General features: G+C 42.4%; 3 protein-coding genes across 3 annotated transcripts in view; 2 read left to right on the top strand and 1 right to left on the bottom strand.

Moving 5' to 3' along the window:
• Positions 1-2,892: 2,892 nt before the first annotated feature.
• TMEM74B (transmembrane protein 74B) lies at positions 2,893-5,854 on the bottom strand. Its single transcript, XM_060187740.1, has one exon. The coding sequence runs from the start codon at positions 5,740-5,742 to the stop codon at positions 5,044-5,046; it is 699 nt and encodes a 232-aa protein (XP_060043723.1). The 5' UTR covers positions 5,743-5,854; the 3' UTR covers positions 2,893-5,043.
• Positions 5,855-23,844: 17,990 nt separating this feature from the next.
• Positions 23,845-31,118, top strand: C1H20orf202 (chromosome 1 C20orf202 homolog). Its single transcript, XM_060203165.1, has 2 exons — positions 23,845-23,942; positions 30,885-31,118. The coding sequence occupies exons 1-2, from the start codon at positions 23,877-23,879 to the stop codon at positions 31,116-31,118; spliced, it is 300 nt and encodes a 99-aa protein (XP_060059148.1). The 5' UTR covers positions 23,845-23,876.
• Positions 31,119-39,926: 8,808 nt separating this feature from the next.
• The window catches only part of RAD21L1 (RAD21 cohesin complex component like 1), a 41,472-nt gene continuing 20,450 nt past the window's right edge, over positions 39,927-60,948 (top strand). The window contains 10 exon segments of the mRNA XM_007523037.2: positions 39,927-40,070; positions 44,719-44,848; positions 46,619-46,712; positions 48,631-48,737; positions 49,556-49,726; positions 51,770-51,865; positions 54,732-54,842; positions 57,776-58,002; positions 58,236-58,335; positions 59,772-59,896. Coding sequence (XP_007523099.2) covers positions 39,927-40,070; positions 44,719-44,848; positions 46,619-46,712; positions 48,631-48,737; positions 49,556-49,726; positions 51,770-51,865; positions 54,732-54,842; positions 57,776-58,002; positions 58,236-58,335; positions 59,772-59,896 — 1,305 coding nt within the window.

The raw sequence follows: 60,948 nt of genomic DNA, 5'->3' as shown, positions 1-60,948 counted from the left end.
GGCCTGGAGTTGGAGGTTATATCATCTGGCCTCATGGACAAGTGCTAGTGTCAATCTCTACAGTGTCCTGCCATTAGAAGACTTCTGCACACACGTCTATAAGCAATCATAACGGTCGGCAGTGAGCTCTCATCATGTCTCAGGCCCCAAACCAATATGAACTCAGTACTCATAACAGCCCTAATAGTTAAGGATTGATTGTTCCCATTCTGCAGATGATGAAATACAGGTGCTCTCAAAGGCTCTTCTCTCCTTCAGCATGCTTCTCTTGATACTCGGGCACACATGTAGACCTCCCTTCCACCCATTCCCCTCCCCTAGTACATACCAGATTTATATTATGCTTCTGAGCCTCTTCCCATACTGTTCCTCTATCCAGAATAACTTTTCTGCTTCCTACTCTCACCCCACATCAGATACTGCCTCACTGTGATATTCCTAGTAGACATCACTCTTTCCAAGAAAGCCTCTCATGACCCCACCTCTATCAAACAGCTTACTTGCAGCCTGCCCACTCTCACCCCACCCTACTCACCCACTCACAGTCTGTAACCAACTCTAGAATAGAGGACTTGCGTCCCTGCAGCGCCTGACCCAAAGAATACAGATTAGATGTGATAATAGAAACAACTAGCATTACTGCTTGTATAGGTCCAGACACTGTGCTAAGTGCTTTGTAGGTATCACCTCATTTATTGTCCAGCATGCTTCCTGGGGAAGACACTGTTATTGTCTCCCTATTTTACAGACGAGGAAATAGAAGTTATGGGGCACTGTGTATCTACCAAACATCCAGGCAGTTAGGCTCCTTAAACTGTTATCTGATGGGTGGATAATCTTAGTGGACCACCCCTGACAAGTAGTGAGTCCCCCAATCACTCTGATTTGAATAGGAAGAAAACTCAGACACTTTTCTTCCCTGAGAGGGGGAAGAAAGAATTCTGTCATCCTCTGTGTCATTCAGAAATCCTGGTTTTGCCCATCTGCCCATGAATACCCAAGAAGAGACATAATCAAGGAAAGAGTCTGAGGTCAAACAGAAGACACGGCAGGGCCAGCAATATTACTGTCATCAGTGAGGCTCTGGCAGTTGGGCACAGGCTCTCCTCCAAGGAGGAGAAATGGAAGCCTGCGGCATCATTGACTAAATCCTTTCCAAGTCCTATATGTTCCTGAAGACATGTATTAGCAAATGCTAGCATACTTTCACTGACAATGAGCTCCCTAACACTCAAACTCAGGCAAAGTCCTGGCAGGTTTCTTCTTCCCTTGGGTGAAATTTATTTCCCTGGGAACATCAAGGAAGCCCACTGTGTCCCAGAGATATCAATAGACCCAGATGGACAACATCTCTTTGACCCTACCACTGCCACTAACACCTCACTTTCCTTCCAGACGGAAGTATTAGGCTACTTTTAATGCTTCACTTCTTCCCCTCTCAAACTGCCCCTTCAAAATTCTCCTGGAATGGATGCCATACTTTTAACTTTAGAAATCTCACATCTTGTATTTTCTGGTCCTTAGTGCCTGGAGAAGGCAGAGTGGAGAGGTTTCCACTTTTACTTTGGACGCCGAAAGGTAGAGTGGCTTGTCCAACCCACAGAGAAAGGCCTGACTCCCCTGATCACAGCCTAGAGCCACAAAGTTCTCTCTAAAAATGCCAAGTGGAAATCCTCCCTGGATGTCTACCCTCTCCACCCAAGTGGAAGTGCAGGAAAGATACACAGATAGCAGTGAGCAAAGGAGACAAAGAGTGGGAAGGAAGGTGTCACAGAGGAATGGGGGGGGGGGGAGGACTGCATAGTTTTTGGCCTGTTTACAAGTCTGTTTGTAGGCCACCATGATGGATGGACCCAGCTTTGGATGACATAAAGCTTATGTGATTTTAGAATTCAAGCTTAAAAAAAAAAAAATCAAACTTACAAATAAAGATGTGTCTTGGAACCTAAAAAAAGATCTATGTAAGCAAGGAGTTTAAGTAGTAAATCAAACGCTGGCTGAGGTGAGAATTTTGGGTTTTGTTTGAAATGAGAAGGAGCCACAGTATGGCTTTGCATAGCAGGCTGACCTGACTTGATTACCCTTTTAACAAACCCATCTAGATGCAGCATGGAAGATGGCACAGAAACAGAGGGCAGGCAGAAAAGAAATCAGGACACCAATGAGCGAGCTGGACCAGAGAGTTGGGGAGACATAGCTTCAAGGCAGGGGGCAAGTGCCAGATTCCAGAGAGAGAACCGACTAGGTCTGCTGATTAAAGGAAGAAGGGTCTGAGAGAAGACATCAGTACTGATCCTGAGGTTTCAGGCCTAATTGAGGCGGAGAAGGAGAATGGTCTCATACCATACTCATTGCTGATCTGTACCTGCTGAAGCCAAGCTTCTGCTCACCCCATTTTATGGTTAAAGAAACCCAAACTTAGATGGAGAAACTTGCCCAAGGCTGAATACCAGTGAAGGCCAGAGCCCAATTTTAAATCCAAGTCTTGTGAACTGGAACTTGTTCTGACACATCAGGAAAAGCAACATCTGGAGATCCTACTACCGTGTCAGGTGGGAGGTGCATTTTCTGGACGAGAACCATGCCCTAGTGACCACAGCGTGCCCTGGGGCTCCACTCCATACCCACTACCACCCCAAGACTTGCAAAGAAGTTCTGCACTTTATACCACACTCCTCCCTGACTCCTTCCTAATCTTGCTTCTGGGAAACTGACTGGGAAGGCTTAGCTGCAATCTTGGGGAAATGTTTTTGGCATCTCTCAGGCTTTCTTAATTCACTGACAAGGTAATGACTGCCCTGATCCATTATACATATTTTCTAAAGGAGTTTTTGCATTAGGATGCAAAGCAGGCTTGGAGAAAACCTGAAATTCTAGGGATTTAGTCTTCTAGTAGATTTAGTCCCTGAATACAATTCACTGCATTTAAACTGGTAAGAATTGATGCTCCCAAATGCATCTGCATACCAGGTTTAGTTTCCAAATGAGTTCCCCCACCACCAACTTCACAGTAATCCACGTGGCTTGGATTGATAGTTTTATTATTATCACCATTAAGGATCTGAAAGGTCTTAGGCCCATCATTTCGGAAAGTTCAATTCTATTGGCTCATGCCACTTTCTATATCCATTCCTCCCTTGAAGCCTGAGAAAAGCTGATATCTTAGTAGCAGCCTTCGACTTATGGTTCTTTCACCATCTTGAGACTTTATTCTTTTCAAAGCACATTCCTTTAACACCAGGAACGGCACCTGACAGACCAGGCTAAACTACCTTTGTCCCTTCCAGTCCTCTCTCCCTGCCCTACCCCCACCTCTGCTCCTAACAAAACCCGCCAGCAGGAGCAGATATTTGATCAGTCATAGAAACTGTGATGTTATCCCACCCAGATGTTCAGATGGCTGAAGGTTCATGTTACAGTTAATGGAGTCTCTCTAGCCTAAAGCCTATGCCTATCTCATGCTTACACTCCCCAGAAACACATGATAACTGAGGTGGAATAATATGCGATCTGGGCACCACTGAGGTGGCCTCTTTAGAATCTTCACACCAGTGGCCTGGAAGGCATATATTCAAAAAGCCCTGTAGGACCACTCAAAACATCCCTCCCCTCAGTCCTGAAACATCTGTATCTTCTTGTCCCCTAGGTCCCACTTCCTTGCCTGTTTAAAGAGAAACCACACGAAGTCTGAAAAAATTACACTAGAGAAATGGAACAAACAGTGGCCAATGTGGCTGGAGTTTCCAGTGAACCAAAATAGGTCTAAATTCTCCCCAAACTGTGGCTGTATTTTACTACTAAGATGATGTTGGGTGGGCACAAATCCAACATTTAAGATAGTCTTTTGTTGTTTTGTTTTTTTCTTTTTTCTACTACCATAATAAGATGAGGTCAAAGTACCATACTAGGGGCAAAGCAGTTGGTAAAGGCCCACAACATGGAGAGTAGAAGCGCAATAAAACCTTTAGCCTTTCTGGCAGAAGAGACCTCTCTTATCCAGAGGGTTGTGAACACTTGTGTGCATGACTTTGAAAAATGTGTGCTAAGGGGCTGGGGAAATAACAGAATGGTTATGCAAAACACTTTTCATGCCTAAGGCTTTGAGGTTCCAGGTTTAATCCCTAGCACCCTCATAAACCAGAGCTGAGCAGTGTTCTGGTCTGTATCTTTCTCTCTGCATCTCTCTCATTAAATAAAGTAATTGATTAATTTAAAAAATAGGTGCTAGGATTTAGTCTCTGCAGCTGATTCAAGATCAAAACCAGGCTGTAGCATACTTTGGCATTTTGGGTCAAACCCAGACCAACCAAGAGACTTGGGCAAGGGGGGTTGGGGTTGGAGTGGGGTTTCAGCAGGACCACGGGAGCTGCTGGCTGTCTGACAGTGGTGGTTACCTAGGCCAGGCCAAAAATGGCACAGAGAATGGCCTCACCTCCCAGACACCCTCCCCTGCTCCCCAGGTGTGGCTAAAAGGCTGGACCATAATTCTAGGACAGACTGGAAGGGCCCAAGGGATCATCCAATCTGACCCTCTCACTTCACAGTCACACACTTTGGCACCAGAGGCCCAAAGAGGAGGGTTAACCCAGGACTGATTTCTCTCCTGATTGTGAAGCTGCCTCCCAGCTTAGATGGTTGAGGCTGTAAAGTCACCAAAAAACCACACTTTGCAGATGAGGATAGCAGAGATGCGAGCATTCCCTCATGGCATGAGGAATGGGGTGGACAGCATTTCAGACAGCTCTCAATCTTCAGAAATGCCAAGAAATCTCATCCCTCATGGGTAGCAGTTTCCAAACTTGTATTTTTAGCAGCAGAAGCCATCTTCCAAACAAAACCTTCTATGCAAAATAAAAACCCTCAAGTTATAAGACAGATCAGGAAACCACTCTCATATGTGGGGCCTGACTAGGTCCCAGGCTCCTCCTCCTCTAGCACCCAAGGCTCCTTCCACAGGGCCCTCTGTGGAGCTGTCTGTGATTTCAGGCCTTGGGGAGCCTTGTAACCTTGGTGCTAATGCAGCCAGACAGCCTAGGCTCTTACTTAAGACCCCTGGAGGGTGTGGCTGGTCTCTGAGACCTGGACAACTTCATTCTCCACCAAGACCTGATCCCCATCCCCATTGAGCTGTCTCATGCGCAGGTTAATAGAGCCATAGGTCTTTCTGGAGCCCCTGCCAGAGACAAAGGTCGGGCGGTGGTACAGCTCTCCCCTGCACAGGGAGACCATCAGCAGCACTGACAAAAGCATGCCGCCCACAGTGAGCAGCCCCAGGCCTGCAATGATACACTTGTCCAGGTGGGAGCCCAGGCGGGCATAGTACATCTCTAGTCGTTCCATCTCCCGTGCAGTCACTGTGTCCGGGTTGACTCGGGCCTCTCGGGGGATGGCATAAGCTGTCACCACCAGGAGTATCCCACTCACCAGGAAAACCAGAGCAGAAACGAAGCCATAATCCACTGGACGGCTCACAGGCTCCAGGCCTGGCCCCTCTTCTGAATGCAGAGACAGATCGTCCCTCTGGGGACAGGGCTGGGAGGAGACAGCTCCAGGAAGGCTAGAAGAACTGCCCAGTCTGGGGTCCACAGGGTTCTGGAAATGAGGCTCATGCTCCTCCAGAGAGAAGCAAGCATTCTCCACGCCCTCCCTAGATGGGGCCACTGGGCCCAGAGGTTCTGGTCTCTTTGACAGCTGGGGGCCATTGTTCAGTGTCTTCAGTTCCAGACCAGGGGGAGATGCCATTGGGAAGGAGGGTCCCAGGTCATCCCTTGGTCCCTTGGCAGCTAAAAGAAGAAACAGAAAGGCAGTCAAGTTTAGCAAACCTCAACCAAAAGCCTGCTGGGTGCTGGACTCATACTTGGCTCTGAGGAGAGAGCAATGTGAAGGTGAGTCAGAATTCCCACCTGGAGGAGCCCACCAGATTGGGATGGGGTGAAGGTGGGATTAAAAATATGACAGTAGTACAACCCAGTCTAAAAACCTCTCCACGGGCTCTGGGCAATTCCCTTAGCCCTTCTGGACATCAATTTCCCCATCTGTAAAATGAGAATGCTACTACTACTCCATATTTAACAGGGTTGATAGAGAGATTTAGATAATCCACTTAAGGTACTCAGGATTCCTGGAGGTAGCTCAATATATAACAAGCGTGTCTTACCATACATGAGGCCCTGGGTTCAATCCCCAACACTACATGAGAACACCATGGACAGCATTGAGGAAACTCCATGACTGGTGCAATGGTGCCTTGGCTTCTCCCCCACTTTTTAAAAATAATATTTCAGTCATATTTTAATTCTAGCTTATTAATTATTTGAAATCAAGTAAAAATGCAACAATATATGTTTAAGGAACATGGTTTCTCCCCCATTTTATTCTTTCTTTTTTAATATTTATTTATGTATTCCCTTTTGTTACCCTTTTTATTGTTGTAGTTATTATTGATGTTGTTGTTGGATAGGACAGAGAGAGATGGAGAGAGGAGGGGAAGACAGAGAGGGAGAGAGAAAGACACCTGCAGACCTGCTTCACTACCTGTGAAGCAATTCTCCTGCAGGTAGGGAGCCTCAAACCGGGAACTCAAACCGGGAACCTTATGCCAGTCCTTGTGCTTTTCGCCACCTGCACTTAACCCACTGTGCTACCACCCAACTCCCCATTTTATTCTTTCTTATTCTCTTTAGACATATAGAACTTCTTATTCTCTTTGAAAATATAGAATACTTCCACAATGCACTCACCACTATACCCTCTAATCTTACAATCTTCTAAACCACTGTTACTCACAATTTTGAAAATGGCTTGACAAAAAAAGTGCAAAAGAAATATATGTATATATATATTTAATAAAAATTGGTTTGGGGAGATGCTAAGCAGTAGTTTGCATGCATGAGGTCCTAAATTCACTCCAGGTCAAGCAGTGGAGTACCCAGTTGAGCACACACATTACGGTATGTAAGGATCTGCATTCAAGTCTCCAGACTCTACCTGCAGGGTTAAGTTTTGCAAGAAGCTAAGCAGTGCTGCAAGCATCTCTGTCTCTCTCCCTCTCTGTCTCCCCTCCCCTCCCAACTTCTCTCTGTCTCTATCCAAAATAAATAAATAAATAAATATTAAAACACAAACTCATTCCCTGGCACTGCATTAAAGGAATTAAGTATTCAGAACAATAGGTGCTTAGTAATATCAGCAGTTAACTATTATAATGGAGGAAATATAGAAAGAGTGGATATTAGGTCCAAATCCCAGCTTCACTGCTTGAGCTTAGACAGTTAAGAGACCTCATCTGTTAAATGAGAATAAGCAAAATGCCCCCCCCCATGGGGTTAATGTAAGGGCTTCATAAAAACAATAGATTTAAAGTACAGCCAGTTCACTGAATGGGTACTGTTGTCAGAGAGCAAGGTGGGTAGAGTTGGTGAAGGTAGTGTGAAAACAAGAGGAAAAAGTCAGTGAAGCTTCCAGAATGGGGATATTTGAGCCAGGCCCAAGAGGATGTATGGGAATTCTCCCAACAGTGAAGAGACTAGAGAGGTCTGGGGGAGGAAAGAGAACTTTAAAGGTCATTGAGACCAGCTCAGAAGACACAGAGGGGCAGGCCAGGGAGCCAGGGAAGCGGAGTGCAGGGGCACAGCAGGCTGAGATCTGTGAGGAGGACACTGTTGCATAAGGGCAACATAGTGAAGGCCAGAGGTCCAGAGAGGAAGTCAATGCATCTGGAGAGGGACACACAGTGGCTGAGAAAGCAAAGAGGAAAGAGCATGTTTGAGCGCCATGACTGAGGTCAAAGTCATCACCTTTATATAAAGAGAAGAGGGTGGGCTGGATGAGGACCACAGGAGGGGAACTGAAGGCAGGGGTGAAAAGGGAGCACAGCTTGTGCTCACCCCATCCAAGCACCTGCACCCACACCCACACAGACAATACATGTGCATCTGACAAAGAATACCAACATACAGCCTGTGGGCCAAGTGAAGCTCACAGAAATTTTGCTTTTTCTGTTTCTGTTTGATTTTGATGAAGTAGTTGCCAATACAGGAAAAAGCAAAACAATTACACTTTTTTTAATTCTTTTTTTAGATTTTTTTAATTTATTTTTTATTGGATAGAGACAGAGAGAAATTGAGAGAGGGGGGTGTGCAGGGGTAGACAGCACAATGTTTATGCAGATACTTTCATGCCTGAGGCTCCAAAGTCCCAGGTTCAATCCCCTACACCACTATAAGCCAGAGCTGAGCAGCGCTCTGGTAAAAATTTAAAAATTTTTTAAAAAGTCATGAGAGAGAGGGGGGAAAGAGAGAGGAAGAGAGACAGAGAGACACCTGCAGACCTGCTTCACAGCCTGTGAATCGACTCCCCTGTAGGTGGAGAGCCAGGGGCTTGAACCGTGATCCTAAATGGTCCTTGCGCTTTGCGCCACATGTGCTTAACAACAATTCACACTTTTAAACTTCAAGTCTTTGGTTTGTCCTGCAAAATGGAAGAGTGTGGCAACCCCAGGCCCCATGCCTCACTGCCCTTAGCTGGAGTGCTTTGCCCATGCACACACCACCTCACCCTCTTACCCCCCTGGCATGTAATTTCTGAGCCTACAACAGAACGACACTGTTCCCTGTGCCCACTGTTGTCCTGGGAATACTTACACCCAGGTTCCCCACCACACAGATGGAATCCCCACACTGCTGTACAGAGACCTCCTAGGGGCAGAGTGGCACACACACACACACACACACACACACACACACACACGATTTTAGATGTTTCCCACATTCTCTATGTGTGAGAAAGAGAGAAAAATGTGAGTGAATGAATGAAAATGAATGAACGAAAGTCAAAGTTCAGTACGGAAAGGCACGTTTTTCATTCTGTGTGATCTTCCTTCCAACATGGACTTGCATCGACACCTCCTCTTAGCACACACAGGGCCTTTCATCTCAATACAAAGCCTCTGTCCACTTACAGCATGTTTCTATCACCACATCCCTCTCTCCAGAGTTCCAATTTAATAAATGTTTACTGAGCACCTCTACGCCCTTAGGCCCTAAAATAGGCACTTCACTTAGTAGCAGATGGTATAGCCCTCACTAATGCTAAAGCAAGAATTACTGTGTTCACTTTATAAAACCTGGTCAAAGCCCCAAGACATGTACATGGGGACAGGTTCCCTAATAACTGTTGTCACCTGCAAGCCTATGAACACACACGCTCCTGCACCAATTACACTATTACACCATTGTTCCCTGCTCTCCCAGCCAGCACTCCTAGACCTATTTCAGCCTACTGTTTTGACAGCAATATGGAGCAGCTTGAGGGCAGGGATGGGTCTGAGTTCTTTCTGGGTCCCCAGACACCTGCACAGAGCTAGGAACACTGCCAGCTCTCAGAAAGGATTTGGCAACCTTCCCAGGCAGATAATCCCTTCTCCACACTAGGTAGTGGAGTGCCTCGGAGGGCAGGCCCTGTCCAAACTGCTCCTGCTTCCTACTAAACAGAGAGGTATGCTGGTTGGCTTTTTATCCTCAACACCAGAAGTATTTTCCTGAGTGCCCAGCTGCAAGCACGGACTGATCATGATGACCCCAGCCCAGATGTCCCCAGATGTGCCCCCATCCACCTGGGTATTCAGCACTCTACACAAGCCTCTTCCCCATTTTGGCACAATGACGGCTCCATATCCAAGAGGAACCTCTGAGCATCTCAATTCTGGGAGCAGGGTCCTCTTTCAACCTACAGAATTCCAAAACTCTCTCCTCGGATGTCAGAGTTAGAAAGAGGGAGGAGAAAAAGGAAGCTCTCTCTCATCCAGAGTTGTGATCTCTTTGAACACAAGTTCAGAGACATCAATAGCAAGCCTAGTCAATTACACAAAACAAACAGAAAGCGCAAGGAACACAGGTGCCCAGCTCTCACACCACAAAACTGTTACCAGTTACACTTCAATTTTATCTGCAGTCCACAAGAACCTGCAAGACACACCCCAGTTCCACACTCACACACACTCCTCCCTACTCCCCGGACAATATCACACGCAGTAACAAGGGAATCAAGTAGTGTAACCCACAAATCTGCAGGCCACCCGGATACCCACCCCTAGGATACCCACATACGCCACTGATTACCCACACACAGAATTCACCACCCCCAGGACTACTAAGCTCTGCACCAGCTCAGCCAGGACCGCCCCGACCCAGCACCCCACCCACCCGTGCGCACTAGCACGCGGGGAGCCTGACGCACAGCGGGAGTGGGTGAAGCTTCACAAAACCCTATCGACAGACACACGCAAGAGTTGTACACAAAGCCTCGGGGCGCGCGCACACGCCGGTCCACGCTGTTACAGCCAAAGTTCCGCACAGAAAGCCACAGCGCCCCGAGTGTACCCCGCACCCGCGCCCACCTGCCCTCAGCTCACACCCCCTGCTCCTGCCCTTGACCACAAACGCTTCTGGGCGGGCCAGGCCGGACCCAGCGGGGCGGTGCCGGTAGTAGCCCGGCAGCGCGGTGGCCCAGGGAGGCCCGGCTGGGGGGCACCGGCGTGCGCCTGGCACCCCTTGCCATGTGTCCTTCGGCCGGGCGGCGAGGTCAGGCAGCTCCCCAGCGCCGCGGGCCCTGCTTCTGCCCCGGCCCCGGCCCCGGCCCCGCAGCGCCTCCCCGCGTGCGTACCTGTGCGGGGCCTCCCTCCCGGCCTCCACCAGCCAGGCGAGCGCGCCGGCACTGGCGGGCGCGAGCGAGGGCGCGTCCTCCCCGGGCGCCCACCTCCCCTGCAGCCCGCGCCCTCCCGCCGGTGTCTGCAACGGCGCAGCCCGGGAGGGCGCGGGCCCGGCCGCTGCCTCGTCCTCCGCAACCCCCACTCCTGCCCGCTGCGCCCTCAGCCGCCGCCGAGGCGCACGTACCTGCTCGCGCCGCGGCCGCTGGGGGGCTCGGCCGGGGGTGGGGGAGCCCGGACGCGGGAAGGGGCGGGAGCTGGGGGCGCGGAGCGCGAAGGATGGAGCTCCGCCCGCGACGGGCGAGGGCTCCGGGAGAGTTAGCGCCGGGAGGGCCGGGGAGGCGGGTAATAGCCTGGAAGTGAGGGGAGGGGGGCCGGGGCCGCCCACCTACCCCTCCTCTCCGAGCAGATTGTAGCGCCAGCGCCCGGGCTGAGAGCGCTGAGGCTGGAGCCCGCGGTGCCCGGCGCAGGGGCGGGGCGTGGGGTGTGGGTGCCGGCGAAGACCCCTCCCCTGCCTCCTGCTCCTCACCTCCCCTAGGGAGTCCCTACTGTACCGTGGCCCGAGGCTTCTCCCCACCCCTGTGGCCCCTCTCTGCCACAAACACACAGCCCTAGGTGGGACCCAGGGTCCTAGCTGAGGTCCTTAGATCCAGACGGTCTTCACTGAAGTATGCGGCTCCTTGGCTGGCTCCAGGACGCCACCTCAAAGGTGAAAGGAAGCCTTTCACAAATACACACCCCTTCCTCTTTGCCCCTACCCTTCTTTCTCTGTGGGGCAGTAGGGATCACAGCCCAAGACAGGTGTTCCCAAATCCTGCACACACCCTCCAAGATCCAAGCCTACCTAGATGGCCCCACGCTCCCTTCTCCAGGGGCCGGCCCAGCAGGGCTCCCCCTTTGCCTGCATTATTGGTCTTATCTCTGAAAGTTATGTTTTTCTGTTCAGCTGCTAGTCTCCTTTATACTGCAGCTCCTGGAGGACAAGGGTCTGATCCTCCAGAGCCCCAGCATGGGCGGTGTGAGTGAACTTGTGAGGAAGGTTTATATTTTCTTTCCTTTACAGGACTCAGATTAAGGTGAATCAAGTGAGTTAACCCAGACATTTCCTCTTTGGGGGGGGCCAGACTGAACCCAGAAAGGAGTTTGACTTGAAAATCTTGGGGTTTCCAGGAAGACTTGGAAGACACCAGCATGGCCTCAGCAAGTCCTCTCCCCTCGCGCTGAGCCTCAGTGTTCAGGTCTGCACGGGCATGAGCAATATGCAGGCCGAAGAGTTTGTTCTCACTCAAAATACTCAGAACAGTGGGAGCCACTAGTCGTGTGATTAAAAGACTAACAAAAGCCTTTCCTCTTTTGCATGAAAATTTGACCTTTGGTTAACTATTGAGCTATGTTTCCTTGGAAACAGTTAAACATATGTCTCTTGAGGAGACTAGAATGATCCACGTGGAAATGGTTTAGATATCTCTATCAATATGAACTCATATTTAGCATAACACATAGAAATCTGTACATATATGTGTATACACACAGGATAATTTACATATTTATTTCCTGTCAGTTGAGAGAACCTATAAGCAATACTACGTAGCAGTGAGCACACCTGATGCCCAAATCTTGGTTTCTAACACCACTCTCCATAAAAGCTACTAAGTAAAATGGCTCACTCTGGGACTAAAGTGGGAAATATACAGGATGAATGAGCTTGCAGTATCTTATAATGCCAAGAAGTAAGAAGGTGTTTAAACAGACAAATAAAACACGCAATAATGGGAGTATGTCAAAAGACACAAGGTTCAGCTGAAGAAGAGAGCCACAGTGGCCAAAGATGGGGGGGGGGTAGTTAGTCATTAAAACAAATAAAGTAATAGTGAATAGTAACCTAAAATATAAATTAAAAGATATGGGAGCTGGGTGGTGGCACACTTAGTAAAGCACACATGTTACTATGTGCAAGGACTGAGGTTCAAATCCTCCTGATTCCCACCTGTATGGTGGAAGCTTTAGTAGTGGTGGAGCCATGCTACAGGTGTCTCCCTGTAAAAAAAAAAAAATGCCATCAGGAATAGTGGAATCATGCAAATGTTGAGCCCCAGTGTTAAATCTGGTGGCCAAATAATTTATGGAGAGAGAGAGAGAAATTATGGATGAAAAGATGAATCTCTTGTGAACCATTTTGAATAAGTAGATACTCCATTCTCAAGAAGGGGGAATATAGGTGGCGCAAAGCGCAAGAACCAGCCTAAGGATCCCGGTTCAAGCCCCCTGCTCCTCACCTGCAGGGGAGTCACTTCACAAGCGGTGAAGCAGGTCTGCAATAGTCTATCTTTCTCTCCCCCTCCTCTCTCCATTTCTCTCTGTCCTGTCCAACAACAATGACACCAATAACAACAACAATAATAATTACAACAATAAAACAAGGACAACAAAAGGGAATAAATAAAAGAAGGGGGGAAATAAGTCCCTAATTCATAAGTGTAGGCTGATCACAGTAATTTTACAGTATGAAAGATAGAGCTTCATAAGGGAACAATCGGACAAAACTATTACCTCAGTCAAGTGATCAAGGTCAACACCAACAGTTGGTATCAGCCCTTGATGTGATATAATTAGAATGATACATTAACTTGGTATTTCTCCCCAAACTCATAACCTCAGTATGTATAACCATGAGATCTGATGAATCCCAATAGAGGGAATTTTTACAAAATATTTGGCTAGGAATCCTCAAAACTGTCAAGGTCAAAAACAAGAAAGTAAGAAACTGTCATGACCAATCAAAGTTAGAAGAGACAGGACAACTGAATGTACTATGGTATCTTCACTAGGATCCAAAAAACACAAAGAAAGTGTTAAGTAAACACTAATGATAGCTGAATAAGGTGTCAACTTTAATATTAATGTAACAGTATTGATTTTATTAATTGCTATGAATTCACCACAGTAATGTACTATGTCTATTACTAATTTCAGAAGAAATTGAGCATGGGATCCCTCTGTATTCTGTTCTCAAAATTTTTCTGTAATTGTAAATTTGTTTCTAAAAATAAAATTACTTTAAAAAAAAAAAACCCTGATTGGGAAATTACGTCTGGACTGGAAGGGACTATTAATACATGGTGGGAAATCATGCTTTGGGATTCTTGATCATGGTGACTCATATAACTGACCTAGTCTAAAGACATTGGTTTCCTTGGAACATGAAGCCTTTAAGCCAGAATGACTCCTACACCAATCAATGGGTATCTCATCTCTTGTCCCCTTCATTGTTCCACTCTGATGAACAACAAGGACTGCCACCAAGAGGAACTCCTGATGCTAAAGCTGATTCACTGACTGTCTTACTAGCAAGCCAAAACTCCTGCCCTATATCCTGTGGAGTAGGTTGATGCCAACTGTGGCATACAGTCATTTATTGAGTCTGAGTGTACAGCTGAATCTAAGAAAATCCCTTGTGGGTACTGTAGTTGGTGCGGAGCAAAAGGGTGACATGATAAATTTTGCACTGTGAAAACATTCTTAAGTACAAGCTCCTGAATTTAATCCATGGCACCACATCTTCCACAGTGGTGCTCTGGTGCCCATCTCCCTTCTCTCTTCTCTCTCCCTCCCTCCCTCTCTTTCCCTTTTTCTCTCCTTTTCATTCATGTTAATAAAATATTTACTTAAAAGGTCATGAAAAATAAAGAGAACCAGGGTTCTGTGGAGAAACTAATGATTTATAGGGGTTCAGCAAATTACAAGGTAAGCCTGGACTGTATAGTGATTGAATGCTCCAAAGATGAAATAGACATGTTAAAAGGACACAGAAGTCAACTTGAAGGAACTTTGTTTTTATTTTTAAATTTTTATTTAGTTAGTTATTTGATAGAGACAAAGAGAAATTGAGAAGGGAGAGGGAGATAGAGAGGGAAAGAGACAGAGATATCTGCATCCCTACTTCCACCACTCATGAAGCTTTCCCCCTGCAGGTGGGGACCAGGGGCTTTAACCTAGGTCCTTGTGTACTGTAATGTGTGCACGTAACCAGGTGCACCACCACCTGGCCCTGGAACTTTCTTTTTTTTTAATTTTTAAAAAATATTTATTTATATAACAACAAGGGCAGCAAAAAGGGGGAAAATGGCCTCCAGGAGCAGTGGATTCATGGTGCAGGCACTGAGCCCAGCAATAACCCTAGAGGAAAAAAATTTATTTATTTATTTATTTTCCCTTTTGTTGCCCTTGTTGTTTTTTATTGTTGTTGTAGTTATTGTTGTTATTATTGATATCGTCATTGTTGGATAGGACAGAGAGAAATGGAGAGAGGAGGGGAAGACAGAGAAGGGGAGAAAAAGACACCTGCAGACCTGCTCACTGCCTGTGAAGCGACTCCCCTGCAGGTGGGGAGCAGGGACTTGAACAGGCATCCTTACACAGGTCCTTGTGCTTTGCGCCGCGTGCACTTAACCCACTGAGCTACTGCCCGACTCCCCGGAACTTTCTTTTTTAAATTAATTAATTTATTATTAATAAGCAAGAGGTAAAAATAGAGAGAGAAGAGAGAATCAGAGTATCACATTGGCACATGCAAAGTCAAGGACAGAAGCTGAAATTTCATGTTTGAAAGTCCAAGACTAAGAATCCTGGTATTCTTGAAGGGGTTTTCATGTGCCCAATCTGAGGCCATTTGAGCGCCAAAATGAACAATTATGAAGTATAAATACTTCGCTGATTGCACATTGGGTCTTTAATTTGACATAATAACAAAAAGATAAGAAGTTTAAGAAAGCAACCTGGAAACTTAATTTGGACTGCTCTCTTTCACTAGAAGATGGAATCATCCATTCAGTTTTGTGATGCCTGGGTCTCATGTGGTCAGGTGAGATTCTGTTATATCCAGACTTGAGTTTTCATTCTTTCATTTTGGATAGATATGTAGACAAGTCTTCAGAGAGCACTAATGAATGAAAGATGGGTAAATCCAATGGTCACATACTATAGGATTCCTCTAAATCACATTTGGGAAATGGCAGGGTTTTAGAGAAAAGCATGTACAAATTGTTATCAAATCCTTCATCTCGCTTTGTGCATGAATTCCCTGTGTACCAACCAGACGTAGCTCTCCATAAAACAGCCCAACTCTACCCACACACTCCCCCTTCTATGCCTCCTACTCCATTCCTCCTCTTCCTTCACTCAGTTGAACTGACATCTGGCTCTGTCATCCAGGACACAGGACTGCACACCTGTGTCTGCTCTCCCTGCAAACAGACCACGTCTTCAGTCAGGAAAGCACATCTGGGCAGCTCAGTCAATTCCAGGGATGATGAACTTGAATGTCCCCACCCAACTGAAGGTCTCAGCTTTAACAGCCAGATCTCTTAATCTTGTGTGAATCAAAGAAGCCTTTATAAAGTACAGGGCAGCACCATGGAAGGTAACAGAAGGTCAGAGCACATGATCAGGGATTTGGTGTCAGGACAGCAACCCAACCACACCCCAGGTTCCTCCCTCCCCAGTAATGACCTGCTTTGCCCTATGCAGCCCCTGCCCACAAAGTCAGTACCTTCAGCTGCCCAATGGGAGAGAAGAAAGAGGTTTCATGCCTCAAAGGTCACTCAGCTGGTGCCCACTTGTTCTGAGGCTGTTGTGTGAGACTTAAGAAGTTCTCATGTGCCTCTTGTCTGTCCAGGAACAGAATTTCACAAGCAGACAATTGTCCTCAGGGTGAACTTGTCAGGTTGTCCCAGAAGGAAGAGAGAACCTCAGAATTTGAAGTGAACAGAAGAGGCAGGGAAGCAAGAAGTTAAGGAAGACAGTCAAGAAGAAGGCAGTATCTCTAAGGGCTAGGGGCACAGGCCCTGGGGGCATTATATCTGGTGACCTTGGAGAGACTTTGCCTTTGGAGCCTCAGTTTCTGTAACTATGAAACAGGTAGCAGTGATGTCACTATGGGTGGAAAACATTGTCATGAGAGGGCCATGGGCCGTCCTGGCATGCAAGAAATCACCAGCTTAGGCTGAAGAGACAGCATAATGATTATGCAGAAGACTCGCATGCCTGAGGCTTCTCCCTGGCCCCAGGTTTAATCCTCAGCACCACTATAAGCCAGAGCACCACTATAAGCCAGTGCTTGGGTCTTTCTCTCTGTATCTCTTTCTCATGGAAATAAAGTTTAAAATATAACAAACTTTTTTTTTCCTCCAGAATTATCACTGGGGTTTGGTGCCTACACTATGAATCCCTTGCTCCTGGCAGCCATTCTCCCCCCCCACACACACACACACACACTTTATTAGATAGGACAGAAAGAAATTGAGAGAGGAGAGAGAAAGACACCTGTAAACCTGCTTCAACACTTGTGAATCGTCCCTCCTCTGTAGGTGGGGAGCCAAGGGCTTGAACCCAGATCCTTGCACTTAGTACTATGTGCAGTTAACCAGGCACGGCACTGTCCTGGACACACACACACACACACACACACACATATATATATTTATTTATTTATTGAAGTTATGGAAGCTGAGGCTCCAAAGATAAAGTCTCTCCAAGATCACCAGATATAATGCCCTCAGGGTCTGTCCCTACCCCTTAGAGATACTGCCTTGTTCTTGAAACTAAAGAGCTCCTACACAACAAAGTCAAAACGACACTGAGATTCCACCTCAGATCTATGACCAAGGCCTACATTAACAAAACAAGAAATGACAGGTGTTAACAAGGTTATGGAGGAAAAAAAAAAGACTGCTACACTGATGTCCACAGGATGGTGACATAAGACCACACTCCAGTGTTTGGCAGACTTAACTCAAAAAGGATAGCACCTCCCAACACTGCACCCACTCATCCCCACTTGCTATCAATTGTTCATTTTCTGTAATGTATCCAGTCAGCAGACTTTCATAATTTTTTAAAGCTTTCCTTCATTCCAAGGACTACTGAGTGGCAGGCAAAATGACCCCATGGGCAGAGTACTGGGTTTGCATGCCTGAGATTCTGGGTTCCCTCTCCTCTACCACCACTCGCACTGCAGCGCTGCTCTGGAAACTCTCTCCTGCCCAATTTTAAAGATCCATTTCAGGGAGTTGGGTGGTAGCACAGTGGGTTAAGCGCACGTGGTACAAAGGCACAAGGATCGCGTTTTGAGCCCAGGCTCCCCACCTGCGGGAAGTCGCTTCACAGGCGGTGAAGCAGGTCTGCGGGCGTCTATCTTTCTCTCCCCTCTCTGTCTTCACCTCCTATCTCCACTTCTCTCTGTCCTATCCAACAATGACAACATCAATAACAACAACAATAATAACTACAACAACAAAAACAAGGTCAACAAAAGGGAAAATAAATAAATACTTTAAAAAAAATTTAAAAAACATCCATTTCACTGATAGAGTGAGTAAGAGAGAAAGACAGAGAGAGAGAGAACATTATGCAAAGACCTGCACAGGAGGTGCTAAGGAAAGAACTGGTAAGCTGTGTTAATAGTTGAACCCACTAGCTAGCCAGACCCCCCACCCAGGGGTCCAGGCTCTGCATATGCCGTCTATTTTCTGAACTGTTCCCTTCCCACCTCAAAAGAGCACTGGATTTTGATTTAGCTGTTAGAGGAAAAGGAAGAAAGGAAAAAGAAGAATGAAAGGGTAGGGAAGGGAAAGGAAGTGAAGGGAAAGGAAGGGAAGGGAGGGAAGGGAAGGGAGAGGAGGGGAGAGGAGAGAAGAGGAGAGAAGAAGGGAGAGGAGAGGAGAGGAGAGGAGAGGGAAGAAAAGGAAAGGAAAGGAAAGGAAAGGAAAGGAAAGGAAAGGAAAGGAAAGGAAAGGAAAGGAAAGGAAAGGAAAGGAAAGGACCTGGTCAGGGTCCATGCTCTGTACCAGAACATGAAATCTCAGTACCACTGGCCTTCATGTGGATTACAGCAATGTCTTAAGACTGAGGTGGGTTTTTCTTTCTCTCTTTCACTCTCGCTTTTCCCCCTCATTCTTTGTCTTTCTCACTAGATCATCAATCATACAACTAAAGAACCTATTTGAGGAGAAAACAAAGCCCAGGTCACATGAGGCCTCTGGTATTGAAGCTTTGCCTTATCTTGCTCCCCTCTTCACAATATACTGTCAGATGATTAAATAATCTCTTTGAGGAGACTCTCAGAAGCCAACTGGAAGTGAGCATACTTTCTGAACAGGGCTACAAATACTGGAGACTGTATATTTAAATGGACCTCGGTGACAGAGAATTAATACAATGCATCACCAAGAAACAGAAAACAGCAACCGGGGAGTTGGGCGGTAGCACAGCGGGTTAAGTGCACATGGCGCAAAGCGCAAGGACCGGCATAAGGATCCTGGTTCAAGCCCCTAGCTCCCCACCTGTAGGGGAGTCACTTCATAGGCAGTGAAGCAAGTCTTCAGGTGTCTTTCTCTCCCCTTCTCTGTATTCCCCTCCTCTCTCCATTTCTCTCTGTCCTGACAATGATGACATCAATAACTACAACAGTAAAATAAGGGCAACAAAAGGGAATAAATAAATATTTAAAAAAAAATTTTTTTTAATAAAAAAAAAGAAAATAGCAACCAAGGAACTAAACAAATAACCATTTCCTCAAGCAAAATCGCAGAGGAAGATGGTCCTCTATGAATGAAACCTTTGGTCCTATTAACAAACCAATCTGCCAGAAGCTCTAATTCAATATCCCAGGCTCCAAGCCTAAAAATTAAAATAAAAATTAAATTACTTTTTAAAATAAAAATTAAAATTAAAAATTAAATTTAATTAAATTAAAATAAAAATTAAATTACTTTTTCAAAGAATCAGGGAATTTTTAAATATCTGAAGTAGCATCTTTGATTATGACATCTGTGTTCCATTGTATATTCACGATTTCAGGTGTGATCTTTGTAACTAAGTGAGAGTTTGTCCCCAAGTAACCAGGTAAGTGGCCTGAGATGCAACTCTCTGCCATTGGTAGATACTTTCCCACCATCTCTGAATCTAGGGCCCCATGCAAAGGGACATTTCTTATGTCCCATGACTGTCTTCATCTTCCTTGCTGAACATGTATTAATTCCTTTTCCAGAGATGTATACATACATAAGTTCAGCAAAGGAGAGAGGCCACAGCAGCACTCAGGCTGTGTAGAACTCAATAACACACACATATTAGTTGTCTTTGTTTGGCTGAGCCACCTCTCCATGCTCTATGGCTTTGCACTGAGTTTACATGGGTATCTAATATTAGCTGAGATGACACTGGGACTTGAAATATTCTCCCCCAATGTGCAATCTACATATTTTCCACAGGAGGGCGACATCACATCTCAATCCATGTTATTTGCCAAGCCTTTTATCAAATGGACTCCCCTTCTTCCTGTTGTTCATTTTCTAGGATGTATCCATCCAGTCAGCAGACGTTATCTTTTTTTTTTTTTTTTTCGAGGCATCCCTTTATTTCAAGGATTACAGAAAGGGAGGGGAAATGGCTCAATGGACTGAGATGTGGGCTTGCATGCACATGGCTCTTGTCCCCCCCACACACACACACACCCACACACAAGTGCTACAGTGCTGTACTGCTGCTCTGGACCCTCTTTCTGTCACTGTGGAACCTTCTCTCTCTCCTGCCCAATCTTAAAGATCCTTTCAATTGACAGAGTGAGAGAGGGAGTGTGAGAGTGAGAGCAAGGGCATTGTTCAGAGTGCTGCACAGGAGGTCTTCAGGAAAAACTGAGAAACTATGCAGAAAGTTAAGGGCTCTTCCACTGTGCTTCCACTCAAACTCTGCTACAAAGAATCACAAATGAGGTGAGTGCCTGGACTGTCTGGGAACTAGTTCACTCCTTTGGCAAGTCAGAGCCCCTCCCAGGAACCCACACACTGTAAGCATAGACACATATTTTCTGGAGTAAGCTTATGTCTCATTAACTGATCCGGGTGTTTGGATTTAGTATTTGGAAGAAAGGAAAAGAAAAGGAAGAGAAAGGAGAAGGAAGAAGGGAAGGAAGGAAGGGAAAGAGAGGGGGTAGATAGCATAATGGTTATGCAAAAAGACTCTCATGCCTGAGGCTAAGAAGTCTGGGCTTCAATTCCTCCCACCACCACCACCACCATAAACCAGAGCTGATAAATGCTCTAGTTAAACAAAGAAAGAAAGAAAGAAAGAAAGAAAGAAAGAAAGAAAGAAAGAAAGAAAGAAAGAAAAGGGGGGGTGGTGGTGCACCTGCTAGAGCGCACATGTTACAATGTGCAAGGACCCAGGTTCGAATTGCTGGTTCCCCACCTACAGGGGGAAAGCTTCACGAATGGTGAAGCAGGGCTGCAGGTGTCTCTCTGTCTCTCTCCCTCTCTATCCCCCCTTCCCTCTCAATTTCTGGCTGTCTCTATCCAATAAATAAATAAAGATAATAAAAAAATATAAACAGAAAGATTATACTCCAAGAGGATGCTCTGTACTGGAACACCTCAATACCAGAGGCCCAGCATGTGGGCCCTAAATCTGAGCAGAGTTTTGCTATTCCATCCCCCACTCCCTCATTAGGCATCCCCCACTCCCTCATTAGGTAATAAATCAGAGAATTAAATAACCTCTTTGAGGAGAATCACAGAAGCCAACTGGAAGAAACACATGCTTTGAAGCTGGACAAAATACCATAGTATTGTGTACATAAAGATACTCGAATGATAGAGAATCAACACACAGGTACCAACAGGCACAAGGGTAGCAAAGTCAAAGAACAAAACAGCTGAGAGGGGGTAGGGCGGTAGCACAGTGGGTTAAGCGCACATGGCGTTAAGCTCAAGGACCTGCGTAAGGATCCTGGTTCGAGAGAGGGACAAATAGCTTCCAGGAGCAGTGGATTCGTAGTGCAGGCACGGAGTCTCAGCCATAACCCTGGAGGGAAAGAAAGAAAGAAAGAGAGAGAGAGAGAGAGAGAGAAAGAGAGAAAGAAAGAGAGAGCTGAGAATTTCCTCCAAGAAAAAGCTGAGAATTTCCTCCAAGAAAAGGCCCAAATGAAGCTCGCCCTCTGTGAACAAAGCCTTCAGTACTACTTGTAAACCAGTCTGTTCATATCTTGATTTAAGATTTCACACGTCAGACTTGTTCTATACGACTGAATTTTGCCTTACAATTAAGATGACAGGGGAACTTGAAGAAGTCTCTCCCAGGTGCATTCTACAGGATGTCCACAGGGAGGAGATATAACACCAAAATCCACATTGTTTGCCAGCCTCAAATCCAAATGGACCCCACCACCACCAACACAAGCCCCATTCTCTGAGTTGTTCATTTTCTTTCTTTTTTTTCCTTTCTTCTCTCTCTCCCTCCCAGTCTCTCTCTCTCTCTCGCCCTCTCTCTCTCTCTCTCTCTCTCTCTCTCTCCCTCTCTTCCTCTTTTTTCTCTTTCTTTTTTATTGCCACCAGGGTTATCGCTGGGGCTTGGTGCCAGCACTCCCAGTGGCCATTTTTTCTATTTGTTTTGTTTACTTTCTGTTTTATTTGACAGGACAGAAAGAAACTGAGAAGGGGAGAGGAGATAGAGAAGGAAAAAGACAGACACACTTGCAGATCTGCTTAACTGTTGGTGAAGCATCCCGCCCTGCAGGTGGGAAGCGGGGACTCAAACCTGGGTCCTTGCGCATGGTAGTATGTGCGCTTAACCGGGTGCACCACCGCCTGACCCCCATCAATTTCTTTTTTAGACCTTCCTTCATTTCAAGGGCTAGAGAATGGTAGGCAAAATAGCTCCACGAACAGAATACTGGGCTTGCGTACCCGAGGCTCTGGCATCTCTCCCCTCCACCACCACAGCTGATGCAGTGCTGCTCTGGATTCTCTGTCACTGCACAACCTTCCTTCTCTCCTGCCCAATATTAAGACGTCTTATATTAATAGAGCGTGAGAGTCACAGAGAAAGTCCTAGAGTACTATGCAAAGACCTCACACGAGGTGCTCAGGAAGGAACTGGGAAAGCATGTGGAAAGTTAAGGCCTCTTCCACTGTGCTGCCACTCAAACTCTGTTTCGTTTTCACAAATGGAGCTGCCTGGGGGCAGGGAGGTATTCACCTACTGCTTTACCGATGTACTCATTTTGTCTGCCATTCTCTAGCCCTGGAAACGAAGGAACACCGCAGAAAATGATAAAGTCCATTGACTGGATAAAACATAGAAAATGAAGAATTGAGCGATGGAGGGGACGGCAAACTGGGATTTAAGGACAAACACTGTGGCTTGTGGTGTTATGTCGCCCTCCTGTGGTCATTCTATAGAATGCACCTTGGGAGAGCCGTCCGAATGGCATCTTTCAGCTGTTACTAGACATGGGGTGCGGGGGTGGGGGGGAGATAGCATAACGGTTATACGAAGAGAGTCTCATGCCTGAGGCTCCAAAGTCTTAGATTCAATTCCTTGCACCACCACAAGCCAGAGCTGAGCAGTGACCTTGTAAAAAAAAAATTGTAATGGGGGGCCGGGAGGTATGGCACCGGATTAAGCGTACATAGTACGAAGTACAGGGAGCAGCACAAGGATCCTGGTTTGAGCTCCTGGCTCTCCACTTGCGGAGGTGGGGGTCGCTTCACAAGCGGTGGATCAGGTCTCTGCAGGTGTCTTTCTCCCTCTCTAGCTTCCCCTCCTCTCTCAATTTCTCTCTGTCCTATCAAAATAAAAGGGGGGGGTGGCTACAGGAGCATTGTATGCGTAGTGCAGGCAATGGCCCTGGAGGCAAATAATAATAACAAAATAATTAAAATGAAATAGGGCACTCAAGACTAGTTCAGTATGTAGAACAAGGCTAACATGTGTGAGGTCCTGGGTTCTAACCCACCCCTCCACAGCGTTTACCTGACTGCTGCTGTGACTACTAGTTCCTTTGCTGAATGGAGATATATATGGAAAATAATTAATACATGTATGATGAGGAAGATGTAGAATACCCAGAAATGTTAATACTACATTTGAATTTTGGAACCCCCAGGCACTAAGACATTCACTCAATTATCTCCCTTCCCCCTTTCTTATTCTGTGCAAAGCACTGAAAATGCTTTAAGAAAAAGAAACTACATTTTCCAATGTGAGCCACTTCCTGCTCTCATTAATTCTATCCTCAGTAACTTGGCCAGACCTGCTTCCAGCCTGAAGCAGGTGAGAGACCAAACCTGTCAAGGTCCCCCAGGCCTCTCTGCAGGTCAACACCAAGGAGGCTGAGATGAAAACAGGGGACATGCCAGCCTTGAATCTCGGGCAGACTCTGGAGTGGCTGAGAAAGGAGCTGGTAAGACATTGCTTTGCTTTTTATCTGATATATCCACCCCATATCTTCCAAGGTGCCCTCATCTCCACTCCCAGATGTCCCTTCTGCTGGGACAGCTAAGGTATAGAGCCTGAAGTCACCCCTCTGGGATCAGAGAAGCAGTTCATGTCACCAGGTTCTGGGGTAAGTGGGTCATGGCCTACATAGATGTTCTGTGCAGCCTTGCCAGCCTGGTTCTGAAATTCCACTGAGACATGGGTGTGCTCCTGACTCTCCTACTGTGGCTTTCCTGCTTTGAACCTTGAACTTTGAACTTTGGCTTCTTTTCTTTTTTTTTTTAATATTTATTCTCTTTTGTCACCCTTGTTGTTTTAGTGTAGTTATTATTGATGTTATTGATGTCATTGTTGTTGGATAGGACAGAGAGAAATGGAGAGAAGAGGGGGAGATAGAGAGGGGGAGAGTAAGATAGACACCTGCAGACCTGCTTCACCACCTGCAAAGCAACTCCCCTGCAGGTGGGGATCTGGGGCTCGAACCGGTATCCCTACGCTGGTTCTTGTGCTTTGCGCCATGTGTGCTTAACCCACTGTGCTACCGCCCGACTCCTGAAAGTTGGCTTCTTTATCTTAGAATAGGGAGGACAATAGGACCAGCATCACAGAGTCATTGTAACAACATGGTGAGGAGACATTCCAATTCACTTTGTAGCTCTTTGGCATATCTCCATTGGCTGCTCTAATCTTGACCCAAATGGACATAGAGGACACATTTGTTTTTACTGGGGTCTTCCACAAAGCAGAGGCCAAGCACAAGCATTGGGGTACTATCATTTTCTACAGAGGCACAAGCCCAGAGTGGTGAGAGAAAAGGAACTACGGAGTCCATGGAGAAAAATGCCAATACCTTTGCTGCCAAGTTTGCTACCACTTTAGAAAGAGCCCTGACAGGCATCTGGCTGCTGGATCCTCTGAAAGGTTTGAAAGATGGTTTCATCCTAGAATGCAAAAAAGTAGAGAGACTTTATCTACTCAGTGCTCTCCTATCTCCTTTTTCTGTTGGTAAAGGTCCACCAATAAGCATGAGCTGCTCTGAACTTGTGCGTTATGTTTCTCTATTCCTAGACAGGCTGCTTAAGGAACATGGTCTCTGGGGGCTGGGTGGTGGCACACCCAGTTGAGCTCAAGGACCAGGGTTCAGTTCCTCCCTCCCCACCTGCAGGAAGACACTTCATGAACAAACAGTGAAACAGGTCTGCAGAAGCCTATCTTTCTCTTTTCCTCTCTATCTCCCCTACTCCCCTTCCCCTCTCAATTTCTCTTTGTGCTGTCAAATGATAGAAAGAAAGAAAGAAAGAGAGAGAGAGAGAGAGAGAGAGGAAGGAAGGAAGGAAGGAAGGAATCCAATCCCACCTGGAATGGTAGCTTTGGAATGCTGGCTCTAATAACCATAGTAGCAAAGAAAAAAAAAAGTTAGGAGATACCAAGTCTCATGCTTTTCCTTGTGGTGTTTTTGCCAAATACAAAGATAAAGTGGTGGGGCTGGGATGGGTGGCAGCACACCTGGTTGAGTGCACACGTAACAATCCACAAGGACCTGGGTTCAAGTCCCCAGTCCTCACATGAAAGGGGCAAACTGCATGTGTGATAAAGCAGTGCTGCAGGTTTCTCTCTGTCTCTTTCCTTCTCTGTTTCCCCCTTTCCTCTCAGTTTCTCTCTGTACTTACCCAATAAATAAATAAGATAAATGTTTAAAAAGGAAAAGAAGATAAAATTGAAGAAACAATATGCCTGTTGGATGGTGGTGCACCTGGTAAAGAACACTTTTTAAAATGATTTTTTAAATGTTTTAATTATGTTTATTTATTTATTTGATAGAGACAGTCAGAAATTGAGAGGGAAGGGGGAGATAGAGAGACACCTGCAGCCCTGATTCACCATTTGTGAGGCTTTCCCTTTGCAGGTGGGGACCAAGGGCTTGAACCTGGGTCCTTGTGCATTGTAATAGGTGCGCTCAATCAGGTGCACCACCACCAGGCCCCCAGAACACTTTTTAAATTTATTTATTTTTAAAGAGCACTGCTCAGCTCTGGCTTGTGATGATGCTGAGGATTGGTGCCTCAGACATGGGAGGGTTTTTGTTTGTTTCTTTGTTTGTTTTGTTGTGTTTTTGCCACTTATCTCTCAAGGCTTTTGTGAAGGATTAAATGAGTGAATCAGGTGAAGCTCTAAAATACAAGGTGCTGAAATAGTAAGGTCTTTGACTATCTTCATCATCATTATCACCACTTTTTTTTTTAATGGTGCTTTCAGAGTTCCTTTATTTTTTTTTAATTTCTTTATTGGGGAATTAATGTTTTATATTCAACAGTAAATACAATAGTTTGTACATGCATAACATTTCTCAGTTTTCCATATAACAATACAACCCCCACTAGGTCCTCTGTCATCCATTTTGGACCTTTACTCTCCCCCCTCCCCACCCCAGAGTCTTTTACTTTGGTGCAATACACCAACTCCAGTTCAGGTTCTACTTGTGTTTTCTCTTCTGATCTTGTTTTTCAACTTCTGCCTGAGAGTGAGATCATCCCATGTTCATCCTTCTGTTTCTGACTTATTTCACTTAACATGATTTCTTCAAGGTCAATCCAAGGTTGTCTGAAAATGGTGAAGTCACCGCTTTAATAGCTGAGTAGTATTCCATTGCTCAACCACTTGCTCAGCCACTCATCCATTGTTGGACACCTGGGTTGCTTCCAGGTTTTGGCTATTACAAATTTTGCTGCAAAAAACATAGGTATACACAAATAATTTTGGACGGGTGTGTTGGATCCCTTAGGATATATCCCCAGGAGAGGAATTGCAGGATCATAGGGTAGGTGCAGCGGACCACCACAGTGGATGAGCAGCAGGAGGGTCAGGGGTCTTGAAGGCAACCTCCCCAGTGGGTCAGGAGTCGGCATGAGGGAGAACAGATAGACACCACACTCTATTGGAGGGTGAATCTGGACTCATTTTAATAGTGAAACTGCATTAGCTTTTATACTTTTTTCAGGTTACATTTAGGTTGCCTAAACAACCAGCTTAGTCTTGTGGCTTTGGCAGGCTACATGTTACTCCCCTATAACTGTAAAGAATGGTACAATGCTTAGTATCACCCTGTTCTCAGGGGAGGTCATACCCAGAATTATTTTTCTCTTTTGCTGAGGGCTAGTTCTATCATTAATCTTCTATGGGGGGCAAACGGATCTTTGCCTAGTCGTGGACCACTGCTCATCTAGATCTGGTACAGTTTAACTATTAATCTTTATTTGTTTCAATACATCAACTTGTACCAGGGAGGCCTCAATCTCTGTATTCTTTCTTTGAGGGGCAGGTCATAACATGACTTGTTTTGTCCGTCTATGTTGACCCACCTTCCCCACTTTCATAATATAACTTTCAAATATGTCCCTGTGTAAGGGAGAGAGGGTGCTTCTGACTCTCCATTCCCACCAGGCACTGCCAAAGCACTATTAATCAATTGTGACAGTATAATTATTTGTAGCAATAACGGGGGGGAAATGCGTTGACCCATTCTCATCCTCCTGCCCAGCTTCCTTGAAGTCTGAATGCAGGTCCAGAGGAGATGACCCTGTCAGGCTCCCTAGCGATCGTGATGGGGCGGCACAGGTAGGTCCATTTCTAGCCTTCTGAGAGTTCTCCAGACTGCTCTCCACAGGGTTGGACCAATTGACATTCCCACCAGCAGTGCAGGAGTGTTCCTTTGACCCCACAACCTCTCTAGCATTTGTTGCTGCTAGCTTTTCTGATGTATGACATTCTCAAAGGAGTGAAGTGGTGCTGGGCTAGCATGGGGGTGCCTCTTCCCGGGCATGTACTCTCTGGGTTGGAGAGAACTCGACCGGAGCCAGCCTGGGCTGCTACTCACTCAGCAACGTGGGAGAGATGACTCATGGACTCATGGCAGAGTGGCAATGCAATGTCTTTATTGATCAGAGAGCCAATGCTTTTAAGCGGTAGACCCAGAAGAAGCAAGTCAGAAACGGAAATGGCTAGGAAGGGGGTAGAGAAAGGTAAAAGTGGGCTGGAAAGGTAAGAACTTCTTTAGCAACTGTTGGGAGGGTTTTAACTGGTAGGATTAATATTAACCTGCAGGCAGGGAGGGTCTCGAAGTAGAAAGAAGATAGATCAAAGGAATGGAATGGGTGGGGATCTCTCAGGCAAAACTGATTATGTAGATAGGCCATATTATCAGGAATGCAGGGTGTTTTGTGAGGCTTCTCACAATTACCCGACAAAGTGGTATCTCATTGTTGCCTTTATATGCATTTCTCTGACAAAGACTTAGAGCATTTTTCATGTTTCTCAGCCTTTTGGATCTCTTCTGTGGTGAATATTCTGTCCATGTCCTCTCCCCATTTTTGGATGGGGTTATTTTCTTGTGGAGTTTGGCAACCTCTTTATATATTTTGGCTATTAGCCCCTTGTCTGATGTATGGCATGTAAAGATCTTCTCCCATTCTGTGAGGGGTCTCTTGGTTTGGGTAGTGGTTTCTTTTGCTGTGAAGAAGCTTTTTAACTTGATGTAGTCCCATAGGTTTATCTTGCCTTAGTCTTCTTTGTAGTTGGATTCATTTCATTGAAGATGTCTTTAAAATATATGCAGAAAAGAGTTCTGCCAATATTTTCCTCTAAGTATCTGATAGTTTCTGGTCTAACATCCAAGTCCTTGATCCACTTGGAAATTACTTTTGTATTTGCTGACATATAGTGGCTCATTTTCATCTGCATGTTTCAACTCATTTTTTCCAACACCATTTGTTGAAGAGACTCTGCTTTCCCCATTTAATAGTCTGGGCACCTTTATCAAAGATTAGATGTCCATAGGTATGGGGGCTTACTTCTGGGCTTTCAATTCTATTCCACTGGTCAGTGCCTCTATTCATGTTCCAGTACCAAGCAGTTTTGATGTCAATGGCCCTGTAATACAATTTGAGATCTGGGATTGTGATGCCTCCAGTTCTGTTCTTTCTTCTCAAGATTGTTTTGGCAATTCTAGGTCTTTTCTGGTTCCAGATAAACATTTGTAGCATTTGTTCTATTCTCCTAAAAATGTAGTTGGAATTTTGATGGGGATAGCATTAAATCTGTATATGGCTCTGGGTAATATATTACTTTTGATGATATTAATTCTTCCAATCCATGAACATGGAATATCTTTCCATTTCTTAGTGTCTTTTTCAATTTCCTTGAGTAGTGACTCATCATTTTCAGTATACAAGTCTTTCACTTCTTTGGTTAGGTTTATTCCTAGATATTTCATTATTTTTGTTGCTATGGTAAAAGGAATTGATTTCTGGATTTCAACTTCTTCTAACTTAGTGTTTGCATAGAGGAATGCCACTGACTTTTGAATCTCTTATTTCTTTTTTAGTTGTCTCTAATTTGTCCTCAATCTTGATAATTCTGTCTTCAGCCTCACTTAATCTATTCTCTCTCCCCTCTGTTGTTTTCTGGAGATCATCTATTTTGTTTCCTTGTTCTAATACTGTTTTAGCTTGTTCAGCTGGTTGTGTTCTTAGCTCAGCTATTTCAGCTTTCAGCTCTCTAATAACCTTGAGATAATTAGTGTTTTCTTCCAGAGTCTCATTTGTTGTTTCTAAATTTCTGATGGCAATTCTTTCCAACTCTTTACTAACTCCTGTGATTATTTCTTTAACTAGTGTTTGGATGTTGACCTCGCTATTTTGTGCTTCAATCTTTGGGGGATTTTAGGTGGAATCTTGTCCTGGTTCATTTCTCCAATATTTCTTCTTATTGGTTTAACCATTCTATATAGTATGTTATGAGGTCCCTTTCAGAACTTTTCAAATTACTGGTAACTCTTGCCTGGATTTACTTGTGTCTAAGTAAGGTACTTAAAGAGTTTACAGTTGTGGAAATTAACAGTTGTTTCAATATTATTTCAATTCCTGAGTTGAAGCACAGAGGCTATTAAAAGCCTCTTTTGTTCCTTTTCTTCCCTTTAGGCTATGGGAGCCTGAGGGCTTTTAAACTCTAAGTAGGCTTCTTAGCTTAATCACTGACTCTTGACCAAGAGATAAGGCAGGGTGGGGCAGAGATAGTCCAGTGGTTATGCAAAGTGACTCTCACAGCCCCACCACTAGGCCACCGAGGTATAGGTCTTCTCCTGAGTTTCCTGGTTAGTTCTCTGTCCCTTGGTGTCAGCTCAGGGCCTCCCTCTCGCTGCCCAAGATTCGGAGGGCAGTAGCAATGGAGACTTACAGTTGCATTTGGTGAGTCTTAGGGGAGTCCTCTCTTCCCTTCAGCCATCTTTTTGTTGGTGAAACAGACTGGAGTTGGTGTCTCAACTGGTAAAGTGCCGCACTGTTACCAGCCACTTAATCTGTCCCTAGGCTCTTCTCTGTCCATGAGCTACACGTGTTTGCACTCACCAGTGATTTGGTGGGTTCCTGAAGTTGTTCTATTCCTGTCTTGTTGTGGTCCCAGGTGGTCTCCTTTGGTATTCCTAGTTGACCCAGGAGAGGAAAGGAGAGAAACGCAGCTGTTGCTGTTGCTCCATAGCCCTGCCTCCGGATGTCCGACCACTCTTTTTTATTTTATTTAATTAATTTATTTATTTTTACCAGAGCACTGTTAAGCTCTGGTTCATGGTGGTAAGGGGGACTGAACCTGAGAGTTTGGAGCCTCAGGCATGAGAGTCTCTTTGCTTAACCATTATTCTATCTACCCTCCATTACCACCACTCTTAAATGCTATTCTTGTAGTCAGGGAGGTTGCTCAGTGGGTAGAGCACATTCCTTACATGTATGAAGATGAAAAAGTTGAGCCTTTGGCAAATATGTTGGTTTGTCTCTGAAAAGATAATGATGGGAAGGGATTTCCTGGCAGAGCATCTACTGCACTGCACACCCATTGGTGAACTCCTTCTCTCTTCTAGATTGAGATGCGGGCACAAGACCAGAGACTGCTGCTCACACTAAGACAACTCCAGAGTGCCCTGGAAGAGCTGCGTGCAGACAGTGCCCACTGGGATGATGTCAGGTCCGGTGGAGGAGCGTCCCCTATCAGGATTCGAGCAGGCTCTGAAGGCAGGGGCTGCCGACCCCACAGCTCTGGGCGGCTGATCCAGCTCCTCCCAGATGCAGACAGCAGGCGGAGCTCCCTCCCCTAATCTGCAGAAGAGGCCGGTGAGCCTGACCCCTCACACCATGATATAGACTGATTGCCAAGTTGTTGGGAGAGAGCACTGAGGTGGGAGGCAGGAAACCAGGATTCGGTGTCCTCATGTGTATGTCCCTGAACTTGTCCATTAACTTCTTTGTGTCACTAATCTTTTTTATGTCACTTACCAGGCTTTTGTGTGTGTGTGTGTGTGTGTGTGATGTACAAATAAAATAATGGATGTCAGCACACTTTGAATACATACATGTTATATGGCTCCTGGTGAGATGATTATTAAAGAGAACTCCATGCGGAGGGTGTGTTTGTCATGTGACCATGGTGCATAACAGATGCCCGCTCACTCTCCCCTGTTGTGTAGTGACTTGATACTTGTTTCCTATCTTCCCAAATGGCCTTCCCATACCCCTTGACCTAAAAGCAGTCGGCTCTCTCACCACCTTGGCCACAGGGCCATGTGCTCTACCCACTGAAGCACCTCCCTGACTACAGGATTATCTAATAATGATAACGATGATGAACATAATCAAAAACCTTGCTAATTCAACACCTCATATTTTAGAGCACAGGCTGACTCACTTATTCACTCCTTCATAAGAGCCTTGAGAGTTCATTAACTGTTCAATTATAATTCACATTCCCTTTAACGGCATGAATGGCCCAGCCCTTTTAACATGTGGCTCAACAGAGCCCTTCATAGTCCTGCTCTGGGACTGTTATCTGGATGTTCTTTCTACTGCAGTTAAAAAGCTGGAGCTGTTCATGGCTGTCTTCCCAGACAGGGGAAGACCTGTCAGAGAAATAGAGAGAGCAAGAGCCATAGGGTATAAAAGGACAGAGAGGAAGACTTCTGGCTCATTTTAGTCCCTGATTACAGGTCCTACTTCTGTGAGTTACTCCTGCATTCTTTCAAGTGACTAAGACCAGTAGAGACCACCACCACATTCTTTTAGCTCTCACACTGAATTGAAGTGACTCTCCTTCACTTGCAACCAAAAACAGTCTTGATAAATACTGTCTAGGATTCAAAGACACGAAGAAGAGAAATGATGGGGAAAGTGGCATTTCACTTCTTGAGGTCTGGTAATGGCAACCTGCAACATGTATCATCTGAATCTATGGCACTCAGACTGCAGGAGACACATTTCATGGCTTTAGACAGTTATATCTGCCTGTGTGAAAGACTTTGGAATGCAACTGATGCAAATTTAAATGTCATGCTGTCAAGATGATATGACTACTGGAAGCCTTTTTTGATTTACAAAGCCTGTGGGACCCAGGCAGTGGTTCAGTGGGAAGAGGACATGCCTTCCATGAGTGAGGCCCTGGGCTTGATCCCCAGCACCATATAAGAGAGCCAAAGGCAGAGAGAAATGAAACTTCATGAGTGGTGGAGCAATTATTTGTTCTCTCTCCTCCTCCTCCTTTCTCCTCCTCCTCCTTTCTCCTCCTCCTCCTCCTCCTCCTTCTCCTCCTCCTCCTCCTCCTTCTCCTCCTCCTCCTCCTCCTTCTTCTTCTCTCTCTCTCAAATATACTACAGAATATTTGAACTGGGGAGGTTTAGTGGTAAAGTGTATGTATAAGGTCCTATGTATACACCTAATCATCACATTTTTTTAAAAATCCAGGGACTAGGGAGACAGCATAAGGGTTATTCAAAACACTCTCATGACTAAGGCCCCTAAATCCCAGGTTCATCAGCCAGAGCTGAGCAATGCACTGGGGTATGTGTGTGTGTTCTCTCTGTATCTCCCTCATTAAGACAAAAAAAAAAAATTTAAATACATATAAGGCAGAGGATGTAACATAGTTTTTTTAAAAGAATTTATTTATTTATTTATTCCTGAGAAAGATAGGAAGAGAGAAAGAACCAGCCATCACTCTGGCACATATGCTGCCGGGGATCGAACTCGGGACCTCATGGTTGAGAATCCAATGCTTTATCCACTGTGCCACCTCCCGATATAACATATAGTTATGCAAAAAGACTTTGATGCCTGAGACTCCACAGTTTAATTCCATGCACTACCATGAGCCAGAGCTGAGCAGTACTCTGGTAAATAACAAACAAACAAAAAATTAAAAGAAAAAGAAAATTCACTAGCATGCTATTAGAAAATATTGCTGTGTGGTTTTATAAAAACAAACTCACTGCATACAGAGACAAAGAGAGGCCATTATGTGTGCAGTGTCGATAATTAGACTAACCTAGACTTTTAATATATTTGGTCATGTAAAAACAAATTCTCTGTAAAGGTTGAATGGGTAAACAAACATGTGGTACATACACAAAATAAAATGTCATTTAGCCTTAGAAAAGGAAGGAAAATTTTGCACATGGATAAACTTTGAGGCGTTATACTAAATGGAATAAGTCAGTTTCAAAAGGTCAAATATTATGACTCCTCTTATATAAAATACCTAAAATAGCCAAATTCAGAGACAGAAAGTAAGATGGTAGTGGCTGGGGCTAATAGACAAGTCCTAACAGTAGCCATCATCAGGAAAGCCGTCTGTCTGGAAAAGCAAGAATGACACTAGTTTCCAGTGCCCTAAGTCTACTACTTATTCGCTTTATGGATTTAGGGAAATAACAGGTCTTCTTGCCTCAGTTTGCTCCTCTATAAAAGTGGGGAAATGACAGAAATTATCACAATGGGGAATTAAGCAAATGAAATGAATCAATGTGTCTCTACTATGTGAATTTTGACTATTATTATTAGTAATAACAGTTACCGTTTCTAAAATCAGCTTAATGTAGTGGTCATAAGCACAGCTTGAAGTCTCACTGCTTATGTTCAAATCCCAGCGCTACCATGTACTTATTATGTGCCCTCCGGCAATCATTAAACTATGCTTTGGACCTATACAATCTTGTAACCCAGTATAATCACAAATAAAAAATTAAAATTTAATTAACTCTCTAGGCCACCATTTCATCATATATAGAATGAAAATAATGTTTTTCTTTCCATTTCCTTGGGATGTTGGGAGGGACAAATGAATTAATGAATATAACACTGTTATGACAGTGCCTGTTATTCAATAAGGGCCATGCGTGTACCATGTAAGCTATTCATTTTTATTATCAATCATCTACCCAAACTGTTGATATACATGAAATACCATAAAGATCCTATTTCACTAAGCCAACTCAACAGCTTTGCAAGGATGACAGTATACTCCATTATAATAAACAAAATAATGAGGTTTAGTGGTGCTAAATTGACTGATAGAATGCAATGAATAAGTGACTGCAGTAGCTTCAACTTCAGCTCTGTCTTCTGTCTCAGCAGAGTTCTTAGCTGTGATCTTGTCAGGCTAGCTTCGAGGGCCGGAGAGAGAGATGACCAGGGACTCATGGCTGAGCTGGGAAGCAGTATCTCTTTATTGATGAGCGGGGATGCGGTTCAACAATCTAATCTCTTCTAATCACAACACAATTCTGTCCTGCATATAGGATAAGGGGCAGGGAGAAGGAAAAAGCGAAACCAATGAGGACTAAACCAATGTCCCCGAGGCAGGGGGGTGCTTAGTTAACAGTGGTTATATAAATAGAACACAGCAGGGGGGACCAAACCAATGAAACAGAAGGGGTCTTAGAAGCAGAATTTAGAAGCAGACCAACATGATCTAATGCTACTCTTCTGAGCAACAGCTGTGGAGAAGGGAGCAAGGGAGAAAGGAGGCAAGATACCAGGCTCAAAACCTTACTCCTCCCTCTTTTGGAGGGGAATCTGGAACAGGGTAGGTTCTCTCTATGTGAAGGGAAATCAAAGACATCTTGGTGACAGTATCCACTGGCATGATTACGGTTGGTAAGCAGACCCAGAATCCATGTCTCTCCAGCTGTGCACCTCTTTCACCCCTCCCAGCACATCTCAAGTCCCTGTTTATAGTGGCATTTTTTTGCCCTGCCACTCATAGTTCTGGTCATAGCACTGGTTCCTGGGGAGACTCACTGGGCCAAAATTAAGGTGCCGGTCAGGCTGCACTCCTACTGAAAACTCCAAGGAAGACTGTTCTGGTCTCTTCTGACTTCTAGTGGTTGCTGGAAATTCTGAGTTGAAGACACATGATTCTCATCTTTGCCTTTATCTCCACATAGCCTTCCCTTCTCTCTCTCTCTCTCTCTCTCTCTCTCTCCCTCTCCCTCCCCCTCCCTCTCTCCCTGTCCCTCTCTCCCTCTCCTTTCTCCTTCTCCCTTTCTCCCCTCTCCCTCCCCCTCCCCCTCTCTCCCTCTTCCCCTCCCCCTCTTCCTCTCCCTCTCTCTCTCTGACTTTCCATCTGCCTTCCTCTTACTGAGGATGCTTGTGATTGATTGCATTTAGGACCCACCTAGATAATCCAAGACAATCTCCTCATCTCAGGATTCTTATCTTAATCACATCTGCAAAAACGTCCCCCACGCACACACACACTTCCTTTTATAAATTGACATTCACAAGTTCCAGCGGTGGCACACCAGGGTTAGGACAAAGAGGTTCTCTGTAGAATACCTCAGTAGCTGATAAACAAAAGTGAAATACTCTTCAGTCTTACTGAAAGTCATTTTCTGACCTATGTGCATGGCTAAATATAAATTTTTATAGCTTGTGATTTCCTTGGATCCTGTTAGAAGGAAGATAACACAATACTAGTCTCATTTACTATGAGGCGCCATAAGGTGTCACCAGGCAAGGAAGTACGTATTAATAATTCCAGCTGACAAAGGAGAAAACTAAGATCCAAAGGGCAATGGCCATGGGAACAAAAGCAGGGCAGTTGAGAAGAGTTTCCTTATCAAGAGCCATCAAACTATATAGTTTGTGGACGGGCGCCACCTGGTGACCATGCACAGTAGTTACTTAGGGAGTAGGCAGGCTCTGGGCTGTCCCATCTTTTTAACAGAGCCACGGAAGCTAAAGCTTTCTGTGAGATCTGGGTTTAAAATTCCCTTTAGGTACTAACTGAATAGTCTGTGGCAAGTCACATATCCTACATTTAATCTTAACTCTTACAGAAAATGACACATTTCAGAGCTGTGGAGAGTGGGAAGATGCTTTGTAAAGAATAAATGGAAAGAAGTATTGTCTACAGTTAAACAGGATTAATTCAATGACTTAAAAAAAAGTGTTTACCAGATATATGCCACACAGTGTTACTGATGTGGAAAGTATCACCAAATAAAGCAAACAAAATTCATGTTTTCATGTAATTAAAATTCAGTCAATAGCATTCAGGTTTCTGAATCATTCGTTCTTCACTCATTCATTCATACACAAACTATGTGGCAGATATTTTTCTAAGTAATGGGAATAGAAAGAATCCAATATGATTAGAGCACAGGTGGGTCAGAGTAAGAGGATTGGGCTAGAACAGGACCAGATTTTGTAGGATCTGAAGTTTACAGACATTTGGAATATTATTTTCTTTAAAAAAAACATATTAAAGGGATAGTTCATCATGTAAGGCAAATATTTTACTAAATATGAAGCATAGATTTGAGCCCTGGCACCACAAAGGAGGTGCTATGGTAAGGGAGGAAGCTCTGGTTCTGTGATGTCTCCCTCTATCTCTATCTCAGTGAAAAAAAGGTAAAAAGTGGTATCCCTGTTCTGAAAAAGAAGAACAACAACATAATTCTATAATGAACTAGACTAGAAAGAGAATATTATTTTTTACAATGACAGAAGTAGCAGTGAATTAAAAAATTAAAGCTAACAAAAATTACAATGATGATAAAACTTAGAGAAAGCATATTTTATTAATTAGTTGTATGAGATGGCTCTCTACATTTTTTTTATATATTCTTTGCTCATCTAGTCATAAGACAATGACTTGTTTTTCTTTCAAGATATAAAAAAGGAAATTTGGTCTTGACAAGATTGATTCATTGTTGTTGGAACAGTTTGAACAATTTTAAGGTATAAAGTTTAATGCCATGTAAATATTTAGTAATATTGTCAAATTTTGAGAAACATCTAAGTTTGTTTTATGTGAGCTATAAATCTTCCTACATAGTGAATAATTTTAAATATTTTTAGTTTACAGCTCATTAACTAGTTATTGTCAACATCCCCATGTAGTGAATTTTACATTAACTTCACCCTAGTCAGTATCTCAAGTGAGACATTTAAATATTTTCCCAATGTATTTATATAACCTGATGCTCTTAATCAATCAGATTAGCAAATAGTCCAAGAGTTTATTCATTACTTGGACTTGGAATATATGTCTTCCTCTTAGTGTGCTACTGTTATGATGTGGAAACCTTTCCATCACCACTTCCTTTTTGCTACTGAGAAAAACAGTGATTCAAGTGATTAAATACCTTCTCTAGGTAGCCCTTACTTAGCTAATACATGGACAAGAATGGTCTCCGTCTTAGAATTGTTCAGAGGCCAGGCATGGCTAACAAAGACATCTTTTACAAATTCGTTGCAGGGTCCGGGGCCCTGCTGCTATCAAAACCGTGAGCTCTGAGATTCCAAGTCCCTAACCAGAGACCCCCCAAGTGTGACCTGCACTTCAGGCCCCGCCCCCGCCCCGTGAGCCCCGCCCCGCCCCGTGAGCCCCGCCCCGCCCCGTGAGCCCCGCCCCGCCCCATGAGCCCCGCCCCTCTTCCCTCAGTCTCTCGCGGACGCCCAGCAGCTGGGGGATCTGAGCGCCTCCCTCAGGACAAGCAATCCAGAGGCTCCGCCCCCAGTCCGCTGGGCACGCCTTCCGGAGACCCGGCACCTCCCTGAGTAGGCGCAGCCTGAGGCGAGGCGGGGCGGGGTTGGGCGGGGATGGGCGGGGCTCAGGGGCCGGGCGCTGCCACTCGCGCCGCCTGAGGGAGGAGCGCCGCCTCCGGCAGTCCTCGGCCTGCCCGAGGCGCCGCGGGGATTCTCCTCCCAAGGCGGGCGGCTGGGACGGGCGCAGCAGGTTCCCCCTCAGGCCTCCGCCCTCGGCTTCCTTTGCGGAGCTCTGAGAAGCCTCTGTGAGGCAGCAGGGGCCGCCCCGATCCCGGCGCTCGCCGAGCCCTCACAGATCGCGACGCGGCCACTCCGCCCCGCGTCACCCGCACCGGCCCCGCGTAGCTCCCGCCGCGAGAGCCAAGGCGCGCTCGCCGGGCTGCTGCGGGAAGAACCTGTGGAGCGGGAGCGGAGCTCGGGGCTAGGGGCGAGGGTTTCTGGGGTTTCTTTTACTTTCTTCAGAGGAGGTGGGCTGTATATTCTCAGGGAAATCTGTATCATGGGAATATTAGACCTCCAGGCCGGCCTGGGTTTTTTTGTTTTTGTTTTTTTGGTATTTTTTTGTTGTAGTTTGTTTTTCACTTTCCATACCAGTAATCGTACACCTTTAAAAGACAGCTTTAAAAAAATAAGTTGGAATTTATTCCAAGGTACCCAAAACAGACTAGAAGGACGTGGAGCCAGGGCGAGGCGTAGAGCGGAGAATCTCCTGCCCTGTCACTGCGGGTGCGGTGTGTGGATTCAGGACTTTTCATTTGGGGCCTGATAATCTGACTTTTAAGGTGGACATGGATATCGATCCAAGTTCAGCTGCCTTTTTATCCCCCCCCCCCCGTAGCTGATTTTGTGTTCCTTGTGACCTCTTTTTTTTTTTTCAGAAAAAGTTTCTATAGTGGCAGCTTAAGACTGATGTATATGTAAAATTGATTTAATTTGGGCAGGGATAGATAGCATGATGATTATGCAAAGAGACTTCTCATGCCTGAGGCTCCAAAAATCCCAAATTCACCCCCCCATAACCATAAACCAGAGCTGAGAGCAGTGCTCTGATACAAAAAAAAAAAAAAAAAAAATGATTTGTTTCTTCTCTTGAACATATAACATTGTTTAATAATGGTGATATTGAAAGACTAATTGGCAGAAATGTGCCTCTCAGCTCTTTAAGTAGAGATTTTCTTTGACCATTCTTATTTTTGTCTCCAGGGTTATCGCTGGGGCTCGGTGCTAGTACTACGAATCCACTGCTCCTGGAGACCATTTTTCCTATTTTGTTGCCCTTGTTGTTATAGCTGATGTTGTTGTTGGATAGGACAGAGAGAAATTGAGAGAGGAAGGGGAGACAGAGAGGATCTGGAGAGAAAGACCTGCAGACCTGCTTCACTGCTTGTGGAGCGACTCCCCAGCAGGTGGGGAGCCGGGGGCTCGAACCGGGATTCTTACACTGGTCCTTGTGCTTTGTGCCACGTGTGCTTAACCCACTGAGCTACCACCCGACTCCCAAGTTTCTCAAATTCTTAAATTTTAAAAGTGGTGACTTTGTGTTTATTATTTGAATATACTGATAAAAGAACTCAAAATCTTTGTAGAATAAAAGTGAGTAGAATGTAAGAAGATCAAAATACATTCATTTAAATCTGGTGTGGTTTACAATTTAGTTGAGATTTCTCAACTAAATTTTTTAGTGTATAATATGTATTTTTAATTTTTTTTATTATCTATTTATTGGATAGAGACAGCCAGAAATCAAGAGGGAAAGGGCTGATAGAAAGGGAGAGAGACAGAGAGACACTTGCAGCACGTCTTCACCACTCACAAAGCTATCCCCCTGCAGGCGGGGACGGGGGCTCAAACCCGGATCCTTGCGCATTGTAAAAAGGTGATTTTGTATTTTAAAGCTTCCTTATTTACAAGAAAATAATTTTAATTCAATGATAGGTTGGATTAGAAGATAATCTGGGTTTATTTCATAGGGTTAATGGAAAATGTTTTTGTTTACTTAACACTTAAAAGTTCTTGTAATAATTTCTTGATCTCTCTTAATTTTCTCTCTAGTTCATTAAATACAACTAATAAATAGAGGCAACATGTTCTACACTCATGTGCTTATGAGTAAGCGAGGGCCATTGGCCAAAATATGGCTTGCTGCCCACTGGGAGAAGAAACTCACAAAGGCCCATATATTTGAATGTAATCTTGAGATAACCATTGAAAAAATCCTCTCACCTAAGGTATGTTATTGATTAAAATTATTGAACACATTTGCCATGGGTTGTGGAGAGGAAAAATATGTATATTTATATCATGAAATAACATCTCCCAAGAAGTTTTATTTTAATTTTTTTCCCAGAGCAAAAGTTTTTAATAGTGGTTTCCAAGATTATGCCCCCACCCAAGGTAGTTTTTCTTACTAAATTGTCTCTTACTTTCTGTCATATTTATTATCTGAACTTATATATACATATTGGTAATTTGCTGTTTCATATGCTTATCATAAATATACTGTACCCTAAAGGATAAAGATCATGATTTATACATACTTTGTAATCCTTTTTTAAATGTTGTAAACACTAGTATATACCCAATTACTTCTTTTTAAAATTTATTTATTTGGTAATTTGTTGGATGGAGACAGAATGACATGGAGGGGGGAAATAAAGTAGGAGAGAGAGACACCTGCAGCACTGCTTCACTGCTTATGAAGCTTCCCCAAGCCTTGCAGGTGGGGACCATGGCTTTAACCCAGGTTCTTATTCATGGAAACATGTGCACTCAGTCAAGTGCACCACCACCTTGCCCCTGTCAAATATTTCTTAGAAAAATGAGTGAATAAGACTAGCAAAATAAGGAGTCGGGCGGTGGTGCAGCGGGTTAAGCGCACATGGCGCAAAGCACAAGGACCAATATAAGGATCCTGGTTCGAGCCCCCGGCTCCCTACCTGCAGCGGTGTGGCTTCACAAGCAGTGAAGAAGGTCTGCAGGTATCTATCTTTCTCTCCCTCTCTCTGTCTTCCCCTCCTCGCTCCATTTTTCTCTGTCCTATCCAACAACAATGACATCAATAACCACAACAATGTTGAACAACAAGAACAACAAAATGGAAAAATAAATAAATATAAAAAAAATTTTAAAAGACTAGCAAAATAGCTCAGTTGGATAGTGTGCTGCTTTGCCATGTGCATGACCCAGGCTGAAGTCCAGCTCCCATTTAAATTGAAAGAAGCTTCTGTGCTGTGGTCTCTCACTCTCTTTCTGCCTTTTTGTCTCCATCCAAAAAAAGAAAAAGGGGTGGGGGGTTGGGTAGCACACTTGATTAAGTGCACACATTAAGTGGCCCCAGTCCCTTCCTGCAGGTGTCTCTCTCTCTCATTCTTTCTCTCTATCACCCCTTTCCCTCTTGATTTCTCGGTATCTATCCAACAAAATAAAAGTAAATAAAATAAAAGAGTAAATGAATAGAGTAGAAAAAAAGAGGATTGAGTATAAGTCAAAATGTATGAGACTTCATATACAATAAAGTATCAAGTTAATTATGAAACAAGTTATTAAATGTGTGTGTATGTGTGTGGGTGTGTGTCACACATATGCATGATTTCACCACTTCCAGGCAAACTTTTCATATTTTCCTCTGGTACCATGGCACTCCCATGTGGTGCAGGGACTGGAATCCAAGTCACACACATAACAAGTCATGTGCTCTACTGGATGAAGTATCTTCTTTCCCCTAAAATGTTATCTTAATATTTTTGTAGATTAAATATTTTTCTACTTGAGAGAAAGGTAAGCTATAATGGAAAACCTACCAAACATCAGTCACCAGGCTAGATTTTACTTTTTTTTTTTTTGTCTTGCCAGAGAACTGCTCAGCTCTGGCTTATAGTGGTGCCAGGGATTGAACCTGAGACTTGGGAGCCTTAGACATGAAACTCTTTTTGTATAACCATTATGCTATTTCCCCAGCCTAGACTTTACATTCTTGTGTTGATTTAATCTTTTTTAAAAAGATTTTATTTATTTATGAGAAAGATAGGAGGAGAGAGAAAGAACCAGACATCACTCTGGCACATGTGCTGCCAGGGATCAAACTCGGGACCTCATGCTTGAGAGTCCAAAGCTTTACCACTGCACCACCTCCCGGTGGGCGCGAGGAATAACATCATTGCAAGACTGGCCAGCTCCTCATGGGGCGCGAGCGCTTCCACACTACTATCATCATCTCTGGCATTATGCTATTCCACTGCAGAATACTGTGCCCCAGTATGGTTCCGTAGCCCCCATGTCCACTTGGTCGATTCCAAATTATATTCCTCCATGAGGATAATTTCTGGAACCATCCGTTCCACCCCGGTTCCATGGCTGCCAGTTCTTAGCAACATCGCCCCGCCAGATATTCGTCGGGATGCGGCATCATCTAAGTTCATTTCCCATGTCTACGCTCGACCGGACCTGCCAATATAGGCGGATATCTTCGCCCACCCTGTCCAACGCTTGACGTCTCGTCATCCAATCTGGTCTCCTACGCCTGCACTGAACTTCTCTGTTCCAGACTCTTGGAAACAGAGTTGGCAGTCAGCTGAGGTAAAGAACAAACACCTCATCACAGACCCCTGCAAGCGTCAACCCGGCTTTGACCTAGCACGTTATGATTGGGCCCTCCTCAATCGCTATCGAACAGGCCATGGCCGGTGCGCCGCTATGTTCCATCGCTGGGGAGCCAGAGACGACCCAAACTGCCCCTGCGGCTCCAGACAGACTATGACCCACATAGTCAACGACTGCCACCTCTCCAGATTCAAAGGAGGTCTCGAAACTTTATATCAGGCTCAACCTGACTACGGAAGAAGGGCAAACGCTAGAAGAAGAACCACCTCCCGGACCACGTGTTGATTTAATCTTTACAGTTATCTTATTATATGGAATTCTTTAATCCTCAATGAAACATGGTAGTTAAGAGAATGAATTTATATAACTTTTATTATTTTTTATGTTTTTATGCATCATTGTGGATGAACACCCTGGCTTGTGCATGTGTGAACTGAACTGCCTCCCTGATCTAGTTTTCATTCTATTTTTTTTCCATTCTATTTTTGAGAGAAAGTAAAAAGAGAGAGAGAGAGAAGCAGGGAGAGACATCAAAATACTGCTCCACTATCCCTGGAGTTTTCTTGGCACTGTCCATGGTGCTCCCCTGTGGTGTTAAGGATAGAACTGAGGCCCACACACACATTAAGTCATTTGCTTTACCACAGAGCCATCACCCCAACAGCATGAACTTTTTAGCTGGTGAAATTTAAATTTAACTCCATCACTTAATAGTAGTGCTACTCTAGGCATGCTCTATTGTCGGGCTAGTGAGACGAGAGAGAGAGATGACCCAGGAACCAAGCTCCTGGTGACAAGGCAATTAAAATCTGTATTAATTCAAACACCCCAGAGTTGGGCAGTAGCACACCTGGTTTAGCCAAGTGGCACAATACCACAATGGCCGGCGTCAGCCTCCTGGTCTTCTCACACATGCTTCTCCAAGCCGGACAAGGGAAGAGACAAGTCAGAAACAGAAGTGGCTTGACAATACCATACATGGTTAGGAAAGGGGCGGAGAAAGGTGAAAGGGTCTGGGAATGGTAGGGGACTTCCTTAGCAACTGTTGCTAGGGGGTAAACTGCTAGGATTAATAATACCCTTCGGGGAATTAGGAAGGACACCTGTAGTCATTTGAAAGACAAAGCAGAATATTGATATGTAGATAATAAAAGGACGAGACATAGTATCAAGGAATGCAGGGTGGAGAAGGGGGAGCTGGCTTAATGTTTTAAGGAATGCTGGGCTCCTGGAGGCAGAAAAATGTGGGGTGTTTTGTGAGGTAGGGAGTCTGTATGACGTGGCAAACCTTTGGGGTTCCTGTGTCCCCCTTGCTCAACCTCTTGGTAGAGAGAGATTGACAGGACGGACGCACCCCTCAGGTCAAACCCTGCCAGGCTTTACCACATCCTCACAATTTCCCTACACTCTATAATGTTCCTGAGCCTACATATTCTACATATTTTCATCTGTGGATAATTTTTCTCAAAATTAATTTGTGAAAATCTCTTGAGACAGTTGTTGTATGCTTTACATTGGGTAGTTCTCCCCCGCCAAGAGAATTGCATCAGTCCTGTTAATTTTGAGGGCCCGCTTGGCCCCGCCCCAAGGGACCCCGCGAGAGTTCGGGAGTGCGAGAGTTGGAGAGTTCCTGAGTGCCAGAGTTCCAGAGTGACAGAGTTCCTGGGTTCCTGAGTTCGAGAGTGCCAGAGTTTCAGAGGGTTCCCCAGTAGGAGAGTTCCAGAGTTCCAGAGTGGGAGAGTTCCTGGGTTCCTGAGTTCGAGAGTAAGGGAGAGTGCTTGTGCCGCCACAAAGAGACAGCAGAGTTCTGTTTGGTGATTAGTTTGTCTTAGATTATGAATCGTTGTTCCTGAATAAAGAAATACAGCTTCCCTGCCCAGCTGTTGTCTCCGCATCTCTGTTACCCGCCCGGCAAGAGCTTCCGAATTTTAACGACAGTTCCTGGCACAAGATAAGTATATTATAAATTATATAAATTATTAGTAGATTAAATATCAGGAGGGTCTAGACTTAGTAACTGAACCAGGACTTGAACCCAGGTCTACTCGACTGTGTAGCCTTCCCATAAAACCAATAATGAGTCTCATCATTTAGTAGTCACACTAGATTATCTTTATTGAATAAGAAAAGGTTAATCATTTTACAAGATAACAAATGGTTCACTTTAAATAGTAAAAAAAATGGTCTATATTGAAAAGACATAATTGTGTGACTTTCAAAGAACAGGGTTTCTGCATCTAATTTTTTATACTCTAATACTTTCATAATTATTGAAAGGTGAAAATTGCACTTCGAACATCAGGACACCTCCTCTTGGGAGTCGTTCGAATCTATAATAGAAAGGCAAAATATCTTTTGGCAGATTGCAGTGAAGCTCTTCTTAAAATGAAGATGACATTTCGCCCAGGTATACTTGCCATATTGATTTATCTCACTTGTTTTGATTCTCTTTTGCATTTTTATTTAGGTGAGCTCAATTATCATCAATCTAAAATTTCAGAGTAAGTTATACATGTAAGCTCTGTCTTGACTGAGTCTAAGTTTCTGTGATCAAGGACAAATTATGGTCTTTCTTTTGTTCTTTTCCTGTATTTGCAAGAAAAGATCATGCTTTCAAAAATTTCTGATGTTGCTGAGTGTTTATATAAGAACTTTAAAGCTACTACTACACTTGTGTGAGGAACTCTGACAATTAAACATTTTTAATCTTTATTTGTTTATTGTATAGAGACAGAAATTGAGAGGGAAGAGGGCGAGAGTGAAAGAGAGACAGAGAGATATCTGCAACCATACTTCACCACTCATGAAACGTTCCCCCTGCTAGTGGGGATTGGGTGCTTGAACCTGGGTACTTGAGCATTGTAACATGTGTGCTCAACTAGATGCGCCATCACCCAGCCCCAACAATTAAATTTCTAATCGCTTGCCTCTCTACATCTGCCTTTATGAAATATATTAGAAAAACTGTGATAAACAAAACCTAGATTTCAATAATTTCCATTGTTTTTAGAATCATGAAGGTATTTAAGTAGCATGCTTTCTATGAAGTGTAAAAAATATCTAGATATGCAAAGATACTAGAGACTTAACGTGTCAAAAATAATGCCTTCAAATTTTAATTTATATGGTGTCTGTACTACCTTGAGGGCATTTGCCATTTTCCATCTTTATTAGATGTGTGTATGTGTGGTATTGGAGTTATCACTCTTGCCTTTATTCAGATTTCTCAAAGGCAACATTTTTTTTAATTATCTTTTTTTATTGAATAGAAACAGAAATCGGGTGGGGGTAGATAGCATAATGGTTATGCAAAGAGACTCTCATGCCTGAGGCTCCAAAGTCCCAAGTTCAATCCCCCCACACCACCATAAGCCAGAGTTGAGCAGTACTCTGGTGTTTCTCTCTTTGTCTTTCTCTCTCTGCATCTCACTCAAAAATAAAATAAATAAAATACTTTTCAAAAAAAAAAAAAGAATCAGAATCAAGAGGGAAGAGGGAGATAGAGGGGAAGAGAGACAGAAAGATACCTGTAGCACTGCTTCATCATTTGCAAAGCTTTTCCCCTGCAAGTGAAGACCAAGGGCTTGTGCATTGTAATGTGTTCGCTCAACCAGGTGTGCTACCACCCAGCCCAACATTTTTTCATGCTCATTTCTGAATCTCTTATAGTACTCTTACACTTGCACATACTGTTCCCTCAATATTTGTTAAATAAGACCGACAGGTTTCTTTCTTTAAAATATTTGTAGAACACAGGTCAATTTAAACTCACATTAAATAGAGTTCATTTACTAAAAATTAATAAAAGCGGCAGGAAAAAGGAGAATAAGTAGCAGTCCAATGAGAAAAAACTGAGTTTTATTTACAAGTTTCTTATTTATAAAACATCATTGCTTGGGGGTGGTGAAATAGCATGCACTCTGTTGGCATGAGCACAGCCCAGGTTTGAGCCTGGCTTCCACTGCATTGAAGGAAGCTTCCATGCTGTAGTCTCTTTCTATTACTACCACTACTATTTTTCCTCCTCCTCCTCCTTTCTCTTTTCCTCCCCCTTCCCTCTCTCTCCCTTTCCCTTTCTCCCTCTCTGCCTGTCTCTATATAAAATAATAAGTAAATAAATAATAAAGTATATTATTTAAAAATTTTTAAAACATTATTGTATATTAACTTTTTCTAGGACTGGTTGACCTCCCCAAAGAGAATTTTGAAGCCGCTTACAATGCTATTACATTGCCAGAAGAATTTCATGATTTTGACAATCAGAATGTGAAGTAAATTATTTTATTTTTCTTAACTTTGGTTTTCTTTACATTTCATTTTCATCTTCTGATTTCATAAACACTTTAGAATTTGGTTAGCCACTGGAATACACATATAGTTGATAAAGACTTAAATTTAGTGTAAAACTTTAAGGTAGAACACCAAAGTCCGACATATTATTTACTGAATGCAGATTGCAATATTGATTGTATATTTATCCATTCAATCAATAAATGAATTGGGTACAACACACTGAAGAGATATCAGTGAATAAAATGTAACTCCTGCCCTCAGGAATCTTGCAATTTTGTAGTGTATGCACTTAACCAGGTGCACCACCGCCTGGCCCCAAAACCTTGCAATTTAGTTGGGTAGGACAGCAAATAAACAAGTAAACAACATGCCAGGATCAGCATTATGAAAGAAATAGGAAATTGGGTAAACAATGGAATGGGTAAGAAAGACTTTTGTAATAATGTCAGAATAGAAAACTTAAGGAGACGGAGAAAAAAAAATTCAATAATATGGAAAAAATGTTTCAGGTAGAGCATATGGAAAGACCCTAAGGTACATTAGGCATTGTTAAGCAGGCTGGAATACATTAAATGAATGGTGGGAGATGAGGTCAGAAAGGGGACTGGAGGTGCAGTTGTTAATGGGGTATTGTAGGCTACAGGGGGACTTTTATTTTTCTCATATAGTAGCACATGATGGTTTTGAAAACTAGAATAAGAATTTGATGTGATTTTTTTAACATGGCTGCTTAGTGTAAGAAGGGGAAGGAGATAGCAGAGAGCCAGTGAAAAACTTATTGTAGTAAGAAGTCCAGGTTCAAGATGATATTGCCATGGTTAGTTCTCAGTCTTCATTTTATTGAGGTGGTAGCAATTAAATTACGGGAATCTTTGGAAGACAAAGCCAAGAGGATTTGTTGGAGGTTTAAATATGACTTTAAGTGAAAAAGAGACATGAAGGATGACTGATTTTTAGCATGAGAGTGGAGGTGCTATTCATGAGCTTAAGATAAATAGTGAGTGGCATGATTAACAAAGCTAAAATCAAGAGATTAAGTTTTGAACGTAAGTTTGAGGTTACTATTTATTATAAATTTGAAGGGGCAGGTAGGTAGGTGAATATCTGAGTCAAAAATTCAGATGTCTGGACTGGATATATAAAACATGGAAGTTATAAACATAGATATATATAGATGCAACTTCAGCCATGTATCATGAGAGGCTCCAAAGAAAGTGAGTTCAGATTTAAAATAGAGAAAGAGATCTGAGGACTGAATTTTAGTTCCTTCCTAATAATTAATAGTCTAGGAGATGAGGAAAAAAACCTAATAAATGAGACAAAAAAGGAACAGTTAATAAGATAGGGAGAAAATTAAGAAAGCTAGGGGCCAGGCAGTGGCACACCTGGTTAATGCACATACTACAGTGCACAAGGACCCAAGTTCAAGCCCCCAGTTCCCACCTGCAGGGGAAAAGCTTCCCAAATGGTGAAGCAGGGCTGCAGTTGTGTCTCTGTTTTTTTTTTTTTTCTCTCTACCTCTTCCTTCCCTCTCAATTTCTCTCTGTCTCTATCCAATAATAAATAGGAATGTTTAATAAATAAATACAAAGAAAGACAATTAAGAAAGTGAAGGCCAAAGGCCGACAAAAGAATGTATTCAGTGAAGCAAGGAACAAATACTTCAAATGCTTTTGATTAGGGTGAGATAAGGACTGAAAACTGGCCACTGGATTTTGGTCATTTAGACATCATTTGTATATATGAATATACAATAAGCTAATGTTTATAAATAATGCTATTGAAAACATTAAAATACTCTATAGGGAAACTATTTTTTTACTTTGGTCTTTTTTTAGTATAATACAAAAACCACTGTGTTTTGTTTATATTATTCCCTTTTACATTTCTCCATAGTGCTATTGATGGTTTAGAACACTTTGCTCAGAACCAAAGTAAACCTGAAGAAATCACACTTAGAGAAGATTATAGTAATGATCTACTTTTCCAAGCTGGGAGCTTTGGTGAGACTTTTTGAGAAATTAGACTTAGAAATCATAATTAGCATTCCTGTGTTGAATAATGCAATAAAATAAATCTGTGTATGTCAGTGGAACTATCTTTCGGATGAATTTTTGATGTATAAATATAGACTCCAATAAGTTTGTCCTTATCTTTTTTCTATTAGAGGTATCAATCCCAAGATTTAATCTTAGACTATACTTTTACTCCTCAATGTACTGCTGTTTATTGTATTGAATACGTACTGTCAGGTGCCATCATAGGCATGAACAATGCCAAATTTATAGGCTCATATTCTATCCTTAAAGATCTTCAGACTGGGAAAAAGGCATGCAAAGGCAATTACTGTTGTTAGCATAAATAGATAAGCTTGTACATGTGTCCTGCATAAAATGCTTCAAAATAGTATTGCTACATGCCTTGGGTTCTTAGAAACATCCTTGCCTATCCTCAAATATTTATCACCTTTATCACATTTATCTGTCAATTCTTTTTTTTACTCTTTTTTTAAAGTTTTTATTTATAAAATGGAAACACTGACAAGACCATAGGATAAGAGGGGTACAATTCCACACAGTTCCCACCACCGGAACTCCATATCCCATCCCCTCCCATGATATCTCTCCTATTCTTTATCTCTCTGGAGTATGGACTAAAGATCTTTATGGGGTACAGAAGGTCTGGAGTACTATATTTGCTTCTCTGCTGGACATGAGTGTTGACAGGTGGATCCATACTCCCAGCCTGTCTCTCTCTTTCCCTAGTGGGGCAGGGATCTGTATTCCACAACTAACTCAGTAATAATTATGTGTTTATTTAGGGGAGGAATCTGAAATCCTCAGAAGACATAGCTTCTTTGATGACAACATCTTGCTGAATTCCAGTGGTCCTTTAGTTGAACATAGTTCTGGAAGTTTCATTGGAGAAAAATCTCTGTTATATGACAGTGGGGATGGATTTGGAGATGAAGGGGCTGCAGGAGAAATGATTGGTATGCTGTCAGGTCATAAAGATATTGTCTATTTCAATAAAAAATGCAGTGAACTAGTAGGTTTATCAGATCAGAATAAAATTTCAGATGTTATAGTGTCATTACATCAACACTTTTTAAAAATAGGTTTTCAAAATCTTTGGTATATTTAAACATTTAGGCTACACTTCTGTAGGTAACCATCTGTTCAAACATATTTTCCATATGTATTGTGAAACACAACTGTTTGTTTTACAATTCCTAATTTTAAAGGGGAAAGGTCAGTATATGTCTTACAAAATATGTCGTCATATGATAGAATTCTTTTTATTTAATTGAAACTATAGGACAGCTATTCTAAAAAATATGCCTAGCATTTTATGTTGCTTTCTAAAGTAGTCACAGAAATAAATTACAAACTGGAAAATCCAAATTCATATATTTTAAAACTATTGACTTAGATATCAGATTTTTTTTGGGGGGAGGGCATACTTTTTTTTTTTTTTTTTTTTTAACCAGAGCACTGCTCAGCTCTAGCTTATGGGAGTGTGGAGGATTGAACCTGGGAATTGAGAGCCTCAGGCATGAAAGTCTCTTTGCATAACCATTATGCTATACCCCCACCCCATGCTTTTTTAATATAATTTTTAAAATATTTTTAACATTTATTTATTTATTTATTTCCTTTTTGTTGCCCTTGTTTTTGTTGTTGTAGTTATTATTATTACTGATGTCGTCATTATTGGATAGGACAGAGAGAAATGAAGAAAGAGGGGGAAGACAGAGAGGGGGAGAGAAAGATAGATACCTGCAGACCTGCTTCACCACTTGTGAAGCGACGCCCCTGCAGGTGGGGAGCGGGAGGCTTGAACCAGGATTCTCACGCTGGTCTTTGCGCTTTGTACCACTTGAGCTTAAGCCGCTGCGCTACAGCCTGACTCCCTATACTTTTTTTTTAATTGCTTCCAGGGGTTATCACTGAGGCTCAGTGCCAGTACTATGAATCCACTGTTCCTGACAGCCATTTTTTCCTCTTTTTTTTTTTCTATTTTATTTGACAGGTCAGAGATAAAAAGAAGGGGTAAGATAGAGAGGGAGAAAGAAAGACACCTGGAGACCTGCTTCGCTGCTCGTGAAGTGTCCTTCCTGCAGATGAGGAGTGGGGCTTGAACCCAGGTTCTTCTGCATGGTGATATATGTGCTTAACTGGGTGCATCACCACCTGGCCCCCAGATATCAAATCTTTTTGAAATTCTCTAGTTTAAATCAAAAGTCTGATATGGTAAACTTAATGAAATTTGAAAATTGTGAGAGAAAAAAGTTACTCCTAAATGAAAATGTGATCCTGAAGCAGCGAAGTCATGCATGTTCCAGGTCCCCCAAATTAGTGATGCTACCTTACATCTCTTAAAAGAGTCTGAACATTCACAATGTGTGTGTGTGTGTGTGTATGTGTGTGTGTGTGTTGGGTTGTTGGAAAAGTCATGATGCATTTTGCATAGAAAACTGTGTCATGACTTTTCTGACAAAAGGTTTACTAACAGGACAACTAACGGTCAGAGAGAAAATAGGGAGCAATTAGGTAGGAAATACATTCCACATAGATTGGGAAGTCCTTCAGCAGGAAATTAACCACTCATATTTTTTCCCCCTATTTATTACCAGAGCACTGCTCAGCTCTGATTTATGGTGGTGCTGGGGATTAAACCTGAGATCTTGGAGCCTCAGGCATGAAAATCATTTGCATAATCTTTATGCTATCTCCCCAGCACTCATATTTTTTTATTTGAAATCTAAAAATGACTTTGTAATGAAGCTATCTTGTATTACCTTAGTATTTCCTGAAAATAAACTTCTATAAATTGATTTTAGTGAAGCAAAGGAAGTATATAGAATTCTATATTATCCTGCATGAAATGAAGGATAATATAGACTGCCCATGTTACCAATCTAGTAAAGTAGGGCTCATTCACTTTATCCATTCACAATTCTGTGCATATAATAATGTTTAATGAACAAATGATAAACTCAACACTGTATGATAAAAGTATTATGTTTTTCAAGACAATCTGTTGCAAGATGACCAGGATATTCTACTAGAAGACATTCATTTGAACAGAGAAATTTCCCTGCCTTCTGAACCATTTCATTCTAGAGTGGGTATGTTGAAATATTTCTTTGTGTAGAAGATGAACATAGACTAATATTCAAATTAAGTCTTAGAAACTCTGGGTTTAAGAAAAGCATTGTATAGGGTAATATAATAAAGAATATTTCCCCTCAAACTTTCATTCTAATTCTGGACAAATAAAAAATAGGAGAATGTACAATGTATATAAAAATGTGAGAAATCTATAGCAACAAAAACAATAAAATATCTAGGTGTAAATCTAACCAAAGAAGTGAAAGACTTATATACTGAAAATTATGAGTCACTACTCAAAGAAATTGAAAAAGACACAAAGAAGTGGAAAGATATTCCATGTTCATGGGTTGGAAGAATTAACATCATCAAAATGAATATATTACCCAGAGCCATCTACAAATTTAATGCTATCCCCATCAAGATCCCAAGCACATTTTTTAGGAGAATAGAAAAAATGCTACAAATGTTTATATGGAACCAGAAAAGACCTAGAATTGCCAAAACAATCTTGAGAAAAAAGAACAGAACTGGAATCATCACACTCCCAGATCTCAAGTTGTATTATAGGGCCACTGTCATCAAAACTGCTTGGTACTGGAACATGAATAGACACATTGACCAGTGGAATAAAATTGAGAGCCCAGAAATGAGACCCAACACCTACGGACATCTAATCTTTGACAAAGGTGCCCAGACTATTAAATGGGGAAAGCAGAGTCTCTTCAACAAATGGTGTTGGAAAAAAATGGGTTGAAACATGCAGAAAAATGAAACTGAATCACTGTATTTCACCAAATACAAAAGTAAATTCCAAGTGGATCAAGGACTTGTATGTTAGACCAGAAACTATCAGATACTTAGAGGAAAATATTGGCAGAACTTTTTTCTGCATAAATTTTAAAGACATTTTCAATGAAACGAATCCAATTACAAAGAAGACTAAGGCAAGTATAAACCTATGGGACTACATCAAATTAAAAAGCTTCTTCACAGCAAAAGAAACCACTACCCAAACCAAGAGACCCCTCACAGAATGGGAGAAGATCTTTATATGCCATACATCAGATAAGAGGCTAATAACCAACATATATAAAGAGCTTGCCAAACTCAACAACAAGACAACAAATAACCCCATCCAAAAACGGGGGGAGGACTTGGACAGACTATTCACCACAGAAGAGATCCAAAAGGCCGAGAAACACATGAAAAAATGCTCCAAGTCTCTGATTGTCAGAGAAATGCAAATCAAGACAACAATGAGATATCACTTCACTCCTGTGAGAATGTCATACATCAGAATAGGTAACAGCAGCAAATGCTGGAGAGGGTGTGGAGTCAAAGGAACTCTACACTGCTGGTGGGAATGTCAATTGGTCCAACCTCTGTGGAGAACAGTCTGGAGAACTCTCAGAAGGCTAGAAATGGATCTACCCTATGACCCTGCAATTCCTCTCCTGGGGATATATCCTAAGGAACCCAACATATCCATCCAAAAAGATCTGTGTACACATATGTTCTTGGCAGCACAATTTGTAATAGCCAAAACCTGGAAGCAATCCAGGTGTCCAACAACAGATGAGTGGCTGAGCAAGTTGTGGTATATATACACAATGGAATACTACTCAGCTGTAAAAAAAATGGTGACTTCACCGTTTTCAGCCGATCTTGGATGGACCTTGAAAAATTCATGTTATGTGAAATAAGTCAGAAATGGAAGGATGAATATGGGATGATCTCACTCTCAGGCAGAAGTTGAAAAACAAGATCAGAAAAGAAAACAGAAGTAGAACCTGAAATGTAATTGGCATATTGCACCAAAGTAAAAGACTCTGGGGTGGGTGGGTGGGGAGAATACAGGTCCATGAAGGATGATAAATGACATAGTGGGGGTTGTATTGTTAAATGGGAAACCGGGAAATGTTATGCATGTACAAGCTATTGTATTTATTGTTGAATGTAAAACATTAATTCCCCAATAAAGAAATAATTTTTTTTAAAAATGTGAGAAATGTATGATGGATATTTAATCAGGAATGGGTTTATTCGGGATGAGAGTACATTTAAAGGCTGTCAAAATTCTATGCTTTGGTAAAGACATCATTAATGTTTGCAATTGGTGTACTTATTATTAATATTAATTATAAATTTGATAATTTATATGTAATTTCAGAAAATTTTTAATGTGGGTATATTTCATATTTAAAATTCATGTAAAAGTACCCCAAATAATTTGAAGTTCATTTTTGCTTTGATTTTTTTCTTTCTCATTCTTTATTAGAAATTTAACGTGTTTTACAAAACTGCAAAATTTGAGGGGCATAATTTCATAACCCCACCTGGTGTGTGTGAGTCATTATACTCTCCACCAAAGTTTGGTGCATCCCTTCCCATAATCACCATAGTTCTCACAAAGTCAACTTAATAATAGTTGTCATTGCTTTTGAGAGGTCATCTGTTTTAATCATGTAAAATAAGTTTAAGTCTTTTAGTCTGATTTTACTTAAGAAGTAAGACGTGAAGGGCAAGGTACACTAACACCTATTTTTGAGAAATGTGGAAATATACCCTGTGACAACAAGAATCTTTAAATCAATATTTTCTCAATAAAATGACATTGAAGTTGATAAAGAGGAATTAAAAATACCATTAGTCTGATTTGATCATTCACTATGTTTGAGGCTATGTTTACTTTTTACAACAATAGGAATTTAATAATCTTCAAACTTCTTCAACTTACATACATGCTTCTGGAAATTCAGATATGTCTCCAGTTAGCAATATCTTTGATCGGTTATCTATCTTTCACTTAAATGCTGATATCATCTTATTTGCAACATAATAAATTTTAAACATCATTCTTTTTATGATGATATTGACTAGTAGAACCAGATAATTCAGAATCTATACGTCTACTTGAACAAGAAAGCGTGGATAACACCCCAGTGTCAAATGAAGAGGAAGGATTTACCCTTGAATCAATTGATGTTGCAGGTGAATGTTTTTATCTCTGAATTTTATTTCATTTACTTATTTATTTTCAGATAGAGGCAGGGATTCAGAGAGAGAGAGAGAGAGAGAGAGAGTGTGTGTGTGTGTGTGAAAGAGACCACACACCAGGACTTTCTTCAATGCTGTGGGGACTGGACTTCAATATGGATGGCCTGCATGACAAAATGGCACACTATCCAAGCTAGCTATTTTGCTGGTCCTCATGCTTTTATTTTTGTTAAACTTCTATCTTATTTATACTGAAATGTTTAAATAGCCTATGAAACATGATAGTAGTAGTTAATTTAGTAATAATATTTGTAGTACAGTAGAGAAAGTGTGAAGAAAATCTGAAGTGATCCTTGCATTACTTTCAGCCCTGGTCAAACTACATATATGGTTTGGAAATTACAGTATATAGATATATTTTTTTTTACTTATATTTACCCCCAAGTACTTTTTCAAAATACTTTTAATTTATTTATGTTGGATAGAGACAGAAGTTAAGAGGGTGAAGGAAGAGAGGGAAAGACACCTGTTGCATTGCTCACCACTTGTAAAGCTTCCCCACTGAAGGTGGGGACCTGGGGTCCTTCCTCACTATAACGTGTCTATTCAACCAGCTGCAACACCACGTGACCCCAAAAATCATAGTATACTTAGTTCTAGTAATTAATTAGCAATTAGTCTCTTTGGCATAGAAATGAAGAAGACATGGCATTTAAAGAAACTTAGAATCTGGTCAGGAAAATAAAAAAAACATGTAAATGAATACATACAGCTGGATTAAAGAGAGACACTATGATCTCTACTGTTGGCCTCAAGCATATTTTTAGGAATAAAAAATAAATTGCCTAGATTTTTAAAGAATATCTTAGTTTTAAGTAATGTGACTTATAAGGATTTCAATTTATAAACCCAGGTACACAGGAGAATAAAATGGTCAAAATTTTTTTTCCTTTACTAAATTCAACTCAGTATCACACTGGGCTAGCAAGATGTTCAATCAGCTTGGCTCCTCCATCTGCCTAGGTTTTGTAATAGCAAAAGTCAGGAAAGAGACATGGCTGGTAGAGGGGAACCTCTTCATCATTAATCACACAATTTGCCATGCTCACTGTCCCAGTCTACATTACTTTTGGGCTCATCACACTAGCAATCTGTCTGGGATCTTGTCTTATACCCAGGGTTTTACAGGAGCGTGTCAATAAGTAGGTTCCTGTTTCTTCTGGCTGTCTTTATCTCAGATCTTCACCTATTCTAGGGAACCCCACCACACTACCCCTTTTGCATCTTGGCTAGGGAAAAGCTTGTCTTCTTATTTTTTACTTGATTAAATTACCTTAAGGAGTGAAATCCCATGAGCTAAGTCATCTACTTGAAATTTCTGTGGGAGAGGGAAAAACACACTGAATAAATACAAAATAATGTTTCAAATAGTCAATTTATTACATAGATATGGGAAGGAACTTCCAAACCGAGTGACCTCCAAGACCAAAGAGGTTACTCTGTAGTAGCACTCCTACCTAACAGATACATGTGGGAGACTCTGAGTTCTAAGTCCTGCACCACATAGGAGCAACAAGGAGAACTCCACAGATGGTGAAAATGGCTTTCCTCTTTCCTTTTTTTTTTTCTTTCTCATTCTAAAAAATATTTTAAATTGGAGTGGGAGGTGCCTCAGTGTTAATGCTCATGTATGAGCTCTGTCTTGGAATCTCAGGAATTACATACATTTTTCATTTAAAAATTAACATCTTTATTTATAGGATAGAGGCAGTCAGAAATTGAGAGGGAAGGGGAATACAGAGAGGGAGAGACACCTGCAGCATTGCTTCACCACTGGCAGAGCTTTCCCCATGCAGGTGAGGACCAGGACCAGGAGCTCAAACCTGGGTCCTTGGCGATTTGTATCATGTGCTCTCAATCAGGTGTGCCACCACCTGGTCTCCCCCCCCCACACACACACACACACTTTTTTTTTCCCATTTTTTATCTGTGATTAGCAGTGGGTTACAAGATTGTGAGATTACAAGATATAGTTCCACTCCACACCCGGTGCCAAATCTCTATGTCCTCATGTTCTCACCTTCCCACCTCCCAAAGATAACCACTATAGTTCTCACAAAGTCTTACAGTTTGTTTGTTTCTGGTTTGGGTTTTTTGTTTGTTTGTTTTCTTTTGCAAGTTTACATGTATCAGTTCTCTGGACTCTACATATGAATGATCATCTCTTTATTTGTTTTGCTCAGCATAATAACCTCCAATTTCAGGAACTACCCTTTGCTCCACATTTCCCCAGTTGTCCACTTAGTAAGTCAAGAAACACCCTCCTAAATGCCGTTGAACAACACTTTACAAAATATGTCAGCTATTGACTTCTCAGTTTTCAAGTGTGCAAAAACAACAACAACAACAACAACTAACTTGTATTGCATAAGTTTTAGTAGAGGAAAGAGGATTTTCTTTTCTTTCTTTCTTTTTTTCTTCTTCTTTTTTTTTTTTTAATCTCCAGGGTTATTGCTGGGGCTCGGTGCCTGCACTATGAATCCACTGCTCCTGGAGGCCATTTTTTCCCATTTTGTTGCCCTTGTGTTGCTTGTTGTAGTTGTTTTTGTTACTGTTGTCAGAACTGTTGTTGTTAGATAAGACAGAAGTTGAGAGAGGAGGGGAAGACAGGAGGAGAAAAGGATAGACACCTGCAGACCTGCTTCACCGCTTGTGAAGCGACCCCCTGCAGGTGGGGAGCTGGGGGCTTGAACCAGGATCCTTAAGCCTGCCCTTGTGCTAACCTGCTGTGCTACTGCCCAGCCCCTTGGGGGTTTTCTTTTTAAGGCAACCCAGTAAGTAGTTTGTCAACATTTCTTAGATAGCCATTGCTAATAATATCATTTCACAACACAACCAGTCACATGGTGCTTATTTCTTGTTTTTAGACATTGCTGAGAAAAGGAAAATCAAAAAGAGAAAACTGCTCATAGATCCAGTCAAGGAGATCAGTAGCAAAATTATGCACAAACAGCTTACTTCCTTTATGGACACACTCATGGTTTTGGAACTTGCACCTCCTACCCAAAGACTGATGATGTGGAAGAAGAATGGGGGAGTGGATACACTTCTGTCAACTGCTGCCCAAGATCTGACTCATGCTGAATTGAAAATGGTAATAGTTTCCATCCGGTTGCATAGATGTGATGTTTGGTTATAAATAAATGCATGTTTGCATTCATATATACAACACATCTTAAACTTGTGAAAAATACCCCATCTTTTGGATTAATTTGCTAGATGTGTGTATAAATTATAGTTTTTAATTTTTAGCATGTATACTTGTACTTGATTGAATTGCTTTGCTTGTACAAAAAGAATGAGAAACAAAAGTGTATATTTTTACAGTTGTTTACAAAATGCTTTCTGTCCTCTGACTTTAAACTTGGAAGAAAACTAATACAGAAGGAAACAGTAAGGAAGGAAACAAGAAATGAAAACATAGTAGGTGAGACATCCTAATTATATTGTTGCTGAGGGAAATGTTATAGGAACAAAAACTTCATTTTCCATTTCAAAATGAAGGTGGAATTCAATTTCTTGTTTATTAGGTATAGTCTATCTCTAGGAAGAGTATTTAAACTCAATAGCTTTGTCAGCATTGCATTTTTCTGCTTGTGAATTAATCTTTTCCCAGTAGGCTACATTAGGTTAATAAAGTACTGAGTAGACTGAGTAGACCTCCTCCACTTCCCTTCTCTATGTTCTTCTTTTTCATTTTTTTTTACTAGATCACTGCTCAACCCCAGTTTATGGTGGTGCTGCAGGTTGAATCTGGGGCTTTTGGTGCCTCAGGCATGAAAGTCTTTGTGCATAACTCTTATGCAATCTCTCCGGTTTTGTAGTCTCTCTCCCCCTCTCTCCATCTCTCTCACTGATAAGAGACAGAGCAGAAGGTAGAGAAAGTGAGATTGGAAGAAAGTGAAAAGAGACAACAGCACTGAAGCTTCCTTCAATATCATGGCAGTTGGGTTTGAGCCTGAATCATGCTCATGGTAAAGCCGCTGTGGACTTCTCTCTATCTCTATCTCTCTATCTCTATCTCTCCTTTCCATTTTTTTAATTTGTGATCAATAGTGGGTTACAAGATTGTAAGATTACAGGGTATAGTTCCACACCATACCCAGCACCAAAGTTCTGTGTCCCCAACCTCCCACCTCCCAAGGATAACCTCCATAGTTCTCACAAAGTCTTGAAACAATTTGCATGTTCCCTTTTTTTTTTTCTTTCTTTTTTCTTACAAGCACATGCATATCAGTTCTCTAGATTCCACATATGAGTGAAACCATCTGGTACTTGCTATTGACTCTACAAATCTCATTCTTTCCCAGTTAAAATGACAAACCTTCAATTCTACTAAGATAATTTTTATATACAGTAGGATAATATTTCACTTTAAAATGACTAGCATGAAAAATCATGTAGGGGTAACAGTAGCAGTTAGGCAATGAGACAGATATTTCCATTCATGTATAAAATAGAAGAAATATTAATAATTTCAGGTTACTGTTGTAGCCACTATAAAGTAATAACAAAATCTACTTTTGTAGTTAGTGAACTTCCTTACCACCCTTCCTTAGGTGTTAAACCCTGCTGAACAATATACTAAGGTAGGCTTGAACATCTTTGCTGTCCTGTAAGTGAAAGTATTGCATTAAATATGGAGGAAGTATATGCTGGAGAACAGAAGGCCTAGGTAGTAGAAAGGTAGGAAGAGGGAAAGGAAAGATAACTGTGTAAAATGTAGGAGGCCAAAGAAAGTTTGGTACCTCTTGCATAAATTCTTGGATTTGTCTATCAGAAGTTTTCCTTTGTAACAAGAATATTCCAACTTAAAGCTGAAGTACATTTTGGTAAACATTTTTTACTTCCTTAATAATTCAGAGACCTCCATGGTAGAAGAACCAAATTTCCAACGAGAGCTAAATCGATCCAAAACTTGGAAGGAAGTAACTGATGGATCTTATTGCGGTTCTCATGAGGATATCAATGAGAATGTTATCTCTGAGGTAAGTGAACCAGAGGGGGAAAATTAATTTTTTTTATTTTTTCTAACACAGATACAGTAAAGAAACAGTGAGGCATTAATACATCTTTTTACACTCACCACTTACATTTTATCAATTAGTCTATAATTTCTTTAGCAAATAATAGTACTTTAGGGTAAAACATGGCTTTCATTTGCAGAATAATATTTTCTAAAAGTTTATAATAGCAAATTATGAAACAACTAGTTTTATACTGAAATGATGTTTTGCCTGGTGAATTAAATAAATGATTGTCTATAGTTGAATCTGATTACATATTGAGACTCTAAGTCCTGCATTCAATGTGCCATGGAATCTTAGAATTTTAGACAAACTGTTTTTGATTCTGATCATAAATTTGCCCTACGTTTTAGAGCCACCAAGAGTCTTAGTGTTAATGTTGAAAACTAAAGCTCTATAACTAAAATAAATATTTTATGACATGCTTTTATTTGTAAAAGTTATTACAAAATAAAGTTTTAAATGTGTGCTTTAAATCTTTTTTTCCAAATGTCACTTTCTTAGTTATACAAATGTAAGTATTGCAGTCACACCAAATATAAATATACTGGTGATTTTCTGGTCTTTTATTTCATCACCATATTTTGATAACCATGCAGAGAATTCAAAATCAGCCTACATTAAAACTGAAGGTCTCTGGCAGGAAAGTCAATTGTATAATTCATCAACGCAGAACGTGTTTTACTAAATATCTGATAATATACTAGTTGCTAAGATACTAGGCTGCCAGTTCTATTCTCTTCCTTTTTTGAGCATAGGCATTTCTTTCTTTTTTTTTTCTTAAATGTTTTATTTATTTATTTATTTATTTATTTATTTATTCCCTTTTGTTGCCCTTGTTGTTTTATTGTTGTAGTTATTATTGTCATCATTTTTGAATAAGACAGAGAGAAATGGAGAGAGGAGGGGAAGACAGAGGGGGATAGAAAGATAGACACCTGCAGACCTGCTTCACTACCTGTGAAGCGACTCCCCTGCAGGTGGGGAGCTGGGGCCTCAAACCAGGTTCCTTA

The sequence above is a fragment of the Erinaceus europaeus genome, chromosome 1 (assembly GCF_950295315.1).
Source record: "Erinaceus europaeus chromosome 1, mEriEur2.1, whole genome shotgun sequence".
NCBI classification, from domain to species: domain Eukaryota; kingdom Metazoa; phylum Chordata; class Mammalia; order Eulipotyphla; family Erinaceidae; genus Erinaceus; species Erinaceus europaeus.
Note: the sequence above shows the minus strand (reverse complement) of the source record. Positions and strands in the feature narration are given on the sequence as shown.

Bases quoted from the DNA above. Each gene is read 5' to 3' on its own strand.
- TMEM74B (XM_060187740.1), bottom strand. From the start codon at position 5,742: ATGGCATCTCCCCCTGGTCTGGAACTGAAGACACTGAACAATGGCCCC.
- C1H20orf202 (XM_060203165.1), top strand. From the start codon at position 23,877: ATGAAAACAGGGGACATGCCAGCCTTGAATCTCGGGCAGACTCTGGAG. The intron at 23,943-30,884 runs GTAAGACATTGC...TCTCTCTTCTAG, and splicing joins AGTGGCTGAGAAAGGAGCTG to ATTGAGATGCGGGCACAAGA.